Below are 72,089 nucleotides of genomic sequence, written 5' to 3' on the forward strand. Positions count from 1 at the left end.
GACCTTTTGCTTGATGAAAAGAATGATCAAAGTTTTCGGTCATTCAGTGCTACCAACATCTATGAATGGAACATAGATGGCTTAACCGAGTATAATATTCTTAATACTCTCCAACATATGACCATGGTTTCCACAGCCTATCAAACAGCCTTAGATAGTGCAGATGAAGCCATAGTTGAGATTTTGACGTCTGGATTTTCTGGACAACTTAAAGGATGGTGGGACAATTATGTTTCTGAAGAAGAGAAACATGAAATTCTCACTGCTGTCAAAACTGATGCCAAGGGAAACATCATCACCGAGAAAGGAGAACCCATTCCTGATGCTGTTAATACCCTTATTATGGCTATCGCCAAACACTTCATAGGAGACCCTAGTATCTGGAAAGACCGTTCTGGAGAACTCCTATCCAATCTTAAGTGCAGAACCCTAGGAGACTTTAGGTGGCACAAAGACACCTTTCTCACTAGAGTCTACACCCGGGACGATAGTAACCAACCGTTCTGGAAAGAAAAGTTCCTAGCCGGACTCCCAAAATCCTTAGGAGATAAGGTTAGAGAAAAAATTCGATCCCAATTCAATGGCGATATCCCTTATAACCAACTAAGTTATGGTAATCTCATAGCTTATGTTCAGAGGGTAGCCCTTAAGATTTGTCAGGATGATAATATCCAAAAACAATTAGCAAAAGAGAAAGCCCAGAATCGAAAGGATTTAGGTAACTTTTGCCAACAATTTGGTCTGCCTTGTTCCAAGTACCCTGTCAAAACCAAACCTAGGAGATCGGGAAAATCCTCTCAACCTCAGTTGAGTAAGTATCATAAGCCTAGAACCAAAGTTTCCAGGTTTAAGACCAGACAAACTATTACCAAAGCAGCCCCTCAGGGTCCCAATCTTAGCAACAATCCTAGGGAAACTAGGACTTGTTTCAAATGTGGCCGGCAAGGTCACTTAGCAAAATTTTGTAGGATATCCTCTAAGGTTAGAGAACTCAGCCTTGATCCTACAATCCTTGACCAACTCAACAATCTTTTCATCAATTCCTCCGATAGTGATGAAGATGATAAACAATTGTCTTCCGAAGACATTCAAGCTGACGATGATCTTTCCTCCTCTTCCGATGAAAGCTCTAAATCTCCTCTCATCAATGTCATACACAATGATGAGAAAAATCTCCTTCTTGACGCTTTAAAATCCATTCAAGATCCTCATGAACGGGATGAGTATCTTGAAAAGCTCAAGAAAATCCTTCACAAACCTAAGCCTACTCATTCTGATAATAAGTTTATCAATAACAAGTTTGATCTTACTCAAACTCTCAAACGTCTTGAAAAATCCTCTGCTAAGCCAGTTACCATTCATGACCTCCAAACTGAGATTTGTTCTCTCAAGTCCGAGGTTCGTGACCTCAAAAGGAAGCAGCAGTTGCATGAGAACTTTATCTCTCAGATTACTAAGGATTTTTTCTAATGAAATGGTCCAGGACGACCATGACAATCTCAGTAAAAATTTTGATGGTAATACCGATGAGGACCACGATCTTTTTACCGCCCTTATTAATCATTATAGCATTCAAAAATTCTATATTGATGTTACCATTCTTATCGACGATTTTTTCTTAAATATAGTCGCTCTTTTTGATACCGGAGCTGACTCCAATTGTATTTTGGAAGGTCTTATACCAACCAAATACTTCCACAAAACTTCTGAGAAACTTAGGACCGCTAGTGGTTCCCGCCTTGAAATAAGGTATAAGCTCCCTTCGACTATAATAAAAAACGATAGCCTCTAGGTTGAAACTCCTTTTCTCTTGGTTAAAAATCTTAAGAATGATGTTATTCTTGGAACTCCGTTCATTAAATCTATCTTCCCAATCAATATTTCCAGCAATGGTGTTTCTACACAACATCTGGGAAAAACCATCACTTTCAAATTCTTGAACAAACCTCTCGTTCGGAGTATCAATCAAATTGATCATAAGCTCAATCAGATCAATTTCCTCAAAGAAGAAATTTCCTTCAAACATATCGAAAGCCAGCTTTCTCAAACGCATATTAAAAATCGTATTGCAAATCTTCAGGATCGATTTCAAAACATCATTTGTTCTAACCATCCCAATGCTTTCTGGGATCGAAAGAAACATATGGTTAGCCTTCCTTCTGAGAAGGACTTCACTGATCGTCAAATCCTGACTAAAGCTCGGCCCATCCAGATGAGTCATGAACTCGTCATCCACTGCCAAAATGAAATCAAGGATCTCTTATCCAAAGGTTTAATCAGAAAGAGCAAAAGTCCTTGGTCTTGCACTGCTTTCTATGTCAACAAAGCTTCCGAGATTGAGCGTGGTTCTCCCCAGTTAGTTATCAATTACAAACCTCTCAATCAAGCCCTTCAATGGATCCGTTATCCTATTCCAAACAAAAAAGATCTTCTTGCCCGATTACATTCGGCAAAAATCTTTTCCAAATTTGATATGAAATCTGGATTTTGACAAATCCAAATCAATCCCTGTGATTGCTACAAGACTTCTTTCACTGTTCCTTTTGGGCAATACGAATGGAACGTAATGCCTTTCGACCTCAAAAATGCTCCCTCCGAGTTTCAAAATATCATGAATGATATTTTCAATCCCTACTCCAACTTCTGCATTGTCTATATCGATGACGTCCTAATCTTTTCCAATTCCATTGATCAGCATTTCAAACATCTTGAAATATTCTTCAATGTCATCAAACGAAATGGTCTTGCTGTCTCCAAAACCAAAATTTGCCTCTTTTAGACAAAAATCAAATTCCTTGGTCATACTATTTTTCAAGGAACCATCCGACCTATCTGTCGAGTTATCGAATTTGCTGACAAATTCCCCAATCAAATATCTTGATAAAACGCAACTTCAAAGATTTTTGGGTTGTCTTAATTACGTTGCTGATTTCTTCCTGCAACTCAGTAACATTACTAAGCCTCATCATGAAAGGCTTAAAAAATCTCCTCCTCCATGGACTGATGTTCATACAAATCTTATCAAACAGATCAAACTTCAGGTCAAGGTTTTACCCTGCCTGTATTTACCCAATCCTGATCTTTTCAAAATTGTTGAAACTGATGGCTCCGATATTGGTTACGGTGGTATTCTCAAACAACGCATGCATAATTCTGAAAATTGCATTGCATTTACTTCAAAACACTGGAACAAGGCCCAACAAAATTATTCTACCATAAAAAAGGAAGTTTTGGTCATTGTTCTATGTATTTCGAAATTCCAATCTGATTTATTGAATCAAAAATTTTTAGTCCGGGTTGATTGTAAATCATCCAAGGAAATTTTACAAAAAGATGTGAAAAATCTTGCATCAAAACAAATTTTTGCCCGATGTCAAGCAATACTAAGTGTTTTTTATTTTGAAATAGAATACATCAAAGGCACCTCAAACACTTTACCTGACTATCTTACCCGTGAATTTCTTCAGGGAAAAGAGTGATGTAATGACACCAAAGCTTCGTTTAAAGGTAACCTCTTCTAGAGGAAGAGGTAAAGGCATCCCTCTGGGCAGGTCCTCCCGCTCAGGCAAATCAACATCCTCTGTAGAGGACGTTCAATCTGAAAAAGCCTTTCCTAAGGCTTTGAAGAAGGAATCTCTCACCAAGGAGACGATACAAACTGGGTCATCTACCCAAAGAAAAGATCAATTTGGGTCATCTACCCAGAAATCAGTCAAAGTTGAGTCATCTACTCAGCAAGCCACCAAACCATCCGATTATGCAATTGCATTACCAACCCTTCAAGCCCTCCAAGATACCGGGCTTACCCATCTTCCAACAAAATCATGGAAACAAATTTTTTCAGAAGAGCAAGATGATATCTTCTGGGATCAAAATCTAAAGTCTATCATTTCTCAAATAGCCCAATCACAAATAAACCTCAATCCCAAACAGCAACCTAAAACATTGGTTGAGCAGCCTCAGCTGATTACCCAAAAACAACCATCTTCCGACCATTTAAAAGAAGGAAGATTTTTCCCAATGATTCAAATGGAGCCCGACTTCTGGGATCCTAATCCAAATAAAATTTGCGAAAAGATATTTCCACCAACTTTTCTTTTTAAACCCCTCAGTCTTAATAAGACGAGGAAATTTTATGAATTTATCTTGGTGGATTCAAAATCTGTTTCTATTACACACAATTTTGATAAAAGTGATAACCAGTTTATCACTCATTCAACTCTTCAAATTTTAAAAGTTTTAACTTTTAAAGATTTTGAAACAAATCCTAACCAAGTCAAAAAAATTTCCCAGCCTTTTGACCCGATTGGTTATAACTACTGGGATTATATTAATGCCTAGACAAATGTTTTCTGGTTCCAGAATAAAAATCACAGGCATTCTTGGTTAATCTATTTTAAAAAGAATGTTCGATATTTCTTCCCCCAATGGTTCGCCGAATGGTGGGAATTTTTCGGACCAATCCAACATATTTTTCCCCAAGATATTAAGGAATGATATAACCAATTTAAATCAAGATTTGAAGAAGGAACCAGTCCGTTTCATTCCTCTCTTCATTTCTTTTCAAAATTCTCATTAGCTTGGATCTTGGCCTAGCAACACCAGTACAAGAAGAACTCTAACTCCAAGCTTCTTCCAATCCTTGGCAAGTAAGCCTCGGTCAAATGGTGGGATCAATTTGATGCCTCCCGTGCAAACACTCAAGGAGTGGCACTTTGGTTTCAGAAAAATCCTAAGAGTCTCAAAGCTGCTGACCTAGAGACTTGTAAGTTTCTAAACAAGAAAGCGCAAATTGCCGCAGCCCTAGCTGCCACAACAAGTGATGAAGTTTTGGCAGCTAATCTTCATCAAATCCTAGAACTCCTTCAGACAGATTCAGAATCAGAATCGTCTAAAGACAAAAAGGAAGTTTCCAGATCCAAAGGAAAATAAAAGAAGGAAGCCTCCTCTCCATCATCTTCTTCAGGATCATATTTCCATAATAAAGACGACTGCTTTGGGATTAATCTTGATGCAGCTACTAATTCAAAAGAAGACTAATCCTTCTACTGTTCATCCTGCGAAAGGGTACGGTTCACCGCAACTTTTTCACTATTCACTGTAGCGGAAGCGGAGGACTACTGTTCACTATAGCGGGATTTCAATTTTACTGTTGTAATAGTAACATTTTTTACTGTTGTAATAGTAAATTTTTTCTATAAATAGCATCTCTACCCATGATGTTAGGCAAAACTTTCATTTCGTGAAATATGAGACAGCTTAGAGTGAGAACCTCTCCCCTCTCTATCTTGCCTTTGTAATCTTTTTTTCAATCAATACAGCTATTTTGTATTAAACTTACTCTTCTCTTCTCATCTCCTCCGCCCTCTTTGTCTGGCTTTGCCGCAGTCAGGCTTTAACGTTTATATGCTTTAAATTTACTTTCTGCTTATTTATTTTCTGCATTTTTACTGCTTTTATTTTTTGGTTTTCTACATGGTAATCAGTCTACTGCCTACTTCTCTCCGCCTTTTCCCGTGATCCTTCTCTGATCTAGCTTAGATACCTCTGGTATCAGAGCAAGATTACGGGAAAAGGCAGAGAGAAGTAGGCAGTAGACTGACTACCATGTAGAAAACCAAAAAATAAAAGTAGTAAAAATGCAGAAAATAAATAAGCAGAAAGTAAATTTAAAGCATATAAACGTTAAAGCCCAACTACGGCAAAGCCAGACAAAGAGGGCGGAGGAGATGAGAAGAGAAGAGTAAGTTTAATACAAAATAGTATTGATTGAAAAAAGATTACAAAGGCAAGATAGAGAGGGGAGAGGTTCTCACTCTAAGCTCTCTCAGATTTCACGAAATGAAAGTTCTGCCTAACATCATGGGCAGAGATGCTATTTATAAAAAAATTTACTATTACAATAGTAAAAAAATGTTACTATTACAACGGTAAAATTGAAATCCCGCTACAGTGAACAGTAGTCCTCCGCTTCCGCTACAGTGAATAGTGAAAAGTTGTGGTGAACAGTACCCTTTCGCAGGATGAACAGTAGAAGGATTAGTCTTCTTCTGAATTAGTAGCTGCATCAAGATTAATCCCAAAGCACTCGTCTACATTCTAGAAATATGATCCTGAAAAAGATGATGGAGAGGAGGCTTCCTTCTTTGATTTTCCTTTGGATCTGGAAACTTCCTTTTTGTCTTTAGGCGATTCTGATTCTGAATTTGTCTGAAGGAGTTCTAGGATTTGATGAAGATTAGCTGCCAAAACTTTATCACTTTTTAAGGCAGCCAGGGCTGCGGCAATTTGCGCTTTCCTGTTTGGAAACTTACAAGTTTCTAGGTCAGCAACTTTGAGACTCTTAGGATTTTTCTGAAACCAAAGAGCCACTCCTTGAGTGTTTGCACGGGAGGCATCAAATTGATCCCACCATTTGACCGAGGCTTGCTTGCCAAGGATTGGAAGAAGCTTGGAGTTAGAGTTCTTCTTGTACTGGTGTTGCCAGGCCAAGATCCAAGCTATTGAGAATTTTGAAAAGAAATGAAGAGAGGAATGAAACGGACTGGTTCCTTCTTCAAATCTTGATTTAAATTGGTTATATCCTTCCTTAATATCTTGGGGAAGAATATGTTGGATTGGTCCGAAAATTTCCCATCATTCGGCGAACCATTGGGGGAAGAAATATCGAACATTCTTTTTAAAATAGATTAACTAAGAATGCCTGTGATTTTTATTCTGGAACCAGAAAACATTTTTCCAGGCATTAATATAATCCTAGTAGTTATAACCAATCAAGTCAAAAGGCTGGGAAATTTTTTTGACTTGGTTAGGATTTGTTTCAAAATCTTTAAAAGTTAAAACTTTTAAAATTTGAAGAGTTGAATGGGTGATAAGCTAGTTATCACTTTTATCAAAATTGTGTTTAATAGAAACAGATTTTGAATCCACCAAGATAAATTCATAAAATTTCCTCGTCTTATTAAGACTGAGGGGTTTAAAAAGAAAAGTTGGTGGAAATATCTTTTCGCAAATTTTATTTGGATTAGGATCCCAGAATTCGGGCTCCATTTGAATCATTGGAAAAAATCTTCTTTCTTTTAAATGGTAGGAAGATGGTTGTTTTTGGGTAATCGGCTAAGGCTGCTCAACCAATGTTTTAGGTTGCTGTTTGGGATTGAGGTTTATTTGTGATTGGACTATCTGAGAAATGATAGACTTTAGATTTTGATCCCAGAAGATATCATCTTGCTCTTCTGAAAAAATTTGTTTCCATGATTTTGTTGGAAGATGGGTAAGCCTGGTATATATATATATATATATATATATATATATAAAGAGAACATGAGATGCATAATAAACTGTAATGTTTGTTTACCGCCTGCAAGATCCTGTCAGAAGCATCCCCTTCCAATGCCCTTAAACCCGCAGTTGCCTGCATTACCATGAAAATTTAAAAATATATAAATCTTCAAAATCTGCATACATTAGATTAGAATCAATTTTATATGTATGGAAGTTGGAAGATGACCATACAGTTACAGTTTACTTGCACACGTGCAATTTGTCAGGTGTGACTAGTTTGGTGTTAAGGAAGCAAAAACCTTCTCAAATTTAATTTGTAATTAAGTATTTTGGGTTAAATGTGTGTATTGGTTTGTGATTTAGAAATAAAATCGAGGCTGTATGCTAACCTTAATTAGTTTTCACAGTAATTATGCGTTTTGAAGTAAAGTCATTTTTTTTAGTAATTATAATTTTAAAAGTGACTTTTATATAAATATTAAACAACGTGTATTATATTAAAATTGCTTTTAAAAATAATTCAAATGTAATTCAATTTGTTCAAACTCACTTATAATTTAAATTTAAGTTTATAAAATTAAATTTACCTAAAATTAAGTTTACAAAGTTCAGTCAATCACAAACTTAAACATCCCATGTCTACTTTTAACTTTTAAATTTTCTATACTCAATTTAGTTTTTAATTAGAGAAAAAGAGGTAGACCTCTCTATTTTTAAAATAAAAATAAATAAATTATGTAGTGAATAATTGCATGAGTAATTATTTATAAAAGATAAGAAAATTGAGACGAAAAAGATTTTCAATGAGAAAACTGATTTAAACTTATGAGTATAATAAAATAGGATAAAATGGTTATATAAAACAAGTATCTCTGTCATATAATAGTATGGATATATAAATAAAATTATTATATCTGATTTTTATTAGGTATTTATATCTTTTAATTTTTTTTTTTTCTTTTCTCTTATTCATTCTGTCATTTTTTTTTTCTTCCTTTTACCAAACAACTAAATAACCATTTCAATTTTTACTCCATTTCTTTTCTCTATGTATCCCAAAAAAAATATAATGTAATAAAAAAAAACTCAGTTTCTTTTCTTTCACTTCTTTTCCTTTATCTTTCTTTCAGAAACAAAGTAAAATTAATTCGGTATGACATTCTCAACTCAACATAAAATCCTTTTTTCCCTCCTTTTTTTTATTTATAAAATACGGTTTCATGGTTGTTAAACGAATATAGACGAGCCAAATACATGGTAATGTGAATTTAAGTTGAGCAATATATACACACTCCAAGTTTAAGGGGCGTCCTGAAGTGCAACTCCTGTGGAACAACAGCTTCTGCTTTTTCTAAAAGTGGAACAAGAGATTCTGCATTTTCTTCTGGATTCTCGGCATAGGCACTTAAACCTGGTTTAGTCTGCAATTATATTAAAACCCGACCGTAAAAAAGTTTAATGAGAAGAAGCCAAAGCCAAAACATAAATATAAATGACTTACACAACATAACTAAACTGATGATTAATCTTTGTCAAAAATAATGAATGTATATAAGATGTATATTCTCCTTCTAACATAATTAATTAAGAGATATATGTTGTCATGGTTGTCAATTTCGAGTTACAATTTCTAATATTATCTGAAATTACGAGTTTATTGAAGTAAAATTGGACAATTCGGAAGTAAACTCGTTTTTGAGTAAGTTCGAGCAAATTCGGGTAATGTCACGTGAAAACGCGAGTTTACTACAAGATCTGGGAGTTTACCAAATCCCAAAACGTGCGTTTCATTATAGGTTTCTTACCCTTGTCGTTCATTCTTTTCTTCTCTCCTTCGCATGTTGTTTTCGCATCGCTTTTCCCTGCACATCTTTTTCATTCACGTCGCTTCTCCTTTGAGCGTCATTCGGATCCGGGTTGCGCCGCTTCTTCTCTCTGCAATGCTACTTCTCCTTCGCGCATCGTTTTGATCAACGCCGCACCGCGCTGCTTCTTCTCCTCCACGCTTCGTTCTCGAAGAGTCTAGTCACTCCTCGTCATGCTCGTAGCCAGACTCTTCGTTCTCCAAGTGGAGTGTTTACTGCTCTTCTCGAGTCGCATCAGCCACCAAGACAAAGTTTCTTCTCGATTTTAACTCAATCGTGTTCTTTCTCCTTTTTTATTCTCTATCTAATATATTTTTTATCCAATCCCATTTTTCTCTATTTTTTATCATGTCGACTGAATTAAATTCTTCCGATCATTTTATTTTTAAGAACTTATGAGTTCTGTGTTATGTGAAATTGTTACTAAACTTTGCTACTTTATCATTACAATATGTTATTTTGCTTTATATGAAGTTGAATGGTAGTTATTATATTATTTTAAAGTATTTTTAACATATTTTTTATATTAAATAAGTTCTTACAAATTTATGATATGAATTTACGATTTGAGTTTACTAAATTTTCATGAGATTATATAAATTTTCGAGATTGACAATCTTATATGTGATTAATACTTTTGCTAATTGATGTTGATAGATTATTTTTTCTTATATAGTCTTATTTCTCAAGTCTAAATATATGTGTTCATGCTTGGTATTATATTATTACTAGACTTGATATGGGGATAATATGTGACAAAATTATGAAGGAAAAGATGTGAAATGTGTATTGGGACGTACCTTAAGGAAGAGCTCAAGGTCTTGACCAATATGAAGGAGATCAAGGTGTTGATTGAAACGATAGACGTGTACACGGCTTCCAGTGCTACCAGCATCGAAGATAACTGCATAGGATTCGTTGATGGAATTCTGAATGGGATAATTGGGGGAAAGTTTCCGATGGGTGAAGCTGAAGCCCTTCCCAAGGTACAGGGAAGAAGAAGTTGCAGTTTGAAGCAGCGTGGAGAGAAGAAGAGGAAGAAGGATTAGATAAGGCATGGTCATAGTTTGAGGCCTCTCCTTCAAGCTACTTGGAAGATGCACAAATCATAAATAAGTAGCAAAGGTACACCAACACTCAGTCACTCACACTGCTGCGTGCATCATGTGCCAAACAAATAATAATAATTAAATACTAGGTTACCCAATCCAGCTCCTGTTCATGACTCAACTAACAATGCCTTTATGCAAATTAACATATACAGTAAATTATATAATAAATTATGAAATTAGGGCCGGATATTGAATAAGGTAATTAAGGTAAATGTCTAGAGCTTTCAAACTTATAAAGTCTCTAAATTCTTTTAATAGTAGTATTATATAAATTAATTTTTAAAAATTAATAATATTTGAGATAAGACCCAATATTTTATAAGACACATATCTTACATTTTTTATATCTCTTATTTTTTTATTATTAAAATTACTTAAAAGATCACAACCCATTTATTAGTTTTTGTAAATCAAAAGTCACTACTACTTACTTTTGTCTTTTACAGATGACAGATTTTCAAGCTCTTTGTTTCCTCTCTGGTATATCTCTTTCTAGCTCATTCTCTCTTGTTGGGAATATGCCTAAATATCTTTAGGAAAATAAATTAGTTTTTGATAAGAATATTTTATTTATATTTTAAATATTTAAATTTAATCTGTTTTGATTATTTTAAGATTTGTTTCCTTGTTTTTGGAATAAGATAATATCAATATTTGATTTTGTATAACAAATCTTCTCTATAAATGGAGACCTCGTGAATAAAATTATATTATGCTCCTTTGATAAAAATAATTCTTATAAAATATTCCCTCAGACAATTACCATAAAATAATCCCATCATCTCTCCATTTTCATTCTCAATTCCTTTTTCTCGTCTAATTTAAGAGCTTGATTGGGAGCAATACGGTCCTACTCTGCCTTTTTTCTTGGTTGATTCCTATTTTGTAAGATCCTTTAAACTACTAAGTTAGTGTAATTTTGGGTGTTTGTTCAATAACATCAACACATTTTCTTAGTTATCACCATTGACAATCCATTGTACTGGACTTCTTGCATGATATTGTATTGACAAACCCTTCTATAAAGGAGAATTTTGAAGATCCTAAGATAAAGAGTGAAGTCATGTATTTAGCGACTTATGAGATGGAGAATTTTGAATTTTTATTGAGAATGAATATTTGGTATGATATATTTTTTGCAGTTAATTATGTAAGTAAGATTATGCAATCTAAAGATATGCATATAGATGTTGCTATAGATCACTTAAGAGACCTTATAACTTATTTAAAAAATTATATGAAAAATGGTTTTGCATCTATATTAGATTCCACCAAAGAAATGACTGTTGAAATGGATATAGAGCCTAAGTTCAATGAAAAATGTAAGCTTCATAGGAAAAAACATTTTGATGACATTGATAGTGATGAGATAGCTCATTCTGCTGAAGATTCTTTTCGCATTGATTATTTTTTGTATATAATAGATCAATCTATTTCTTCTATTGAGAGTTGATTTGAACAATTTTTAGAATATGAAAACATGTTTGGTTTTTTATTTGATTCAAATAAATTTAAATCTTTAGTGGAAGATGAATTGAAAAAATATTGTATCAATCTTGAAAAAATTTGAAGTTTTTGAGAACCATTATGATATTCATGGTCTTCATTTGTTTTCAGAATTAAATTTATTGATAGAAATTCTAACAAATGAGATTAACACACCATTACAAATATTGAACTATATAAAAAGATCATGTTTTTTTTCAAATACATACATTGCTTATAGAATATTATTAACATTACCTGTAACGGTTGCGACTACTGAAAAAAGTTTTTCAAAATTAAAATTGATTAAATCATATTTAAGATCAACTATGCTACAAGATAGATTGAATGAGCTAGCTATATTATATATTGAGATTGAGATGTTATAATTACTTGATTATAAAATTTTAATAAATAATTTTACAGCTCAAAAAGCTAGAAAAATAACATAAAAATTATTAGGCTATATTAACATAGGTCCCTATCTTAATTTTTGCCTAAGGTCTCAAAATTCCTAGATACGGCCTTGATTAATAGATAGACAAAAATTAATTCTAACTCTTTTCCTATTTATAAGATGCAACTGTTTGTTACTTTATATATAACTCAATTTATATTATTTCATAAATTAATTATTTTTAAATTAAAATACTGTTAATTAAAAAATATTTTTTTAGTTATTGATAAAATGTGTTTATCATAAATTCTTTAAAAATATATATACTCTAATTAATTAAAAAAAGATAAATATTAATTAGAAAAGAAAAATATTATAAGTATGATTTTAAAAAATGTATATAAATAAAATAAATTTATTATTATCAATTAAATTAACTATTTCTTTTAATTTTAATGAATTATATCATTAAATTTTATATAGAAATGGAGATAGTAATATTCTTGTATCATGTGTGTCACATCTCAATTAAAAATTCTATAGTTAGAAACCTAATGTGGATATTAGGGGGGGAAAAAAATTTAGTTATAGGTATTACATTGTTAATACAGATATCGTCAATAGGTCAATTCTGGTAATATATGATGTGTGAATTAAATTGTTAGTATAGATAATTAGATACAATATGTTAAAAAAAATGTGTTAAAGTTAATAGTTCGTTTTAGTATTGTAAATTTGAATTGTACTCGTTAATGAAAACGTTTTAATTACGTGATTTCTCGTATGTCAAATTCTTTTTATTTATTAAATTTTTTATTTTTTATTTATTTTTATCTAATAAAATAAAATATTAACATTTATTATTCTCACTTTGATTTTTATTTATCAAAGTTTATAAACACTTATGTAATGCAATAAAATATGTTAATGTAAATATCATGCCATTAATATATTTTTTTTTTCATAAACCATACTATTAATATTAAGTTGGGATCAAAATTATCTTAAATAATTATTTATAGAATTAATTTAATGACTATCGAAAGTTATTAATAGAAATGATGATTCGATATTTATATTTTTTAATTAAAAATTAAGTTTTGTTTAATATCTCAGACATAAAGTCATGATTATAAAAAAAAATTATTTTATCCTTAAAATAGCCAATTCAGTGAGAGAGTTAAACATTTGACTATAAAAAATAAATAAATAAAACTTTATATACATTAAATCTAATTATAACCATTTACGCATGGAATATTTTAATGTTATTCAACAATTATGCAACCATGTTTTAAATAAGTTAGATATTAATTTATAAATAGGTAATCTTATAATTGTTACTTATTTATTAATAAAGTATCAAATAACCCACAATATTATATTATCTTATTTTTACTAAATAAAGTTAATACTAATAAAGGATTAGATAATACACAAATTTTTATCAAATCATAAACTTATCATAATTTATAATATAAGTATATTAGTTTTTGTGATAATTGTCTAAAAATATTATAATAAAAGTAATTTCTAATTAATTCACGTCATAAATCTTTTACAAAAAGTTACCTCCTACTAATTAGGATATGGTTTTCATCTTCACTTTGAGAGGAAATGCTCACTTTCTGAATATTGAAAGCACTATCATGTAAGCCTTTGAAATAAAAAATAAATAAATAAATTTTTGAAATATTAAATAAATTCTAAAAATTAATTATATATTTTTATTTTTATTTCAATATATATATTAATATTATTAATTAGCTATATTTTTTAATAAATTATATTTTTAATTTTTTACCTTATTTTTTGGGTTTATTTTGGTCCTTTATTTTTTAAAATATTCATTTTAGTCCTTTATCTCTTAAATTTGAGTTAATTTAATCTTTAAAAATCCTTTTAATTAATTTAAGACTTGAAATTTATCTCATAAAATTTAATTATATACAAACTATTGAATACAATTTATGTTTAAAGCAAATATCTTATAAACATGCACTACTAGAAAAGTATCATTTTCCTGTAAAAAAAATATTCGCAGAAATTTTTTGTGAATTTATTTACAAAAAATATTGTAAGAATTTTATTTTGTTTCTTGCAGATTTTCTTGCAAAAATAAATTTACAAGTAATGTTTACTAAATGGTAGAAAAATTTTACAGGTAACTTTTCCTGCGAATTTTCTTGCAAATTTTAATCGGCAAGAAAAATAAAAAAATTATTTAAATTTATAAGTTTAATATTTTAAAAAAACTTCAAGTTCGACATCGATTGAAAATAAAATAATTAAAGAGTATATAAGTTAGGACAACACTTACCTTACAAGTTAATTTGTATGGTTGAGTGTTAAACTTATAATCTACAATACTAGAATTTAAAAGATTATGTATCACATGTTGGAGACATGGAAACAAATATTTCGGATAATTCATTGTGAACATTTGAAAGTTAAAGAATTATTATAGAATTTATAGTAATTTCTTTAATTTTTTCGTAAAAAATATTCCTACAAAACTTTTTGCGAAAAAATTCACAGAAAAGTTTTGCAGGAAACTTTCCTGCGAATTTTTTTCGCAAGAAATTTTGCAAGAAAATTTCCTGCGAATTTTATTATCCATAAAGGTATTACCTGTAGATAAAATTTTGCAGAAAAATTTATAAAAATAACGTTTCTTTCAAATTTTTATGAAAAATTCGCAAGAAAAGTCGCATGTAATTAGAGAAATTCTAGTAATAATGATAAAAATTAAATATTTCAAAAAAACCTAAATTTATATTATTTTATAATTGTTTGAGAACTATACTTTTTACATAATCTTTCACTATATTGATAAAAAATTAAATAATGGGGCACACATGTTTCCACACAATTACAACGCAGATGATAATCCATGATGAGATAAGATTCGCCTTTGGGTGTGTGAGCTAAGAACTATTTATGTCGTATGTGAGTGAGATCACATGTTTCTGCATTAATGACTGTAACTACCCTTCGAGAGGGATACCCATCATTTTATTGAACCCTATGTCAATAATCACTTGGCAACGTCAAAACCATGGCCCCATTATTCATACTACCTGGTAAAACATCTATTTCGTATCTATATATATATTCTTAAGAAATTTTTAAAAAAATTATTGCAAAAATAATATATTAAATTTTATTATTATTATTGTTATTGTTATTGCAAAGTTTACAATATTTAATTAAAAAAAAAGTGATTAGTAAACGGATCTCCTTTGTAAATGTATAAATATAATGAGTATTTAAAATTATTTTAAAAAAATTATGCATCGATATATACAAAAATTATAGTATCATTCAGTTAAAAATCGTTATTTATAATAAGTCTATTAGTTTTTATAAAAATTACTTAAATATTATATATATATATATATATTATTTGCTATAAATTTTATGATATATATAAAATGATGTTATATGATCAATTCATAAATTTTAAATTAAATATTAATAATGTAATTATTATTAGTTTAAAATTTTTCATTGGTTCAAAATTAACTTATATTCTCACCTTAATAATAATAACAATAATAATAATAATAATAAAAAAGACGATAATAATAATTTTTTAATTCAAAATTTTTCAAATGACTCCACAATACACCTATTTTTTAAATCACGTGTTGCACGAGCAAAAGAGAAATCATAATAGAAAAAGACATCTAAAATTAATTTCTTTGCTTTGATAATATAAATAATTAATAAAGGGTCTTTTGGTTAATGAAAACAAAATCATTGCAACCATATTCATTTTCTACATGTCAACCAACAAAGGGGGCAAAATAGATGTCAATATTTTCGCATGGCTCGAAATAGCCGATCACTTTTCCATAATCTAAATGTATAAAGCGAATATATTGTCGCCACTTAATCTATTAATCTATAATAAATGAAGGTTCACATGTTACACATGCTGACGTGCTACACTTTAAAAAAAAGTCACTTAATAAATTTTAGACTTAAATATATTTTTAACTAAAATAAATTTATTTTTAATTTTTAGATTTAAAATTATTATTTTTAGTCTTATAATTTCAAAAAAAAAACATTTTAATTTTATACTTAAATTTTGTTAAAAAATTATTTAATATTATCGCATAGAATTTACTTATCAATATCTAGTGATAACATCACATTAAACATAGACACTATATAATTGTTTCAATATATTTCTTTTACATATGTTACTCAAGGAACTAAAATAAGATTTTTTTTTTCAAAAAAAAAAAAGTAATATTTTTAAAAACTATAAAGATTAAAAATAATAATTTTAAATTTAAAGAATTAAAAATAATTTATCCTAAGTTTAAGGGATTAAAACATGTTTAAACCTAAATTTTATCAATTTTTCTATTTTTTCCTCTTCATCCTTTTTGCTGTCTATTCATCTTTTTGTTCTTTCAAATTTTGAATTTCATTTTTCAAAAATTAAAGGCCAATCTCATTAATTATCCCTGCCTAAGAAAATTTCTCTATTTTTGTTCTCACATGTTGTTATTTGGCTCCCCCTTCCTCTTTTTTCACTACTTTGTGAATGTGAAACATTCTCCTCTATTACCCTATAATAAAAGAAGGTTCTCATATTGAAAATGTGAAATATATAATATTTATCTATCTATTATCTATTACTCTATAATAAAAGAAGGTTCTCACATATTACATATGTCACACTCTTACAAAAAAAATTCCGCTAAATAAATCTTATCATCTAATTTATCTTTTCCCGTTCATCTTTTTTGTCATTTATTCATCTTTTTGTTCTTTGAAATTTTGAATTCCGCTTTTCAAAAATCAAATATCAATCTCATTAATTATCTCTGCTTAAAAACAATTTTTTTGTTCTTCTCACATGTTGTTATTTGGATCTCTCTTCCTCTTTTATTACGGAATTTTTTTGATTGATTTGTTTCATGTTTTTTTTTTAACTTTTTTGATTTTTCTCTAGACATATGAATCATGCGTTAATATCTTCTCTTTACATTATTATCTTCTCCATCTTGATCATCTCTAACATTTGTTTCATGGGTATTGTAGATCATATTTGTTTTTAATTTTTTTTCTTTCACATATATTGTGATGACTCCCTCATTGGGAAGAACTTCTCAGAAGACTTTCCAGGTAATTAATTTCCTTTTTAATTGGTTGATTTCCCCTATTCCTTCATATAGCCGTACGCAGTTGATTCTTTTGATAATGCAAGCAAGTGGGAGCTTTGTCTCCTAACAAGCATGATACATGAAGGTACAAGAGATACATAGGTCGAAAGTCAATTTAGTAATGACTTTTATTGGGTTACTTATTCAAGAGGGCATGTGGTTGTGGTGGTAAAGCTATATAACATGTACTATGTACATCACCCTGCTAGCCAGTTGTAATTGTTTTTAATTTCTATCATTATTAAGTAAAAATATCACATCTTCGCAACTTCTCCACTAGCAAATCCTTCATGCTGCTTCAAAATGAATTGCAATTTTGAAGATTGAATCCAAATAAGGTCTACCCAATTTTGTTAGGAAAGACACATTTTTGACGAATCATCAAAACAACCAGACAAGGAAAGCACTTGCAAGGTTGCCATACTGGCCTAGAGATACTAGCAACGCTTCCATCAATGATTGCTAGTTGTCTGAGACATGCAGCTAGTGATGATATTTTTTGTTATCACCATGGGGATTTTATGGACAGGTTATCTACCGATATTGGGAAAAAGAATGCATTTCATGCATAAATAGTAGTGGTGATGATTGTAACCGAAACAACTCATGCTAAGAATTGATTATATTTATGGTTTGAATGTAAGTCTGACCTTGTATTACAGACATTGTCTAATGAGGATATGTTCTTTGATAACAAAAATAACAACTTATAATAATTCTTCTCATAGAATCTTGTAAAAGAATTTATATTCTTATTCATCATTCAAAATAAAACATACAAAATGTTATTTCAAAATAAATAAGAACAACCTTTTAAATCAATAAAAATCTAATAATAAAATACTTAAATAAAATTTTAACTACTAAATCACTATTAATCTTAAAACTTAACCTTGATGCTATGAGTACAAGACCTTTTATAATTCTTTCTTTAAACTTATTATCTTGTACTTGTTTTATTTTTATAAATAACATTCAGTCCAAACACAAATAATACAGATAAAGGAAATAAAAATACATCTCATCCATAATAATATATATAAAGAATAAAAATAGACACATACAAATCGAATAACAATTACATTTGATATACTTTCATCAATTCTCTCATAAAATTTTAATAACCATTTAAAATATCACATCTCATCTATCACCATTATTCTATCATTTACTATCATAACATATTAATTAATTGGGACTCATGAAAATCCACGTTATTCACGTCACCATTAAAATAATAAACACGATAAAATAAAATTGATACTATAATAACATACTATCAACTAAATGAGAAAAAAAATGGAATATTCATGTTCGATGCAATGGACATGGAGGTTGACACAAGCAACTAAAACGAAAATAAAGACATAAAAAAGTAAATAAACGTCAACACCTATATTCATTAAAAGAAAAAGATATCGGAATAAGTGGGTGATTAGTGAGTGTGTAGTGTGTGAAGGAAAAGAAAAGTCCCTCTGTGAGTGATATGCATGTGATGTGAGACCCCACTCAGGTGTTGTCCCCCCTCAAGCTTCTTGATCACAGTAAGCTCCTCTTCTTCTTCATTTTATATCAACTTAAAATGATGATGGTAATTTGTCCTTTTACTGCAGTGGCAGTGAGCTGAAAAATTTTCTCTGACAAAAAATATCTCAGATAAATTAGGTAAGTGGAGTGTAGGGTGGCATTGTAAAATTTTCAGCACAAGGGTGCTAAATAATAGGTCTGAGCATCGGTCGGCCACGGTCAGTTTCGGACCAAAATTCTTAAAATCGTTTGAAATCGATTAAGAAAAATCAGGGGTCATTTCTGACCGATGAAGAACTTGGGTTTTAGCGGGTTCAATCCGTGCGGGTTACATGTTCATCGATTTGAGAAGCTTCCTCTAGCGTCTCGTGCCGCCATTCATCGTTACCCTTCGCCAGTCTCCGTCACTGCTTCATTTAGGGGAAATCGCGGAGTTTCAGATCTCCGCATCACCACCTTCGTCAACCAGAGCAGGGAACAGGGAGCTTCTCAGCAGTGGTGGCCATGGCAGAGAAAGGTTGAAGAGAAGAGGATGTTTACGGAGTGAAGAAGAAGAAGAAGAAAGAAGACGGAGTGAAGAAGAAGAAGAAAGAAGACGGAGTGAAGAAGAAGAAAGAAGACGGAGTAAAAGACGAAACGGTAAAGATGGAGAAGATAAACGGTGTAGACGAAGAAGATAAACGGTTGGATTCAGGTACATCGGATGAGAAAATTCCAAAATCGAATCCGACTGTTCAAACCCGTTTGAACCCGAAAGTTGCTTCCGAAAAAAATCCAAAATACATGAGAATCAATCCGTTTCACCTAATCTGACCGTCGGTCTGGTCAGTTTCGAATCGGCCAGAAATTTTTGCCCAGGCCTAGCGCGCAGGGCTTCAAAGCCGTGCATACCATACATCAATGATTTTCTTTTCTGTTTAAATTTTAATTTCTTTTATATGTTTTTTATTTGTCATTTGAATTTAATTTTTATTTAATCAACCTTATACTTAATATATCATTTGATATTTAAGTATTATATATATATATATATATATATATGAAGTATAATTAAATAAAACTGACGGATGAAATTGAATGTTTATAGTGAGTTTGTGAGAGAAAATAGATCTCCTAAAACAGAAAAGAAAAGAAAGAAACCACATGAGAGCGAGCACGTTATGCAAAATAATGAATTCTTCAAGAAACTTGTTCAAAGCTTTCTTAATCAAGAAAAAGATTTATTTGTGATAAAGATTAAAGCTAGATTAAGGGAGACGGCTAGTACTTAAAAGGTTGATTTGTTCTATTTTTTTATTGTAGTTTCCAATAAGGAAATGTGTCTTAAGATAGAGTTTCTTGAGCTTATAAGTTAGAAAATGGTTCTTTCATTACAAGAAATATTATATACAGTGACATGTAAAAAATGCTACTATAAATATAATATATGTAAGTATAAATTTATTTGACATGTAATTACACACAATTTTAGTATTGATTTTGAATGAGATTTAACAAAATATATTATGTAAGTATAGCCTATACCTACAATTTTTAATATACCAACATATATTATATCTATATTGTATGTAAAAGTAATTTTTAGGGACAAGTATTGTGTCAGTATAAGATGTATGTCATTATATGAAAAGTTTGTGATTGTGTCTAGTCAGCAAAGGATTCTTGTAGGAGTTATGAGAGTGCCTTAAGATCTTGTGACACCCTCTACCCCAACATACATATACAATAATTATAAAAATATATTCTCGGAGTAAGTAAAATCATTTGAATAAAAGTAATGGTTCCACTAACATAAAAGTAGAGAATTCACATTCATAAACATAAATCATGGTCAAATGCTAAATTTACAAGAAAATGAAACATTAGTTTTTCCAAAACAAAATAACAATAATGAAATCCTAAACTAAGTCTAACTAGGCCCCAATAACATATATCCTATTAGAGCACGCCCAACTGAAGCCTAAGCCTCATCACCAACATCTTCATGTTGATGATCACCTGCAACACAATTTAAACACATACAAAGAGCAACAAGGGAGTGAGAAACACCTCACTCAGGTTTAGGTGCAGAAATAAAAGTTAGTCAGCACACACACAACAAACATAATACAAGGCATAAACACAAGTCACATATAAACAATACACATACACAATTAGTATCACATGTACATTCATCTATCATGCAATGATATCATGGACTCGACTCATAAATGCATGCATGTGGCGTCAGTCACATGTCTCATAGTCACATATCACGTGGTATGTTGCCGAAGCAACATACCTGGAGTAGTCTAGGAGTACATGCCGACTCAACCGTGCACTATCAACTAGAAGGATGTACTGCTAGGGTCTCGTCGGGATAACAAAGTCGCGCAAGATACGTCCCATGCACACAAACAGGCAGAACTGGGCCTTCTAAACCCCACTATCCCTTAGGACTCCTCCAAAATGTTTCACACTTGGAGGGTCTTCCATAACGATTTACTCTATATCGTACCCCATCACATAAATGCATATGATACATGTCACACATTCACAAACTCATGGACTCAACAGTTTACTTGTCAAGGAATTTCATGTCACTTGTTCACATTTCACATTTCTCATAATCATACTCATAAGATCATCATTTGGAGATTTTTGTCCTTATCATGATCATAAAACACATCACTTATGTTAACACAATAATGAGGCAATTCCAACACAATTTGCACCTTCAAACAAGACATAAAACATGTAAAATATCATAGGGATCACACCCGGTGCATCCCAACTCGTGCCTGACGCATTAAATGACGCACTAAAAGTGGAGCATCACGCTCGGCGCGCCCTGAGCACACCCGACGAGTTAAATGTCGTGCCTAAAGCGAAGAAATCCGCTCAACGAAACTTTCCTATGCCCGGCTTAAAAAATTGTTCTCGGCTTAAAAAAATTGTGCCCGGCTTAACTATTAATCCCAGCTTAAAAAAACTAAGCCCAGCTTCAAAACTGCGCTCGACGCTAAGAATTGAGCTCGATGCCCCCAACGCGAACCTGCATTACTTAACTTCGCGAAATCTTGGGTATTTCACAACCAAACAACTAATTATAGCATTCAATCGGTAAAAACACTTCAAATAACACCCATATCACGAATCCATACTCAATTTTATGTAAACTACCTCAAATTTTGTCTAAAGATCATACCCTTAATTTTTTCTCATAGAGTTTTTCCCAAGAACCCACAAAGCACTCTAATTCATATCAAAATTTATCTAATTTTGAAATCAAACACATATTCATGTATCACATCCAACTAGAAATCCAACAGAAAAATCAGATATTAAAACAGAAAATCATAATCTGCCTGTTCCTAAAGCATGCATCAAGCAATGGATTGGGGGCCAATCCTGCTACCCAACAATTATTCTCACACTCCCTAGCAAGGTTTCTCACTCCCCCCTTACCTAGATGAACATAAGATGAAGCACGGGCGGAATCGGGTTGATTCTCTTCTTCAGGTTCTCCTTGGTTTTCAGAAGCGTAGAAAGAAAATGAGTCAAGAAGAAGTGAATACGTGAAATGACTTGGTAACCTCTGATAACCTCTCTTAACCCCTTTTTTTCTCAATTAGTAAAATAAATATAAATATTAAATATCAAAAGACCTCCACGTCCTTCCTTTCCTTCCATAAAATAATTAATATAATTAAAACATACCTCTTCTTTTTAATCAAATAACATAAGCATAATTATTAATAAAATACATTTCATAAAAGTTACTTATACATCACTAATCAAAACAATAATTATAAATCGTCTCATATATAAAACAGTGCTCATATAATTATTTAAATAATATCAAAACTCTAAAATAATTACAGTAAAAATCAAATAATAATTACAAATCATGCTTTATAATAAAATAATGATCATATGAATACTTAAGTAGTACCAAAAATCCCAAAATAAATACATTAACATACTGAAATAATTTCTAAAATATTGTTAATATAATTTATGAAAATTGGGATGTTACTGAACTAGGTTTGATTAGCTATCTTAATCGTATGTGAAAAGTGACCCAATGTAAATCTTTCTTTCTCTCTCTTTGCTCATTATTTTGTTTGAATATCAATTCTTACACGAGTTATTGAATTTCATATTACATGTTCTTGTATGTGTAAAAACTAAGTAATTGATTTTTGTATTTGAATGTTAATAAAGATTTCTTAAGATCAAGAAACCACATGTTTCAAGAACTTGTTTTCAAAAGTAATTTTTTGAAATCATAATAGAAGGGATTAACAATTGTCCGTTGTGCAAGTTTAAATTTCTTAAAGTTTTTTAATCATTAATTCAACCTCCCCTTCTTGATGAACCTTGAAGTTAACAATCGGTATGAAGAGCTCGTCTTGTAACTCATTCAATCCAAAAAACTTTAAAGAATGAGGTTCTATAAATAGAAACTTATGTTAAAAGGAGAATATTATGACTTATGGAAAATATGGATTAAAACATTTCTTGAATCTATAGATCCTACTATTTGAAATGTTGTAGTGAAAGGTCTATTAATTCTCATGGAAAAAGTTGGTGAAAAACTTGTTGAAAAAGATTAGAAAAACTAGACTAGTGATGATAAAATAAAAAAAAAAGGACTAAAAATTAATAAGATGAAATGGGTTTTTATCATGAAAAGGCTTTTAAGAAAAACAAGGCTTAATGAACTAAAATATGTTTTTTAAATCTATTATATTTTTGTCCTCATAAGCCCAATATGTTTTTTTCTTTAAAAAGAAGTTTATTAAGTTTAATCTAATTACTTTTATTTGTTGTATTGTCTTGAAATCCTTTCAAAATGTTGTGAATCTTGAGGAGAGCATGGATGCTTTGTTGTCTTACACCCTTACATTTGAATTTTCTTATCCAAGTAAGGGAAAGCGAGTTGTCTCACTCATAAGTTTTACTTACATATCTTTTGGATGAGTTGTGAATATTTTGAAGCAATTGTTTGAATTATTCTATTGATTAGGAAAACATATGTAATTGATAATTAGAGTTTACATTTGGTTGATGTTATTTGGTGTTGATGAACTATTTCGGATGGATCATATTGATAAATTTGAATATGTTGATGTAACGTAGTTAGTAGACTGGAACAGGGCGTTCCCAGATTGGAATGGGTCGTTCCAAACTACTAAAACAAGAGTGATTTAGTAGTCCAGAATGGGTCATTCCCAATCTGGAACGGGTCGTTCCCAATCTGGAACGGGTCGTTCCCAATCTGGAACGGGTCGTTCCCAATCTGGAACGGGTCGTTCCCAATCTGGAACGGGTCGTTCCCAATCTGGAACGGGTCGTTCCCAATCTGGAACGGGCGATTCCAAACTACTAAATAAGCCTACAAATCCTAGTTGAGAACGAGTCGTTCCCAACTCTAGAATGGGTCGTTCTGGTTTAAGAACGGACCGTTCTTCATGTGAGTTTTACACATGATGAAGGAGTGCAGAACGGGTCGTTCCAGATTCGAAACGGGTCATTCTGACCACTCCAGACTTCTATAAATAGGCCACGTGCAGTTGAGGAGAAAGAAGGGGAACCTAGAGAGAGGTTTTAGAGAGAAGTTTTAGAGAGATAGACTCTAGGCTAGGAAGCTTGATTTTGAAGGATTGAAGTTCGGGAGTCAAGCTCAGAGGAAAGTTTTCTTATTCCCAAATTTTTGGCTGTTCGGAGCCAATCTTCAGCTAAGGGAAGCTAAATTGTAGATTTGTTCGTTGTTTGTGAGTTGAGAACTCATTTGGGTGCTTAGGTTGATTGGTATTGTTTGGGTGTGTAAGTTGGCACGATAGATGGGTTGTAAACATGTAGTATGAGTTGTGTTATGTGGTAAAAATGTTACGTGTTGCTAATATATGATTAAATATTTATTAATGATGTTATTGGTGATGCTTTCGTGATGAAGATGAGATGTAAATGAGATGCATGTTGTAGTTAAGTTATGAAGTTGTGTAATTGTGTATGGGTGTTAAATGAGTTGTTCTGCTAAATAGAAATCTGTTGAATATGTGTTATATTGTTAAAGCTGCTATATATTATGGGTGAACTATTTATATATTGCAAAATATGATGAGACGATCTAGTTGAGAGTTGTGAAGTGCATGACGATAAAATTGTGAGTTGTGAGAAGCATGATGTGAAGTGTATAGATGTGTTGAGATTTATATAAAATTTATTAGTAGACTGTGTTGTTAAGTTGTTAGAGGAGAGTTGTATGTTGTGTCGTGTATTGAAAAGATATTATTTATGATGATTGAGTTGTAAATTTAAAGTTGATGATTGAGCTGATGAGATGATAACGATGTTGTTAAAGTTATGAGTTAACTGTGTTGTTCAAGTTGAAAGTTGATTGAGATGATGAGTTGATAAGTTGTGTGTCGTTTAAGTTGTTGAGTTGAACTGTGTTGTGAGTTGTAAGTTGTTTGTGCTGTAATGACGAGTTGTTGATCACTAGGACTAGGGGAGATGTTTTTGAAGTTGTTCATCTCATTGTGTGGGTTGAGAGTGTTGTAGTGCTCTAAGATCCCAATTTGTTGAAAAATCCTTCTTGGAAAGTTGTTCCTTGGAGTGGACGTTGTGTTGTTCTCCTCTAGGACTTAGTTGATCCCGTGTGTGGGCAAGGTTGAGGCACACGTGTATGAAGCGACCACGGTATAGGGGTCAGGTCGAGCTATACCGATTACAAGCAGCCAATTCGAGTAAAGTACGAAGTCAAGAACTTAGTTCCTAACCGAGTATCGGAGGGTTGTAGTATTCGGAGGATAGTCGATAAGCTAATCACATAGGTGGCTTAGTTGAGCTAGCTAATGTCGTGGTAGGCCTAAACCCAGTTGTTCTATCTTGACATAGTACTATACTTCCTTGTTTAAGTGGCAAAGTCTGAAAAATCGATATAATGTTGTGGATTGATAATTTGTTGTTTACCTAGCAAGCCCAAAAAAGTTCTGTGTTGTCGGTTCGGTAGGACCTAGCCACTTAGACTACTCACCCTTGTTGTAAGAGATCTCCGAGTTGAAATGCGTGACGACGCATAAGTTGTTGATGTGTTGATTTTGTGTTAATTTAGTTGCATATCTGTTGCGATGTTGTGAAGTTGTGATGGAGTTGGGTGTTGTTATGTGTTGAACGTTGAACTGTTGAAAATGTTTGTTGTTGAAGTTGTAAGTTGTTTATATCTATATGTTGATTATTTTTCACTAGCTTACCCCTGCATGTAATTTCAATGTGGTTTGGACTGCGATGATCATACTATGTATGGGAGCAGAGCAGGGATAGGCTGGAGAGTAACAGTAGTGTCACAGGTGGTGACTGGAGCTGATCTTTTGTGAAGGCTACCTTGGTGTAGCACTTTGTTAGTATTAGATATACTTTGACTTGTTGAGTGTTGAGATTTCCGTTGAAGTACTTTTGTTATAATTGTAAATCAGTTTAATTCCATCAACAGTCTCAAACACGGCAATTATACCGGCCGTTCAAGTAGTAAAAATATCGTATCCACAGGGATTAGAAGGTAAAATAAGCATTTATTGACTATTCGTGACTAAAGAATAATTCCAATTTATAGTTTGTCATGTAAATGTGAGATGAAGAGCATGACTATTGGAATGTTAAAACTATAAAAAGATTAGTTTTAGAATGGGAAAGAGTAGAAATGGGATAATGGTATTGTGAGGCTGTGGGGGTCAGATTTCACCGAACGTAACACTAATGTATCCTTAATCTCTTGTTAAATTCATTGCTTAGTCAACCCATAAGTTTACTCAAACCTAATCCCTTAGAGAAAGAGCCTAGGTGCGGATATTGAATCTCAATCCCTTGAGTACCCAATACCTACACCCGCATTACGGGCTAGGGTTTAAGACTACTAATGGGTCAAGCTCTATCCCTAGATACAATCTCCACTAGGCATATGTTCCAGAACTAATTTCAAAGGTATTTCCCAATACTCAATGGAACCTTAAATCATGCAAAGGGTGATCAATCCAAAGCAAGCATTAAGCAAAGAAACAAACACAACAATGAATGAAACAACAAATATATATATCATTGAAAACGTAAGGATTACAATAGAGTATGTTGGCTACATCTAACCCCACAAAATGGGTGAAACCACTCAACAAAGAGGGCAAATACAAAATAGAGATGAAAGGAGGATGAAGAACCGAAGGAAAGATCCGCACACGGACGATCCCAAGCCCTGGGAATCCCTTCCGCAGCTCCTGGAGGCGCCCAATGTGAGAATGGGGGAGAAGTCCCCAAAAATGCCTTCAAATACGAGCTTGGGGAGACAGATTAGGGTTCATGCGCCCGGCGCATAAGTCTTCGTGCCCGGCGCATGGCCTTCCAAATGCCCTCTGTCTTCAGGACACGCCCGGCGCAATTCATATTGCGCCCGGCGCAATTCATATTGCGCCCGGCGCAATAGCTTCCAGAGGTGAGATGCTCTGTTTTGCTCGCCCGGCGCGGATCACCTTGCGCCCGGCGCATAACCTCTTCTCTGCTCCTTAGCTCCTTTTAGTTTCCAATCCTATGGATCTTCAATCCTCAAGTCCCTAGCTCAATACCTGCACAAAAATTGAGGTGTATTAAGGTATTGTTAGCTAAATTTGGGTTAGTTATATCTGCACACAAAATGAACCAAAAAGAGAACAATTATATTGCAATGGTTCAAAGGATGAGTGGAATTTGTTCAATAAGTCTCATCCAAAAAGAGGTAAAATTGAGACTTAACATTGAGCCTCAGGCTGAATATATGTATGTATATTCTATTTCTGTGTGGTGTTATTCTGTAGTGTGATGGCCAGGCGAGTCGTTACAGTTGATGTTTTGGGTTTGACCCTAAGAGAAATTAGGGTATTAATGTGTTTTAGGAATATTCTTAGAGTTTTAAAATCAATTAAATTAAATTGGAAATGTGATCAAACCTATAACTTAATAAAATTAAATTGGACTTAGTTGATTAGGCTTCTAATTCATAACTATAATGTACATGAGTAGGTGAAACCTAAGAAAGAGGGAGTTTCGTAGTTTCTATAGAATTGCATAAATTGTCATTGTATTAAGCGTGGGGGTATTTACACTAGGCGAGGAGGCCCTAAAGAAAGTGCTTAGTGTACCTAACTAGTGGAGGCCATAATGGTTGTTAACCTTAAGCCTTAGGAGAGATTACATCCAATAAGGAAATCCTAATGAGCCATGCTACCCTCATGGTGATCGGGACATACCATTGTAGTTAGGAAATCCTAATGAGTCATTTGGGGATATCTTATTAGCTGATGTATGGTAAATAGTCACTTGCTAGTTATGAGAAATACATGTTGCATTTACTCGATCCTAGTCCACTTTCGCAATATTTTTTAATGGTACCACATGTGTATAAGATAAATAACTAGGAGACATTGCATTGATAATGTGATTGGGATATAGAATTTTTTACAACTTATGTTTGTGAAATCTACTTACAACTCTTACTATATCTTTAGAATAAATTGAGACATATCTCACTTCCTTACTGTAGTTGGTTTTATTGTCATTTGCATGTGAGTTTGTGCACAATGTTTGATTTAGAAGATACTTATACCTCTTAGTCAAAGTTTTATGTTTTGGGACACGTTCTAATAAATTGTAACATTGGGATTGTTGCGGGTTGTTTTCAATGTTTTTTTTCATTTAATTACATTTGGTTTAGTTTTGTATCGACCTTTGGAGTATTAGTTTATTTAATTCAGTTTAAACATTTGGTTTTCGTTTATGAAGTTCCGTTTGGAACGAGACATTCTTACTTGCAAAAAATGCTTTTAAAATACAATCTTTTATCTAACAATTATGTGAACCATTTTAATGAAATATTTTGAGGTAGATGATGTTATGACGACACTTTTCAAAATATTGTAGAATAAAAAACGAATTAAGGTCCAAAAATCTTGTTTTGATAATAAAAAAATAGGTGTTTTTAAAGTGATAAGAAACATGTGATTATTAAACTAAACATTTTGATTATGAAAGAAATTAGATTTGAAACAATATAAAGACGTTATAACTAGCAAATGAAACACGTCATCTATTGACAGACGGTATCACATATTATTGTCAAATTTATTGTTCCTATGGTATTATCAAAGGTTTTTACTATCTACATTTCAGAAGCATTTAATCCAAAGCATCTTATAGATCAACAATTGTGTTAAGGAAGTAAAAGAAATTTCAAATAAATATGGACAAAACTTGCTCCTTGTTGAAATATGTATGATCAGGAAAAGAAGTTTCAACTAACATACTCTACAATCATAAAAGAAATGAGACTCACAAAAGAACCTGACTAAATGTCAACAAATATTTGCACAAAAGTCTATCAAAGAGATCAAAATATAATTTAGCCAATTTTAATTAAGTGAGTAGAGACATAAGACAATAAAGAGATATTTAGGTTGAAAAGAGTAATGCCTAAAATTAGATATCTAAAAGTGAATTCTACATTTAAATTGTTAATGTCACTATAGTACAATCTTACACATTTCAAGCAAACTTTATGTCTATTTGGCTAACACTCATCGAGTGTTCGTACAGTAAACACATTTCAATATAAAATCACTTTTAAAACACGTTAATTTCAATTACATTCAGTGGTTGAAAATTAATTTTATCAAAATCAATTATAATTGACTTTACAACTAATATACCATTCATCCATGATTACACTTGAGATAGTTTCGTAGCAGAATCAGAATTGGAAAATATTTATTTGAATGACGGTGCAACTAGAATTAACTAAATCTAAGTACATTTCTAACTAACTAAACATTACTAAAGAGCTAATATACAATTTGATCCTTGAAAGTGATATCATGTTTATTTTTTGTCCTTGAAAGTATTGAATCATACAATTTAGTCACTAAATGTGTTAATTTGCTCATATTTTTGTCCATTTATCACAAAAATACGATCAGAATGTGAGTAAAATTAATATATTAAGAATCAGATCACTACCTCAAATTGTGATTTTACCGACTTCAAAAACAATAAAATAAATGCCATTATTTAATTTTTAAATAAAAATATTTATTGCAAATAAATATTCGCTACTAAAATATAAAAAAGGTAAGGCAATTATCATAATTTCCAGTAAAAGCTCACTGTTTTAAGCATTATTTTTACTTATTTGATCTTATTCTAATCTTTAGTTCTTTTTATTTTTCTTTTCAAAATCTTGACCGACATTGCTTTCTTTTGGGTGTCTCTCCCTCTCTCGCTATTTCTCATCTCATTCATACATTTTCTCTTTGGACTAATGCAAATCATTCTTTATCACAAAAATATTGGCTTACTTGATTTTCTCTCTTAGGTGATTAATATTTCCCTCTTGCAATAACTTCTCTCAGTTGAATCTCTCTCACATTGTTATCTCTTATTTTTATGTCATGTTGACTACAATTTCAATTTTAGGTTATTTTGTGCGATTCATGTGAGTGTGATGCTTATTGTCAAAGCTCCTACATCGTAATTAGAAAGTTCATTCTCTTCTCAAAAAATTCAATACATCTTATGAAGCTCTAACACGATCTAAGTAGAAAAAGTATGAAGTACATTATCAATTTTGATGTTTTTTTTTAACTCCAATGCTCGTGAACCATGTTCCTCTCACTCTAATCAGCTTCTTGGAGTGTGCCGTTGTGATTTCCCACAAAAGATTTTACCTGGTCTTCGATGACGCTACCTACACATGGGCACAGATACACTAGCGCTGCATTAAACTTAATTTTGCTATTTCTCAACTTGTTTCCCCACGCGATGTGGTTTATGTTTCTTTTTATTTTTCTTTGGCCCTTTTCATCAATTTCATTTTGTAGTTATTCCTAATCCCACATGGATGTTATGAACTAGAGCAAGTTGGTGTATTGGCCCCTAATGTTCCAACTATGTTTGAGTTACTTTTTAGTTGATCAATCTCACTCGATTACACTTTTGGAATTACATCAAGGGGGTAATCTACAACCAGAGTTGCCTATCTTAATGCTCTAACTATAGGTTCTATGGCTATGCTTCTAGAAGTGGAACGAACACCTTCATAGTGAAAGTATAACTAATCTGATTTATGAATCCCACTATATAAATATTCGAGGTCATATATTCCAACCAAAGATAGATAACTGTTCTCCATTTGGATTGGTATTGGTTGCTTCTCTTATAGTTTATAACTTTATATGCTTTTCCTTCGGCCCCATATTTTGTTCAATTGTTATTATATGAAAATATTGGATTTTTTAAAAATGTATATATTGCTTATAGAATATTAATATTGTTGACGATATATTTTTTTTCGTCAAATGGATGAAGTTCAAAGAGAAGGTGCAGTGCTACAACCTAGGAGATATATAATACTATTTCTCAGAATCGTACGCCTCGTTTTATTGATCGAACTATCGTGTTTGCTAACTTACCAAAGACATCAACCGACAAGTCATAGATTCGATCAAGGAGAAAGCAAAGGTCAAGGGAAGCATGTCTAAGAAAAACACAAGCGTTATAATTTATTTAGGAGTGTCTTGTGAGAGTACTGCGTACAGGGCTTATGGATGGGAATTCGAAGAAACGTTATAATTTCTTCTCTTTTTAATAAGACTTGTGGTACATTATTTTAGTAATAGTTTAAAAAATTTATTAACTTTTCATTAAGGATTATGGGGTCATATTCAACAGTGACATTTCTCTAACTTGTATAGATAAAGCTTAGCGAATGATCTCGTGTATGCAAACAATTGATGAATAGTTAAACCAGAATTAGATCACACCTAGAATAAAATTAATGAGATTTTACTGGCAATAATAAAGATCATTAAAGGGTTGAAAGGAGAATTAAAAAACTACTTTTAGCGACCACTAGAATTGTCGTTAGTATGGTGGCTATAAACGCTAATTTTTCCTGACCCATAATAAGGGATTTTACCATCATTCTCTATAATTATCAGTAAAAAAATTTGCTGACATTGGATATACCAGCCATAATTTGATTGCTTGTAAATATTTGGTTGTTTATATTGCCATTAAAAGGAAAAATTATTGCCAAAAGAAAATAACTTTTGGTGTTGTGGATGGTGTGTATTTACAGTATATTAACTTCAAAACTTTGGAAAAACGAGCTATTAGTAAGCTAGATCATCAGAGTGAGATGGTTGGCTTGAACATTTTAAGTAATATTTCATCACACGTTGGAATTAATATTGTACATATCTGCCAAGTCCAACTTGGTGATGAATGACAGTTTTTGGCATCTCATGAACAGGTGCTATTTCAAGTTGTTTAGTTTATTATTGAAAAACTGAATTAACATAAATGGACAATGTACTCTAGTTATCATGATAAAGGACCAATATGTTCTGAGTGAAATGTAACTAAGATGAAAGAGTAGTCGATATAACTCTTCACTAGCGATGAAAATTAACGAATCAATTCGAGAATAGTTTGAAATTTAATTTTATAATTAATTTATTTAATTTAATTTATGAAACTAAATAAATTAAATTTAAATTAAAGATTAAACACAATAGAATAAATTATGAAAAGTGAATTAGTTTTTATTTAATAAGACTTTAGTTGTAATTATGTTTTTGATTGTAACGTAACAAAGTTAACAAAATAAATTATATTTTATCTTTTTATATTAACAATTATTTTATTTAAAATATATTAAATTGAAATTTTGAAATGAATAAGATTAAAAAAATGACTCTTGATTCATATGATCCAAGTTAATAAATTAAATCAAACTCTTAGCAAACTTGAGTCATATCAAGTTCAAACTAAAAAAATGATTTATATTAAACTCGAGTCTAATTAAACTAAATATTATCTAGTTGAACTGAATTAAATCTGATTCAACTCGACTTATTTTAAGTATTATTTATTAGTGACAGACACTTCATTCTTAATTACACTTAGCATGTTTGGCTGTGGAATCAAGGTAGAAAATAATTCTTACATTCACATAATTGAATCATGTACTTTACTATTTTTGGATGAGTAATCATGTACATAACTATTTATATGCAAGTGATGAGCGCAACTATGCAATTAGCATTGACTAAAGGTGTTTATATGTGATCGCTATCGTTAGTTCTTAATTAAATGTGCGTAATCCAATACCAAATTCTAAACTTGTGACACCAAACTTTAAGTTGGACTATCAAACTGGCTTCATCAATTAGTTCAAGGTTTAGGATTTCTTATTGTCGCATGCTGGAGCTCTGTATACGTGGACGATTAAAATCATATTCAAGTAAAACCAGCCCTGGCGAATAATATATAATTATATGATCAACGATCAAAAACGGGAAATTTGTTCATCACAATCACCAAACGAATTGATAAAATAAAAGAAATTTAAGGGCTCAGTTATGATGGGCCTTTATCTGAGACTCCAGCCTAGAACAGACTCCTTAAGGGACGCAAGATAACATTAGAAGAAATAAAAGTTATATAATATTTTTCATTATTGCCTTACATATTCGGATCTAAATGAAATGTGATGTATAACAAAACTAGAGAAATAAATAAACAGGAGAAACAGGAGATCAGGAATGATTGATGTAGGTGGAATAAAGTACAGAACTTTATGTCCCTCGCACAGGTCCTATTTATTGTCAACAATGAATTAGTTTAAAGTGTAATATGAGGAACACTGTAGTTGTTACTCACCCACACACTCCTGCAAGCGACATGGTAGATCTGGGTCCTCAACAAGATGTGAAGAAATAAAGTATAAACTATGATCACGAATGAAACCATTTATAGAAACAAAAATGAAATGGTGTTAATATCACCATTTTGTTCGTCACTTAAGACAACATATATTAGATGCACTTAATGAATCGAATGAATCTTCCAAAATCGTAAATCAGATATGTTGTGAATTAATTACATATCAAAAATAATGAAGCTATAATCTCCCATTATTTGAGTCACAGTCACAGACCCATATCCAAAATCTCAATTCATCCTGAAAGTAATCTCTGATCATCATGAATGACAGTATTTCACCAGAAAATCCCGGTGATGAAATTCATGTGCCCCTAGATTTCTGATTAGTGATCTGAGTGATGATCCCGGTGACATTACGGAGATGATACAGCTTCAATGGCACTGCCTAGGGGCCATGCTGCCTCAACAAGGGCATCATCGTATTTAACTTTCTTCACCAATGTTATCTCTTGCCATGGATATATGCCTGCCAAAAAAATTGAAGCAATGAGTGCTGGAAATAACACCATAATTCAGACTTAGTAGGAAGGTCATTATGACTATTCCAAAAGCGGAATGAAACCTACCAAAACCATCAACAAGTAGAGTATACTGGTATATAAGATCCATGCAAAGATAGGGAAGGTTCCCTTCATCAACATGTGGATAAGTGGATTTGGCATTCTCAAGTTTTGTTTGACAAGCTCGCTTAGCTGCATCCTCAAAATCTGCAGGACGAACTATCGCAACTGGCGAGTTTGGATCAGCAAAACCAGCCTATGGATGAATAATGTGATTAGATCGGCAATGCAGTAGCATTTGAAGCAGTGGCAATCAACACTCTTTCCAAGGTTGAATAAAATAAAGGATTATATATGTTTTTAATCCTTTAACTTTTGTCAATTTTTGTTTTTAGTCTCTAAACAATTTTTTTTACTAGTTTAAGTTCTTGAACTTTTATCAATTTTCACTTTTAGTCCTTGAACTTTTTCTCTGGTTAATATTTTGGTTCTTGATGTCAATTTTTTATTCAAAGAAAAAGATTTGAGATTAAAACCAAAAAAAAAAATATTAGGGATTAAAATGAAAATTGACAAAAGTTTAAAAACTAAACATTTAATTCTAAAATAAATTAATGAATACCTCAGCAGCCCGGTCAAAGAAAAAGGAGGCAACAAAAAGGTTCTTCTGTCCATCCCCCCCTCCACCATTCCATATCCCACCAAAAGTACACTTCATATGAGTACATGTTGACTCGTTAACTTTCAGAGCCTTAAGAGCAATACTTTTGCATTCATTCAAGCTTGCTCCAGAGGAGGAGGATGAAGCTTTATACGACTTTCCACCATATTTGTAGGATCCTAAGAAAAAATATTTAAGAATGGCTTGTTATCAGAAAAAAGACAGGAAGAAAAATATTTACAAAAAAGTTTAAAATTTCAAAGCTCTATTCCCCATGGACCAATGAAAGGTTAAACTTAACAAAAGAGCTGAAATGTAACACATGCATCAAAACAGCATCAGGCATACAGATAGAAGAAGTATATTTACCATCGTAGCCAGTTAAGATACAAGGGTTTTCAGCATCTTCAGAAACCTTTAAAATCTCAGCACGAGCAGCTAGTAAACCATAGTGCAAGTAACTGAAAGCAAGATGTAAAAATTATCAGACAAGGAAACCAGTATTACAGAATATCTATTTGAACATGGAACTGGAATAGGAAATAAAAATGGACTAAAAGTGGAAGAACATAGAACCATGAGTTAATGCTCCAAGAGGCTGAAAAAGATGGAACATCATACTGATATATCAAGAGTAAGTAGCAAACCTGTGAACATAAAGGTGGTATTTCCTTCCCCTCAGGAACATCTCCTTGACATATGGGTCCTCCCCATCTACTACTTTTGGAGCCATGGCAGCATCTGTCTCTGAGATGGCATAAGCCATTTGAACAGATCCACCACCAAGATCAACTACTCCAACAGTCTTTGAATAATCTTTTCCCAAGTTTCCCAATAGATAGTTGATAGTAACCTATAGCAATTCACAAGGTAAGACAAACAAAATACTGTGCCAATTCTACAGAGAGAATACATATTACAACTAGTAAGCTATATTGATGCTGCCTTTAATTAATACTTTTGCAGCAAACATAATTGAATTTGGGATTTCTATTTGAAGAGGGTTCGAGCAATGCTTAGATTTTAGAGTTCTAAATAAATAATATTTTTTTGAAACATCTAAGCACGGTTGGATCAAGTCAAGTTTGACCAAATTTAGTACCTAACCCAATCCAATCTCGACTCGCTTACACCCCTCGCTCGTACCCTCTTCAAATAGAAATTCCCAAATTCAATTATGTTAAAATAAATTATATCAGAATAAACCATAATTTGAAAAAAAAAATCATTAGGATAGAATTATAAACAAATCTTTGGAATCTAACAATAAGGCATAGGTATTATACAGAGGATATCCTTAGTGTACAACCAAACAAAATACTACTAATCATTGAAACTAAACTGGTATTCATTGTACATTTACCTGCCGTGTGAATACAGAGTAGACTGTATCAACCATTAAATACTATTGCCCATCTGGTACTACGGTAAAATACTATGTACAACTCATTCTGTCAGAAAACCAATAATGACCTATATTATTGGTGAAGTATGTATTTGGATTTGTGTTCCTCTGATCATTTGTGGTAGAGTTCTCTACTAAAAAAATAGAGCAAATGCATTTTTTACAACTGTTTTTACTTATCTGATTGTTCTAGGAGAACCCCTTATCCTCCTTCGTTTCAGACTTTTTGATATAGTGGTGAGCAACTCAATAAACTTTGTCATATCAATTAACTACTAGCTCTGTAATGTAACCAATAGTGGGATCACGTTGTGCCTTTTCAGAAAAACACAATATCAAGCCCCTAACTGAAAGTTCAGGAATCAAAATCAAAGCCCAAACAGTGCACAGGACTAAAAAGTCCAATATAGTATTTTAAACTTTTGTGTAAGCAAGTTGGTTACAATTCCAGAATTTTTGCAGCTCAGAATGTTCCTTTGTGTAATATGATATAATGATAGCACTAAACTATTACCTGGTAATGCTATACCACAAACTTAATAAAATATATAGATAAACAGGATGTGTAAGAACATGGAGATAAACTACTTCTGAGCTAAACAACAACATCAAAGTCTTATCCCACTAGGTGAGAACTACTTCTGAGCGAACTTGTCTCAAAAATACCTTCATCAACATAACACTCCACTCAATAAAAGAAAGTTTGCTCACAATTGATCTTTCAACCCCACCTCCATTCCACTCAAAATAATGAATCAGAAACCAAAACCTCATTATACATTATTCAAATCCCACAATCACTATAAGCCATCAAGTAATCTAATTCACAATCTGATCTATGTTAACAAAAGCTAGTCAATTCTCTTATAGTCCCTGCGCAATCTGTTCTACTCTTTTAACTATACGATCTATGTCAGTAAAACATTGTTAATTCTCCCCTAGTCAGGATGCATTCTTGATGTGTAAAAAGTGAATGGCAAAAAGGCCTAAAAAAATTTAAAGCAATAGCCAATTACAAACAACATTAAGTTCGTATACCATACCCATTGATAAGCACCTTCTTGTGTTCCATCCAGCACTGTAACAGCATCAGCGTCGGATTTCAGGCTACTCCTGTCCTTAAGCAAATCCCTTACCTTAAATCAACAAAATTCAAAGCAACAAAAAGTTAAAACAAAAGAAATTGCACATAGCTGTTAAAACCATTGAAATAGAGAAAGACACAGCAGCAGTCACCGCTTGCAAGATCCTATCCGAGGTATCCCCTTCCAAAGCCCTCAAACCCGCAGTTGCCTGCAATAGCACATGGATTCAGCTCAAATCTCCCTTCAGAGAAACCCTGACGTAAATTAACACGCACACCAATTCAGTAAACACAAACATAACAAAAATAAACCACCCACCCCAACTCGAACCGGTGTCTTGGATCGCAATTCACGAGGAACAACACTCTCCGCTTTATCCAAAAGCGAAACCAAAGATTCCGCTGCCTCCTGCGGATTCTGAGCGTACGCACTCAAACCCGGTTTAATCTACAAAATACAAACCTACACTATCAGACCAAAAACACAAGCAAATAACAATGTTAACAATTAATAACTACAAAATTAGCAATAACAATAATCATGTTTTAAAAATAAAAAAAAAACTATCTGTAATAGCGATTTTGGCCATAATGCGAAGGATTTTAGATGTCTGGAACCGCAATTATATCCGCATCCACCTCGTTTGTCAATTTACTACAATGCCAAAAGCCGCGACGAAGCCATAACAGATTAACAACGGAATAAACGTTAACAAATAATAATAATAGTAATAATTTGATTTGACCTGGATGAAAAGCTCGAGATCTTTGCCAATGTGGACGAGATCTAGGTTGGAATCGAAATGGAAGACGTGGACGCGGCTGCCGGAGCTTCCGGCGTCGAAGATGACGGCGTAGGTGCTGGCGGATTTCTTGTCGGGAGACATTTTGCGGTTGACGAGAGCGTAGTCTCCGGCGGACTCGTTGGAGGAGGAGGACGGCATGACGTAGAGGACGAAGGAGATGAGAAGGAGCGGGATCGCGACGACAAGCAACGTCCCACGGAAGCGGTAGATCTTGTCGGCGAGGGACTCCTGGCGGCCGGGGCGCTTCAGCATTTTGCTCGGCTCGAACTCCGGCGAGTTCTGATCGGCGGCGTGCGACGGCGGGGAGTTGCTGCTCCCGTCGAATAGCTCGGCGGAGGACGGAGATCGGTAGCGGATCTGACCGTTACTGGCGGCGGCGGGCGGAGCCTTCAATTGCTTGGGATCTTGTAGCGGCTCCAGCTCTGTGTCTTGGGATTCTCGCTAATCTCAATGGGGAAGAAACGACGATGAGGGATCCGGAAACGACGGGTGCGCCCAAACGGCGTGGTGGTGTCCGTCGTGTGTGGGAAATGCGCGTTGCGTGACGGCTACCTGACGCTCAGGTTACCGGTTCTCTCTCTCTAACTATCTCGCGCGTGCGCGTAGAGAGAGAAGAGAATTGAAGAGGGTGCGGTTTGGTGTGTCAGTGTCTGTGTCTGTGTTGCGTTCGTTGTGCGGGAAAAATGGTTAAATGCTGTAACTGTAATAAATTCTAAAGGAAGGAAAGGTTACCGAGTTGGCCCGCGAGTCGGACTCGGTCTCCGCAACAAAAACCGAGTCCTTCTGTTTCTCAATCTTTCCGCGTTCTCCTTTGTCGTGTTTGTGTCTATTAATTATTAATTAACTATTCAAGTGTATAAACATACGTTATACGTTATACATTATACGTATCATATACGGTCTACTAGGGGCTCAAGTGTATGTAGAATTGCGTAGTATACTATACTATACATGGAATAACATATAAAAATAGAAAGAAAGAGTGGTCTACACTCTACACACAACACAACGTAGAGTTCCATGATAATACATAATTTTGTATAAATAAAGTTTCGAAACTTTACCTAACTTGTCTCCGAAAAAGGGGGGAAAAATGCCTATACCTAAGCTCAGATTTGGATTCAGATCTGATCCCATAACTCAAACTTATGTGACCTGCAAAAATTCGGCCATAAAAGTATTATTGTTCGAAAATTCTCGACATTAATTTAGGATTTACATCTCATGCATTTTGCATTTTATATCAATGTTTTTTCATGGTTAGCCTCGTTTCGTTGAGGGAATTGGGTCGCTAGCCGAACAAATATATTATTGGTAAATTGCATGAATTAGTATATGTTAGAAAATATTTAATATATGAGTTTTTACTTTAATTAAATAATTATAAAATTCATAATATACCTTAAAATCTTGAAAAACAATTATAACAAATTATTTTATTTGGAAATTTGACTAGTTATCGATCCATTTATATCAATTTGATTGTGCAGAACATTGATTATGTTTAGAAAACACTCGATAATCAATTCTATTTTCCAAAATCATGGTGATACTATAAAAAGTGAAAATAACTATTTGTTGTTTTCTCTTCATCGTTAAAAATAATTGTTTCATTTTTATTATCAAGGGTCCATTCAAACACACTATAAATTATTTAAGTTAAATTGATTTCATAACACTTATAATCAATCAACTTACATAGACAAGTTATATCATTGATGATGGAGCAAATCATTTTCAAACGGCTGTTCGGAATCAATTTTGATAACATTGTATAATGTATTAGAATGTCCTAAATGCAATTTAAAGTGATATTATATTTGGAATAAATATCAAGTAAGTTTAATTTACAAAAATAGTATATACTTCTTATTTTAGGTAATTGAGTAATTAATATCTTATTTTAAACAACATCGGTGTTATATATAGGAGATAACTTTTATTTATTAATTACATATAATTACTTTAAGTATTTACCTTTTATTACGCATTTTTACGCTTATTTAAGTATTAAAGTGTCTTCATTGTACATATATCATTGCATGTTTAATTATAATAATTAAAATAAAAGAATATCACTCAAAGGATATGAAGAGGGTGAACGGATCCAAAAATTTTAAATAGTAAAGGCAATACTTATTCATATATTTATAATATTAAAAATTTTAAATATAACTTTTAAAACTATAAGTATATATCATAATTATTTTTTACAAGTTTTTATATCTATGATTATAATTAAAGATGAAAATAAATTAGGTTAGACTAAATTTTATTATAACTTAATAGGTTTGAATCTAATTTTCTTTAAAAATATATATTTTACGTATGACTTATTTATCTATCATAGATATTTTTTAAATGTTTGGTTAGAAGTACAATCCTAAAGACCTACTTTATTATAGTTTAACACTATTAAAAATATAAAACTAAATATGTTAAATTTTATAAAAATCAATTTTAATTTTTTTATGATATAAACATGTTTTTAATATATAATATGTATTTTTAAATAATAATTTATTTTAAAATATATTTTATAATAGAAATTCTATATGGAACATAAATTTTCCTATTTTTCTTATTTTGATTTTTTTAATCAATGTATACAATTTTACTATTTTAATTTTTTTAATCAAAGTATACAATAAATAGAAAATACAAAAGGTAAACATGCATATTGCAAATTTTATTTTATCAAAAATTGATTTTTTTAATATATTACATTATATATGTGAGTATTAAGATATATATATATATATATATATATTATAATTAAACTTTTTTAAAAAGTTGATTCGTTATTAAGGGATATTTTTTATCACATAAGAAAATTAATCTCTTTCAAAAATTTGACAGACATCAAATAAATGAACATCTTCTTCAAATCTATATTTTATACATATGATAATTTAAACATATATATTTATTTTATTAGAATATAATTTTTATTTTTTTAAAATATATTATTTTTTTGAATAAAAAAATATGTATGTGTCAAATAGTGGGCCAACTGCCCCACTCTTTACAACGTCCGTCATAGGTGAAGGGGGTAAAGTATTAGCAAAGCTTCATCAATAGATCACAAGCAAATCACATAAGTAAACTTAATACCACATTTAATCCAAATTATTAAGGTATTAAGAGGAGTGTATTGGTTTAGGATTTCATAGGATTTTAAAAGACTTTTTTGAGTAAAAAAATTCATTGGTATTCAATCAGGATTTTATGTCACTTAAAAACAATCCAGTGGTATTCAATATGGATTTTCAAGATTTTTTAAAGAATCCATTAAAATCCATTGGTATTCATTTGAGATTTTTTACAACTTAAAAACAATCCATTGGTATTCAAAAATATAAGGATTTTAAAGGATTGTTGTGTGAGAGGGATTTTGAAGGACTTTCTAGTGTTATCTATAAATACCAAATTCATAAAAAATTTCATCCAAACCCATCGGATTTTGAAGGATTGTTTGAAGTGACTTTTCAAGAATTTTCAAGTCAGTTTTTCATCTTCTTTTTTTTTCTATGCTCCTGTCTTCTCCATTTTTTCTCTGCTAATAATACTGCACTATTATTTATTGCTCATATATAATATTGTAGTATTATTCTCATCTCATTCCCCTATTTTGTGAAACTCCGATATGTAAATGATAGTGTCATTGATTTGCTCTATTTTTCTGTTTGTTCTCTTTAATTAACTTGTTTTATTTTATTCTATGTAGTTGAATTTTTTCTTTTATATAACACAAAAAAGTGCTTGAAATTTCAATTTTTAAGTGATAATTTTTTTTATAACACACGTCAAGAAAAGAAAAAGATGAAAGATGAAATTGATATCATAATCTCTACAATATATAATATGTAAGATGAATTTGTTAGGGTTTCTGTGAGTAGAATGAGATGAAAATGGATCTTAGTTGGGAGAAGAACCCTCTCAGCATAAAAACTGTGATTTCTCTCCTTCCTTTAAGTTTGTTACTCTTATCCCTCTCCTTTTACGACTCAACAATTATTTTATTTTTTTTACTATGAATTTTTCTTTTTATTTTTATATTGTGAAATTAAGACTTTTTATATTTTAAAAAAAGAAAATTAACATAAGACATTGCAGTATCTAATTTTTTAGGGTTTAGGATTTATGTCTTCATTAGCTTATTTTTTAAAAGAGGAAATATTGTTAAAATATTTGTTAGAGTAATTTACATTTATAAATATTGTTAAAAATTATCATATAATATATAACTAAAATAATATATATATATATATATATATATATATTATATATATCTAAATGCTTATTCTTTAAATAATAATAATAATTATATATAATTATTATTATTATACTAATATTATATATATTGCATATGTAATTAGATAAATATTTTTTTGGTGGATTGTGGATTTCCTAATCGACGCCAATTTTTAGCTCCATTTCGAGGTGTAAGATATCATCTACAAGATTTTGCAGGTTAGGGTAATGACCCTAAAAATGAGAAAAAATTGTTCAATCTTCGTCATGCATCTTTAAGGAATGTGATCGAGAAAATATTTGGTATTTTTAAATCAAGGTTCACAATTTTTAAGTCAGCAGCTCCATTTTTATTTAAGACACAAGTAGAACTTGTGTTAGTATGTGCAACACTACATAACTTTCTACGTAAAGAATGTCGTTCTAATGAGTTTCTAATTGAAGGGGTGGATGAACCTTCATCTTCAACGTTACCAGTTAATGAAGATCATACTTTTGAACCTATTATTCAAACCCAAGAGCAAGAGCGAAAAGACGCTAATGCTTGGAGGACTAGTATAGTTATGGATATGTGGGTGAATGTTATTTAAGAGGATAAGATATTATAGAGAGAATTATTATTATTGTTATTTATCTAGACATTATTATTTTTTATTATTTTTGTCTTTGACTCTTTTTAAATTTGAATGTATGAATTTTTTTTTGAAATCTTATCAAATGTCAAAAATCCACGAAAATTCTACAAAATCCCACAGAATCCATTAAAATCCTTATTTAAAAGTCTTGCAGAATCCATTAAAATCTTGATTTTAAGTCTTGTAGAATCCTGCAAAATCTTAAAAGTCATGAAAATCCTGCAAAGTCTTTTAAAATCCGCAGGATTTTTTTAAACTAAAAAAGTCCTTTAAAATCCTAATCCAATACACCCCCCCTAAATTTGCTAGTCCTTATTTATATGTTACTAAACTTGTCCATTCCTATCTAATATGGGCCTCCATATTCACATTTGCATTCCAAGACCTATCCTCTCGAGTGTAAGTCTCTTTTCACGTGGTATGTTCCACCTTAAGTTGGAGTTTTTTCCTTTCATGAGTATTCAATGATAACCTTTAAAGCTTAGTCATTACTGACAATATGTTCTAAATACTTACATTGTCATTAACTCACATCAACTAAACATATCACTAGACCTCCATATCATCAATAAGGCTTTTGATATAAGAGATCCCCGTTAATAGATCCACCACTTCACTATGACTTAATAGTCGTCTCGATTGCTAATCTAGTCTCACCCAGTGATTTAAAACTCGGATCGAACCGGCCGGTCGAATCGGTTGGACCGGGAACCGGTGGTCTAGCCAGTCCGAATCTTAAGTTGGATCAGTTATGCAATCGACCCGTTTCAAACCGGATTGAACCGGTCAATTTTTTGGTTCAACCGGTGAACCGGTGGGTCAAACCAGTTCAACCACTTTTTTTTTCTTTTTTTTTTTATAAAAAAATTTTAGGGACCATAAACCACAAAAATAATAATGAAAATTGAATCTCTTAATGGAAGAACAAAGAGTCTTATTAAATATAACAATGACTACTTGTTCTAATGTATTTGTTTGTAATATATAAAACTTAAATAACTTTTATAGTATATTATTAATTTTAAATTATATATTTAATAATATAATATCTATGTAGATATTACATATATTATTTTGTGATATCAATTGCAAGCATATTATATATGTCCATATTATTTATATTTTTAATTTGTATTAATATACAATTTAACATGTAATTTTTTATGTATTTTTTTACAAAATAAAAATAAAAATAATTTTAAATAAGATAGAAAAATTGAAATTTAAAATAAGATATGAATTTATTAAAATTTATAAGTATAAAATATATTTAATATGAATATTTTTTTAATAAAAATAAATAAAAATCGAGTCATGCGGTTTAACTAGTGATCCTCCGGTTCAACCTTTGACCCACTGACCCAGTACCTTAACCAGTTCGATGATCGGTCCGGTTTTTAAAACTATGGTCTCACCATCAACTCTAACATCACTTGTTGGGGATATCCCCATCAATGAATCACAAGCAAACCACACAAATGAACTTGACATCACATTTAACTTAAAACCTTAAGGTGTTAAATTTACAGGTTCTTCTTACGTATATGTTGTTCAACTTGTCCACTCCTAGCCAATGTGGGACCTTGTATTCTCATTTGCACTCTGACAATTTCTCTCTCAATTATAAGTCTATTACACATGATATGTCCCCCTTAAGTAGAACTCTTTTCCACTCATGAATATATAATGGTGACCCTCAGAGTTTAGTCATTAACTCTATTATATTCTAGATATTTGCATTTTTGTTAGCTCACATCAACAAGGAATGCCACCTAATTTCTACATTGCTAGGAATACTTTCAAATACAAGGGATCTTTGCACATGGATCCACCAATTCTATTATGACTTAATACTTGTCTGAGTTGTTTACCTAGTCGCACCATCAACTCTAATACCACTTATTAAGAATGCAAGGAGGGTAAAACACCAAGAATTCTCCATCAATAGGCCATGACCAAATCACATAAGTAAACTTTACATTACATTTAACTCAACATTAAGGCATTAGGTTTATGAGTTTTTCTCACTTAAATGTTATTCAACTAGCCCACTTCTACCCAATGTAGGATTTGTATTCACACTTTCACTCCAACAATCAAACATTAGTATAAAGATAAAAACATGTTTGGGAAGTCTTTTAGAAACATTGTTGAAATAGACAACCTTATCCAAAAAAGAGGTGAATTGGATACTTTAAAAAACTATTCTTTTCATGGGATCTTTAATTGATTAAAAAAACCTCTCTTCCAAAATTAATTGATTTAGTAAAATTTGAAAACCGATTGTTAAAGGAATGCAATATTGATCAGTCTTGATGAATGTAAATCATGGACTATTCATGATCATTAATATGAATACTGAAATGTAAAAGATAGAAAAAGAGAAAGAAAAAGAACATAAGATTTACACTAGTTTATTCTCATTGCTTGAGAGCTACACCCAATCCTTAGTTAATGTAACAACCCGCTATAGCTGACACACTATGGAACAATACAACTAAACAACTATAAATGTATACTAAATAATATAACATGAATATAATATATATATATATATACACACACACACATCACTATGCACCAAAGGTGGCCTAACATGCCACAATATATACAACGGTCTACAAAATAAACTCTACCACTAGGAGTAGTCAACAAAATATAACTTTCCAGCTCCTGCCACCAAGTAACCTCCATCATCTAACACCAGTCTATCCTTGTCTTGCTCACATACATCGTATGATCATCGTAGTCCAAACCACATGGAAACATGCAAGGGTAAGCTAGTGAAAATAAACAGTATATATATATATATATATATATATATATATATATATATATATATATATATATATATATATGAAAGCAACTTACAACACTAGCAACTTAACATCAATATCATCATTAACTAGATCCATATACAACACACAACACATAAACAACACACATCTCAACACCACTTTCACAACACATCAACACATACAACTCATATCATCACAATATCAACTCATCAACACATATGCATCATCATGCATTTTAACTCAAAAATCTCCTACAACACAAGGTGAGCAATGTAACACCCCGTTTTTCAAAATATTATTGTTATTATTATTATTATTATTATTATTATTATTATTATTATTATATAGTATTGGGTCAATATTATTTTAATAATTATAGAGGAATATTATTTTATAATATACATGTATTTATTTTATTTAATTATTTTGGGAAAAAGAGAAGTGGGTTAGAAAAGAAGGACAATGGGTTGGGTTGACCTATCCCAATGGATTAATTTTAAGAAAGGGGTTAGGTAAAGTTAACCTTATCTGTCTCATTTGCGTTCTCAAGGGTTAGGAAAGAAAAAGAGGAGAAACAAAGAGCTCTAAAGAGGATCACCCAGGAAGAGATCAGGAACGACTTTCATTATATTAAGAGTATTCTGATTAACGCAACCAGGTACAAGGGAAAATGGGAGATTTATGTGTAGAGTCACATGGGGGAATGGGTGGAAAAGAGTTCTTATGGAATTTTAATAATTTTATAATTATTTCTGTTTGGAGAATTATTGGTATTATGAGATTCTATATGTGTTTAGGATTATGAATATATGAAGAATTGTTAGAATCGATGTTTTGGGAGAGAGATCGATTCATTGGAAATGTGTCTGTGTGTTAGGGTTCATAAAGGAATCTAGAACATGGGATATTTGGTTGAATCATTGAATTATTGGATAGATTAAAAGTTTATTATTAATAAAGCCCTTGAAATATGCAATTGTGAGGATGGATTCAAGGGATCGCATGTTGAATTTTCTGAGTTTCAGGTGTAAAGGCCCGCTGTCATCAAACGACTGAACCCTTTGCGGGCCGTGTGAAACGGAAGGATCCTTGGAGACAAAAGGCTGAGCCGTTGGAAAGGGCTAAGCGTTTTTGTAGGGTTGAGCCCTTCAAGGCCCGCGTGGTAAAGGAGAATTCCTAGAGGTAAAGCGCTAAGCGCTTTCGAAGGCGCTAAGTAGTTTGGTGCTTTTCATTAGACTTTGATGTCTTCATAAAAGTTGTAGCCTTGGATGTTATCTTTCCAATAGCGTTGGAATAACCTAAAAACAAGGCCTAGAACTCCAGATATGGCTATTTTAGTAAACAGGGGTCAAGTTGTCAGCATTGATTATATTTGTTACGGTTTTTGACATTTTTAGCTAAGTAGATGATTTTGTATGAATTTCATGTCTTCATAATAATTGTAGATGATTCTCTTATGTTTCTTTTGAGATAGGTTTGAACTTATGTGGATGAGTATAACTCCCTGTGTGTTGTTTTCTTTGACAGTTGTCAAAGGGAGATTATGTTGTTTTGATGTTCTAAGGTGTTATCATGTGAATTGAAAAGTTGTTTAAAGTAGTATGATACTAGGTTGTAGAGTTAGTTCATATATGTATAATGATGAGATGTGGATTCATGGTGAATTGCTTGAGGGGTATGTGAATCATTGTTTTGTGTGGACTTATCTATATTGTGTATTTGATGTGAAATTGAGTTATGGACTATGGCGTGATGTCTTGGCACAAATGTATACATATTGTATCTACCGTTTTAGTATTGAATTGATATCATGATGTGGCGAATGGTATATTATGGCTTAATTGTTCAATTAATTATGATGTGAGTATGTTGGCATGAAATGATATTGTGTTGAATGTGAATATGATATGATTGTGGTTCCACACACTTATGTCAGCGTGGCACGACCTTGGGCAAGAGATGCTACAGGGGTGGCGTGAGCATGGCATAGTGTGGGATGTGTGAGGCAATTAACACGTATGCCAACGTGGCACGACCTTGGGCAAGAAATGCTACAAGGGTGGCGTGAGCATGATATAGTGTTAATTGCAAGATTTGTTGATTGTGAACGAAATGTGATTGTGGTTCCTCACACTTATGTCGGCGTGGCACGACCTTGGGCAAGAGATGCTACAGGGGTGGCTTGAGCATGGCATAGTTTGGGATGTGTGAGGCAATTATCATGTATGTCAATGTGGCACGACCTTGGGCAAAAGATGCTATAGGGGTGGCATGAACATGACATAGTGTTAATTGCAAGATTTGTGTGTGGCAATTGGTATAAATTGAATGTGATGTGATTGTGGATATCCTGATGGAAATATGTCAAGGTCAAGGAATCTAAGAGGTGATACATTAAAAGAACCAAGAGGAATGAGATGATTTTGAAGACCTTTTTCATATGTTTGTAAATATAGTAGTTACTTGTATAGGTTTATTTTGCCTTTGTATTTCTAAGGCACTTTTTGTTTCCTTTTTATAGATCATTGTATAGGGAATTTAGAGTAGGTTCTTTGGAGACTTTTACTCCATTTGACCTTGTATTAAAGGTCAACCATTTTTACTTTTTCAGTAGTAGAAGTGGGATGACAAATAGCAAGGCTTGAGGGTGTGATTAACAATTGGGTTTGAATTGGACCTAGGCAAAATTTTACATATTGGAATTGTTTTACTCCATATTTTTTAAGGATTTGATTCAGCTAGGTCTCACCATTTTTTGATGAACCTAACTAAACCAAATCAACAATTTTTGAAATAATTAAAGTGAGCAAAACTAGCCAAGGCCGCCTAGCTCTTTGTTTGGCCGGAATTGTTTCTCTTCACTTGAAGCCTTAAGAAGCTTGTGCTACAAGCTTCTAACTTAGCTTGCTTCCCAAGCAAGCTAAGGTAGAAGCTTACTTCACAAGCCTCCGAAATTAGGGAGACTGGTCAAGCAACCAAACCATGGTTCTCTTGAACCATGGTTAAGGTTAGCTTGCTCCCTAAGCTTCCTACTTCTATATATTCCTAAACCTTTCATTTGTAGACACTTTTAGATGTTAATGAATAGAATTTTCTCTCAAAATTCTCTCTTCCAAGAGCCAAAACCGTGGAGAAACTCTCTCCCTTAGGAACCTTCACAAAGGACTTTCTCCTTTGTGCCTTGGTTTCTCACTTCTTCTTCTCCTCCAAGAAGAACCGAACCACAAGAGTGGCTTCTTAACAAGCTTTGAGGCTTTTTTTGCTTCCGCAAATCACCATTGAAGAACCTCCAAGAGCTAGATTGGACATTGGATGGAGCTTGAGGAAGAACAACAATCACTTCTCCAAGTCTCTTCCATCATATCCTCACACTTATGTCAGTGTGGCACAACCCTGAGTATGAGAAGCTACAGGGGTGGCTTGAGCATGGCATACTATGGGACGTGTGAGGCAATTAACACGTATGTCAGCGTGGCACGACCTTGGGCAAGAGATGCTACAGGGGTAGCGTGAGCATGACATAGTGTTAATTGCAAGATTTATGTGTGGCAATTAGTACTTATGGCATGGCACGACCTTGGGCACGAGATGCTACAAAGGTGACATGATCTTAACATAGTACAAATTATATGATGTGATGGATTGGTGTGATTGTGAATTGTGATGTAAAGATGATGCATGGTTGATAGAATTATGATATATAGAAATGGTTGTAAATATTTTCTTATGTAATGAGTTAGGATGAGAATACATTATGGTGTGTTTGTATGTGCTTTACATATAGATATTTTCTTTTCTCACCGTACAATTTGTGGATGTTTTAGGTGAGGAAGACCCGGCTATGAGTGGCATCGAGAATGCCAACAGTTGAGTTGTAGGTGTGTTATGATATTGTGACATCGGGGCAGAGAATTTCTAGAAAATGGATTTTATATGTATTTGGAGTTGTTCTTATTATTTTGAAAACAATTTGTAAACTCTTAAGTTTTATTTTCCAAGTTTTATTTTCAATTATTTTGGATATGGAATAACAGTTATGAAGGTTTTATGTGGACCCTTTTAACAACGTAGAAAAATTTATTTCTATAACTATTTACATTATTATAATTATATGTTGGGGGTAGTAAGGGTGTCACAAGTAGTCTAAGTAGTTAGGTCCTACCAAACCGACAACACAAAACTTTTTTGGGCTTACTAGGTAAATAAAAAATTTGCATAAAAATCCACAACACAATAATGATTTCTCAAACTTTTCCACTTAAACAAGGAAGTATAGTACTATGTCAGGATAGGAAAATTGGGTTTAGGCCTACTGACTATCCTCCAAATACTATAACCTTCTGATACTCGATTAGGAACTAAGCTCCTAACCTCATACTTTACTCAAATTGGCCGCTTGTAATCGGTATAGCTCAACCTTACCCATATACCATGGTCGCTTTATACATGTGTGCCTCGACTTTGCCTACACACGGGACCAACTAAGTCTTAGAGGAGAATAACACATCATCCACTCTAAGGGACAACTTCTCAAGAAGGGGTTTTCAACAAATTGGGCTCTCAGAGCACCACAACTAATCCTTAGCTCATATGAAAGATAAGAAGATTTCCTACAACTCTCATGAAGACATCAAGTCCTAATTCTATCATCTACCTTGTTAAAAAATGTAAAAATCGCAACAACTAGCCTAAATCCTGATAACTTGACCTTTTCTCACTAAAAAGGTCATAACTAGAGTTCTAGACCTCCCTTTTAGGTGATTTTAGTGCCATTCGAAAGCTAACATCCAAGGCTACAACTTTCATGAGGACCCTAATACCAAATTAGATCATCTACCCTTGGCGCTGCAATGCTTAATTCATCATTCTAGCTCCAACTCTCTACCAGCTTCATTTTCTCCTAGGGCTGTAGTGCCTAACTTGGAGATGCAGCTCCAAGTCTTTGCCAAATCAATTTCTCCCAGGGCTGTAGCGCCCAAATTGGAGTTGTAGCTCCAAGTCTCGACCTCTATGTTTTCTCTCACAACTACAACGTCGGTTCAACGCTCCAACCCGAAGTGCATAACTTTTTGCCCTTCCATGACTTCTCACATCGTTTTTCACTCAAATCCATCAAAAACCTGCAATCCAAGGAGACCCAGCCCATGCAACTACACAAATACATCACTACTAACCACATGCAACACAAAAATTCCAAGAAACACAACATGCATGCATCAAGATTTCAAATAGATCATCAAGAACAACAAGGTTTTAACTTTCGCAAGCAAATAACTTCAAATTTCTTTTCCCCGGCTCAGATTTTCAGAATTCACACAAATTTTGAGTTCTTAACTAAATCAACAACCCCACAAATCATAAAAATCTAAGATTTCTAGCTTCTCTTACCTCGAGAAGGAAGAACGTCGAATCTGGCTATCCGAGGAAGAAGGAGAAGAAGAGAAATGAAAATGAAAATTCGACTCCGGAGCTTTGAAGCTTCCTTGTCTACCTAATGCTCAACACCTTTGAGAATCCAAAGAAATGAAAGAGTTTAGGGGAGAGAAAGAAGTAGAATGAAGAAAAGAGAGAGAGTCTCGAGTCTTACAGTTAATACCATTGAGATTTTCACTAAAATCAATAATGTTTTTATAGACATATTTGATCACACCTTGATCAAATCAAGAAAATCATCCAACATCTCATTAGACAAGTTTTTTCTTCATAACATGTAGAACATATTTTATAAAGGACAAAACTTAAATACAATTTCTTAGGTGCATTTAGTATTGTTCTCCAATTAGAATTAAAATTTTACTTCAGTATGATATAAGTACATTTAATGCAGGTCTTATTAATGTACATTTATGCATACTATCAAGGTAAAATTTTAATTCTGATTAGAAAATAACATCAACCACACCTAACATACAATAATTAAGTTTCATCTTTTATATTAAAAAAAAGTGCATGTAAGAAAGCAATTCACAAAGTAGCAATTTTACAAAGTATATTAGATAACGCTGTAAGTGTTTGATGTGACAATGTATGTTGTCCAAAAGGCATTTTGAATAAACACTTGAAATCGGGTTTTTCTTTTCTTCCTTCTCAAACGAACAACTCTTCCTTTTAAAAGCTTCCAAAAAGAGACGTTGAGAAAGGATATTTCCATTGTGAAAAGGACGTTATGTTTTCTCATCTTTATGTCGCTAGTTAAAATATGTAAGCATATTGCTCAACATATCATGGTATGGATACTTTTATTTGAATACATTATTGTAAAAGTATTACACTAGATACTTTTGATAAAAACATTCATCAGACAAACTATATTAAAACGCACATTGGGCACCTTGATTTGAAAATGCAAAGACTAGACCCTTCATTTAAAACATTTGATTTTATCTCTATTAAGATAAAGATCAATAATACCATAAATGCATAAACTAGTTTGGTTAAAATTATAATTTTTCAAAACTGAAAAAAAAATATTAATATTTACTTTTTAAAAAAATATATGTAATTTTATATTTCTATAGACAATATCACTTTTGATATCATTTTATTTATAAACACTTTTAATCTCAATTCACCTATTTTTTAATTACTCTTTCGTCCTTTTTTAAAACTAACCACTAATTAGTCTTCACGTTTCTTTTTTCTGTGTGTCATAACAGTAATTGTTATTTAAACATAATTTAATATTTCATCCTATTATTATCTAGTTTGTTATATAATATGCACTAAATGAATAAAATCAAAGCTTATTATGTTTTTACCTTATCATACTTGTTACATTTCCTATCTTATTATGTCATTCTCACCAGAGGGACTCTTAAGCTTCTACATCAAACATGAAAAGGTTTCAATTTTGAAACAACGCAACATATATGCAAACACGCTTGGTTGAAAAATAAAATAGACATTCCAATGCACGTTTACAACGGCACCAAATTTTGCTTTTGCAGCTTTCAAACCACAAAAAGACTTGGATTTTTGCCAGAAAGGAATAGCATTACTGTGAATCATATCAGTATCCAATCTAGATATTAAAAGTCTACATATTTCTTTTTAAAGTGGATACCCAATTATGGGCCAAACACAACCTACTAATTTAACACCAACATTTTCACATCTGATTTTGCACTTAAAGAAACATGTTCAATTATAAGTTGAAAAATATTCAGAAACAAGCGAGATTGAAGAAGAAATTATATATAAAGTAAAAGGGGTTTCTTAATGCAGTAGCATGGTGCTTAACAATTGACATGAAGAACCAAATCTACTATCCCTCTTCATGCTTTCTTCTGTTTTACTTCTGGTGGTGGTGGAGGGAAGATAGCTCGGAACAGCCAAGCAGCCAATATTGCTCCAGTGAAGGGGCAAATCCAGTATACATAGAATTGGTCCCATGTGTTGTGCAAGTTGTTCATGTATGCCCAACCAAAGGCCTACAGAGACAATAATAACCAATAATAAAGTTATTCATTGTCAACTCTTAAGTCTGAAATTAACATCAGAGGATTCAAGAAATGCATATAATATATGCACATATATAAACTACAGGAACTTCAACGAATAATCAATAGGAACATCAAAGAAATGAGTTATAATTCAATGATCAACAACAAATTCTTATTTTAAGAAGAATATTTGTAGTCAAACTTTGAAATGTTCATCTTGACTATTTCATATCAAGCCACTAATTATTTTTATCTGATTCCATATTTCTGTACCTGCTTAGTTGCCTTTTTTTTCATTATATTCAATTTCTGATTGTATAATAATCCCTGCGTTCAAGGGATCCTATCATTATTGTATTTTAAATTCTGATTATCATAAATAAAGGGCTGAGGATTCATTCTTCTCAAACATTCTGATTATTCTAAGTCTGATATTCAAGTCTTCTCGATTATTTATATTCGTACTAGAAACAATATTAAATACGGTAAGACAGTTTTCATGTCATATAAGGAGATACATTTCAACCATAGCTCACTTTGACATTCTTCTTTTACGGGTTAAATCTCGTGAGGGCACCACTAATATAGTAAGTCGATGTTATTAGTGTGTCCAGAATGAGATTTCACCCGATAATAGAGAGAGAATTGATAAAAAAATGTCAAAAAGTATTACTAGCATAGTATGGACATTTGAGGAGACCAATAGAAGCAATTAGAAGATTCGATCAAATATAGGTAAGCCCAATAATTAGAGGTGGGTGAAACCATTAAAATTGATTTAGATCTAAATGGCCTATGGGCATATTTGGATAAACTTTTCTAAAAGCATTTCTAAGGGGGAAAAAATAGGAAAAAAAATTGAAATAAACTTCTCTACAAATCATGTCATTTGATCCAAGTAATTGACATCACCTAGTAGGAAGAAAGTTATCCTTATTTATCAGCATTTCAAAGGAAGGAAGAAGGAATGCCTGAATCCACAAAAGGAAGATAATTTGTAATTTACTCAACAACAAAATCTTGTGGATACTGGATACCTCAATCTTACATATTGTCTGCTAACTCTACCCTCATCTGAAGGTCTGAATTATGTCCAGAATTTCAACGTTTTAAACTGATAGGTAATATCATTTTGATTGTAGTCAAAGCAACATCGAGGAAAACTGGCAAAAGTAGATATTCCTTATAATCGCAGCTATAATTTGATAGCTATCTGTAGAAATGCTTTGAAGCAGCTTTACCAAAGAAATCGTGATGGTTTCTATAAACTTGTTTGACATGAATGCCCTATGACACCCATTCCAGAGTTTTTTTATAAGACTAAATAACAGAATTTGACATATAAAAGAAAATAATATTACAAAGAGGAAAGGAAAAGATGACAACACCTAATGTTGCCATGACCTGATTTTTAAAAAGAAAAAAGAAAAAGAAGCATAATATCTCACAATCAAAGGCCAGGGGCTAGAGTTAAATTCCAGAATACTTGGCAGAACAAAGAAACCTTGGCAGAAATTGGTAAAAACAATTTACAATATAATGTTTCAAACTCAAAAATGCATATAAAAATCACTGAAAAAGAACACAAGAAAAGATGATAATTAAGTAAACCCCTAATTAGTCCTTGAAATTGTATAAGATGAATGACTTTTAACACCCGAGATTTTGAAAGCCATGTCATTCACTGCAGTACTATTTGGTACAAAATGACACTGGAAAATAAAGTAGAACAGGACTAAGATGAATGACTTTTAAAATCTCCGGGACTAAAATGTCCGGCCTATACAATCTGGATATAAAACTTCATTAGTTTACTCATCATAATTCAAATCACCCTAGAGACAACACAAAGGACAGATGCAAGAAACGTATATAATTCATGCTCAAAAAACAAAACTGACAAATGCAGAGAAGGGTAATCACTCACATTGGCAGGATTCATGGCTGGTCCAGTGTAGGCAGATCCAACCATGACCAAAGCTACGGTCGCTGTCGCCAGCAACCAAGTCTTCAATAAATTACTACGAGGGCCCTTGAGGATGATTAAGAGAACAGCAAAGGTAATCAAAAAAGTCAACACCCCTTCAGCCACAGCCCCAGTGTGCACGTCCACTTTCAAGGAAGGCCCCCCAATCTTGTGCCTGTATTCCGCAGGAATCACTTCCATAATTGCCATTGCTCCACCCGCAGCCCCAACCGCCTGTTCACAACTAAACCATCCATCAAACAGTCCTAACATAAACCAAGTCAAGTACCCATAACAAAACTCAGATGCAATTTCTTGTGTATTTTTTGTATGATTATCCTATCAAAATTGTTGTTTCAAACTAAGATGTAGTCTCTTAGAAACCTTTGGTGTTATTCACTAATCAGCATTATATTTTCAAACTTAGATGCAGTATTTTAGCTATCTTCTTTGCTATTCTCCCATCAAAAGTGAAGTTTCATATTGAACATTAAAAACAAAGCTTTATCAGGTTGATTACCGAGATGGAATTCTAATTCCGACTAGACTGCAGTACTAAAACACTGAGAATGTGTTTGGTTTTATGGTGGAAATCATGGGAATTAGTTTTGACTCAAACCGAACTTGATTTTGTAAAAATATAGATGTATAGAAATTGTCAAAGGCCTAATTGGATAAACTTTTCTAGAAATATTATCAAGAAGATAAAAATAAAAATAATGCAAAATAATTTATATAATTTCTCTCATGTTAACTTCTCCAAAGCTTTTTTCTTTTATAACTTACACTTAAACTAATTTTAGCTTATTGAGATTATTTTATTTTTTTTTTAAAAGAAAGCTTATTCAGAAGTTAATTTCACTTTATTTTTTTCTCTAATGGAAAAGTTTATCAGGAGCGATTAATCCCTAGCTTTCGTCTAGAGGATACCTGGTTTTCGCCAAAGTACTTGCTAGATAAAAGTTTTTTGCTCCGAAACATGGATTTAACTAAAAGTGATAAAAAGTATATTTTGCTTTGGGTTGAAAATACTCCACCAAGTTTCATGGTAAATTTGCTTTCAGGGTAAAAGCGAATCACTTTGCTTGAAAATCAAAGTCATATAAAGTCAATTTCGCAAGTCCAAACGCATAGTAACGGTAAGCAAGCTTTATCTTGGCACTGACCAGCACGAAAAGATGGAAAAGAAAAAAAAGCTGATCTGAAAAAGAGCCCTTTATGCTTTACCTGCGCAGGGAACCTGAGCGCCATTGAGAAGAGCGTGTCGGAGCCGAGACCAACGGCGTAAAAGGAGGCAGTTCCGGTGGGGTTGAAGCTGGCGCCACCGAAGGCATTGCCGATGACGGTGAAGAGAAAAACGAGGGCGAAAACGAGGGTAGTGGTGACGAGGAACGAAGGGTAGGGGAAGCCGTTGTAGGAGAGGTGCTGAAGATCAAGAGCCTTGGTTATGGCACTGGAAGCTATTCCCAACAGGGAGGAGCAGAAGACCCACATGAAAGTCAACACTGCGTCTCCAATCGCTGCTTTTATGGCACCCACCATTGTTTACTCTCTGTGTGTGTGTGTCTCTCTCTATGGAGGATTGAAGTGTGTGTTAATGTTTGTAGGAGAGAGTTAAGACTTAAGAGAAGATGGATGTTATTGTTTGGTGTCGAGGGAGAGTGTGTGTGAGAATGCGAGTGATTCACCTAATCACTGCAACTGGTAGGTGCCGTCCGACATGACCACCTCGACAACCTGCGATAACAGGTCACGCCCCCTTTCTTTTTGTTACCATTAACATTTTATTTTATTTTTGAGTTAATTACTTATACATCATTATCGGTATAAAATTATTTTATATTAATAATTAATTATATTTTTTAATAATATTATGTTAATTATTTATTTAATAAAATAAAAAATAATAATTTAAAAGATATAATTGATTATTAACTTAAAAAAATTTACATTAATAATATATAAATGATATTTTTTTAGTTTTTAGAGAAATTTTATGTTTCTCGTTCATTCCATTTTCTATGCTCTCTTCCTTGGAAAATAATCTTTGCATTAGGAAGAAAAAAGGTAGGTGAGAAATGTTATAGATGAAAATAGATTGGAAAAAAATAAAAATAAAGAAATAAGGAAAGTATAATATAAAATTTGTTTAATTTTAAAAATAAGTGTTTTTAAATAGGTATTTTTAAATTAAGAAATGGATAGAAATTATTTTTAAAAAAAATGTTTATTTTAAAAAAATTTAGACAAATATATTAAAAATAAAAATAAAAAGAGTTTTTGTTTTATTTAAAAGAATGCTGTTATATATTAATTAATTAATTAATTAATTAATTAATTAATTAATCAAATGGACTCATAATTGATTATGATAATTGATAATCGATGGTCAGCATCAAGAATAAACTTTTTGAAACAATTGACTAAAAAAAATCCGTTGTTTTAGATTTTAACACTAAGACAACCAACTGTGAATGCAAAATAATTGACTGTTTTAAACAATTAACTAGAAAATTGTTCATTTACTTAGTAGTTTGTAAAAAAAATAGTTTTTGTAATATTCTAAAAAAATTAGTTTTTGTAATATTCTAAATTTTCAATATAATGTTTAATTACATTATTAGATAATTTTAATATTCTCAATTTATTTTTTTTATATAACATTTAGTTGATTAAATAGATCTAAATAATACCTAATCATACTATTTTAATAATTTTAAATTATTTTAAATTTTTATTTTGTAAAAGTAAATAAATAAATGAACATTAATAATGATTAATCATTACGAAGTATTAATATAATAATAATAATAATAATAATCGATTTTTATAGAAAATTTTCTACTACAAGATTGTTTCATAAGAATAAGATAATGTTTATCTAAAACATTTAATCTAGAGTTACTAGCTCACGTAAATACGAAGTAACTAAAATATATATATATCATTAGAATTCAACTATTGATAATTATTACAAATTTTCCTATAAATAGGTATGGGTGGTGATCAGATTATGGGAAGGAATGAATGAATAAGAGAATATGAGAGAAAGTAAAAGAGAATTAAGAAAGAAGAGAGAGAAAGAAAAAGAGGAAGAAAAAATGGGAGAAAAATTTCTTTTACTCAATCTCATTTTTCTATTAAGGTGTGGAGATGAGACTTTTATTTTTTTAAAAAATTTTATATTATTTTAACTATCTACTTTAAATCATTTTTATCTATATTTATTTGGTGAGGTGTCTCTAACCTCATCTTACATGTTCAATATATGTTAATTTTAAGTTTAATTAATTAATTTAGTGTCTATAATTCATTTTGTTTAATTATTTTCTATTAATCTTAACTATCATTTATTGAGTTTAAATATATTTATAACTTTATTATCCAGTTATTATTATTTAATCAATTATATATATATATTTATATCTCTAAATAGTAAAAAACGTAAACTTTAATTCTTTATAATAAATTATTAATATGTTTGAATTAATTTGTAATTGGAGATTTAATTTTGAGGATTTAAATGAGTAAATATTTAAGGTGAAATATCCTTGTATTATTTGGTATCATGATTAAGTTCATTTCTCTTAACTAATTACCGCAAAAACAATTCAAATTTCTCCATGAAGTAAAAATCTAAATTGGTGATTAATAATAATATGCAAATATTTATATATATTCTTGATTAATTAATTTTATTTGATAAATGTTCTTGTGAGACCCGTCCCTCACTTCTCTCCCTCTCAACTCTCATCTCTCTACTCACTCAAAATTCTCTCTTCTCCTCACTATCTCTTCTGATTTCGGATTTCCTTTTCTCTTCTCCAAGCTGAAGCTGTGAGTGAACAAGGAGGTTCATTCTCTTAAACTTGAAGCCGTTCGGAGCTAGCCGTGTGCGAATTTTCTTCTTCTTCCCCATTTCTCTTCAAGGAGGCTCGGATCTTCGAACTGAGGTAAGGGAAGCTAGTTTTTGCGGATTTTGATTGTGAGCAAGTCCTAGAAACTCAATTGCTGGTTGATGATTGATGATTCTTAGTTGAGATAGCTGGAAAATGAAGTTTGGGAGTTTTTGGGGGGTTTTTGAGAAATTTTGGGAAATTCTTGATTTGTGGTTGCATGTACAAAAAGATGGTATTTTTGAACTGTTTGATGAAAATGTGGTACTTTGAACTGATTGCATGTGGAGTTTCCTGGTTTTTTTGCAGGTATTGAAGAGATTTTCGAAAATATGAGGTTTGCCGATGAAATCGCGCTGAGCGCAGTTCCTCACGCCGGGCGCGAGGCCATCTGAGGGTAGCATTTAGGCAAGCCCGCCGGGCGCAAAGATGTGTGCGTCGGGCGTGCTTGAGGATGTTAGCCTCTGGATGGCCCACGCTGGGCGGGGGGGTTAGACCGTGCTGGGCGCGATATCAGTTGTGGCTTGTTTTGGGCTTTTGGCATGGCGCTGAGCGCGATCTTGGTCGCGCTGGGCGCGGGGACTCCTTGGGAGTCTCTGCCATGGGGGCGCCGGGCACAATTTAAATTACGATGGGTGCGAGACCAAGGGAGGTCTCTGCCTTCCCCACGCTGGGCGGGGGTTTAGGCACGCTGGGCGCGTGAGACTCCATGGAGTCTCTACCTGGCATGCGCTGGGCGCAATTGGTATTGCGCCAGGCGCGAGTGAGCCTTGGGCTCTCTGGCTGGGTCTCACCGGGTGCGGGCATGCTTGTGTTGGGCGCGCTGGCCCCCCTGGTGCTCTTTGGTTGTACTGCGCTGGGCGCAACCACGAGTGCACCAAGCGCAGAGATGATAATTCACTATATGCTGTTTAATGTTGTTTTATGCGGAGCTAAGTCGACGTTGATGAACATGAAGTGATGACTAGTAGATAATGCTGTTTGATGATGTTGAGTTGTATCAGATGATTTTTGTTGTAAGATGTCTTGATGTGCTGTAAGATGATATGTTGTGCTGTAAAGTTGTGTTGTGTTGTATGATGATATGAGCTGTTGTAGGCCATAATGGCTGAGTTGTTGTAGGCCATAAAGGCTGAGTTGATTGTAGGCCATAATGGCTGAGTTGTTGTAGGCCATAAAGGCTGAGTTGTTGTAGGCCATAATGGCTGAGTTGTTGTAGGCCAAAAGGCTGAGTTGTTGTAGGAGATCTCCGAGATGATATGCGTGACGACGCATTATTTGCCATTGGCTGGTTGGTTGTACAATCGATGAGATGTAGGCTGACGATGTGTTGATAGTTGTAGTTGTTCATATTACTTAAATCTTGCTATACGTTGTTCTTTTTATACTAGCTTACCCTTTGTGTTTCCATGTGGTTGGAATGCTATGATCGTACTATGTACGGGAGCAGAGTAGGGATAGGTGGGTGGCTAGTGGTGAGTCTACAGCTGGCAGGTGGAGCTGATTCTAGTTGATGCCTTGTTGTTCAGCTACTTGGTGTAGTAGCTTGGTTGTATTGTTGTACATTTTGAATCTAGTCAGACTTGGATCATGTATATATGTATATTCTAGACACTATATGTATGCACTTGTTCCTTTCTGTCCGGTTTTCAGGTGTACTGTGTTGTGTGTAGTGACCAGTCGGGTCGTTATACTTTAGTGGTATCAGAGCAGTTCGAGTCTAGTGGACACTCTTTGGGGGTGGTTCCTTTAGGCTTCTGTTGTGCTGAACTCTGTGTGTGTGCTGTCTTGCTGTGTTGTTTGTTGTGTTGGTTGTTGTGACGTTTTGTTGTGCTGATTGATTGTTGTTTGGTTCAGATATTGTATACTAAAGATGCTGTTACTTTTGTAGACAATGTCTAGAGCCAACGAACAGATAGCCCGGGCCATGGAGATGATGGCCATGGCTATGCAACAGCAAAATGCCTATTTTGCTCAGATAGATGTTGAGAGGGTTGCAGCTGGTGCAGCAAGGCCCACTGGGTCACAGGAGAGTCGGGACCTGGCTGAATTCCAGAAATGCCATCCTCCGCAATTCAAGGGAGATGCAGATCTAGAGGTGGCTGACCATTGGATTTGTGAGCTTGAGAAGATCTTCACCGTGCTGGGATGTTCTCAAGAGAGGAGGTTAGCATACGCGGTGTACATGCTGGTCGGGGAAGCGGAGCATTGGTGGAGGGGTACCCATCACATGCTGACCGCTAGAGGAGTGGTTGTTGACTGGGAATGCTTCCGAAGGATGTTCTTGGAAAAGTATTTTCCTGAGAGTGTGAGGCATGCCAAGGAAGTTGAGTTCATGCGATTACACCAAGGAGGGATGACCGTTTCAGAGTATGCGATGAAATTTGAGCACTTGGCTCGTTTTTATTCATAAGGTATAGCTGAGGCCTGGAAATGTCGGAAGTTTGCTGAGGGACTAAAGTATGAGTTGAAGAGGGTGGAGGTGCCTATGGCCATCACTGAATTTCCAGCCTTAGTGGAGAAGGCGAAGGTTGTTGAACGGTTGGAAGGTGGTAACCGTGGAGTGAAGATTTCTGAAGGACCAGCTGGGTCCAAGAAAGGAGGGAACCAAAGGAAGCCGTATGATAGGCCCCAACCCCAACAAGGGGGTCCTGTCATCAAGCAACCTTCTGGTGCTGCTGGTGGAGGAGGATAGGGTGGAGGTGCTTCCCTTAGATGTTACAAGTGTGGTGGGCCCATTTGATCAAGGATTGTCCCCATACAGAGAGCCGGTGTTTCAGGTGCCAACAGATAGGCCATGTGTCTTTCAACTGCCCCACCAGGAATAGACCGGAGAGGAGTACTCAGAGGGGTGATGCGCAGAGAGGAGATGCCCAGAGGGGTGACAGACCCACCACAGCTGGTAGGGTTTTTGCTTTGACAGGTGCTGAGGCTTCGACTTCTTCTGATCTTGTGAAGGGGAAGGTCCGAGCTGCTGGTAAGAATGTGGTATTTTTGTTTGATTCTGGAGCTTCTCACTCCTTTATCTCTTATGCTTGTGTTGCTATGCTGGGTGTGCCTGTGTGTGATTTGGGGTTGAGACTGCTAGTGTCGACACCCGCTTCTGCTTCGGTAGTTGCTTCGGAGCTGTGCTGGTTGCCCTATTGTCGTGAATGGGAAGAAGTATAAGGTAAACCTGATTTGTTTGCCTTTGGTTGATATTGACATAATCTTAGGGATGGATTGGTTATCTGCCAATCGTATCCTTATAGATTGTGCCAATAGGCGCTTGATCTTTCCTCAGAAGGAGGATGAGATGTTGATTTCAATTGGCCAAGCTGAATCATCGCTGAGGGATGGAGCAGAGTGTTGTCTTCTGCTTGCTGCTATGAGTGTGGAGACTGAGAGGGTCATTGCGGAGATCGATGTGGTGCGGGATTTTGTTGAGGTGTTCCCGGATGAAGTGCCTGGGTTGCCTCCTACTAGGGAGATGGAGTTTAACATTGACTTGGTTCCAGGTGCGGGGCCAGTGTCGGTGGCTCCCTATAGGATGGCTCCTGCTGAGTTAGTTAAGCTGAAGGGTCAGTTGGAAGACCTATTGGAGAAGTAGTTGGTGCGGCCGAGCGTTTCGCCGTGGGGTGCTCCTGTGTTGTTGGTGAAGAAGAAGGATGGAGGTAGTCGACTTTGTGTGGATTACCGGCAGTTGAATAAGTTGACCATTAAGAACAGATATCCACTGCCCCGGATAGATGACTTAATGGATTAGCTTAGAGGAGCATCTGTTTTCTCGAAGATTGACTTGAGGTCATGCTATCACCAGATTAGGGTGAAGGAGGGTGACATATCGAAGACTGCTTTCAGGACTAGGTATGGCCACTATGAGTATGTCGTGATGCCGTTTGGTGTGACCAACGCCCCTGCAGTGTTCATGGATTATATGAACAGGATCTTCTGGCCTTTCTTGGATAAATTTGTGGTGGTGTTCATTGACGACATCCTTATTTATTCAAGGACCCCGAAGGAGCATGGAGAGCACTTGAGGTTGGTGCTGGAGATTTTGAAGGCGAAGCAACTGTATGCTAAGCTTTCAAAATGTGAGTTCTGGTTGGATGAAGTGAAGTTCTTGGGCCACGTAATTTCAGCTGAGGGGATTGTTGTTGATCCGGCTAAGGTGGAGTCGGTGTTACAGTGGGAGCGTCCGAGGACTGTCACTAACATTCGGAGCTTTGTGGGTTTGGCGGGTTACTATCGACGGTTCATTGAGGGATTCTCCAAGATAGTAGCGCCTCTAACCTAGCTGACGAGGAAGGAGCAGCCGTTCATTTGGACAGAAGCTTGTGAACGGAGTTTTGAGGAGTTGAAGAGGAGGTTGACTACTTCTCTTGTGTTGGTGTTGCCGGATTCTGGTGAACCCTTTGATGTGTATTGTGATGCTTCTCACCAGGGTCTTGGGTGTGTGCTGATGCAAAACAGGAAAGTGGTGGCATATGCTTCAAGGCAACTAAAGAACCATGAGAGGAATTATGCCACTCATGACTTGGAGTTGGCAGCTGTGGTGTTTGCCTTGAAGATATGGCGACATTATTTGTATGGTGCTCAGTTCAGCGTCTTCAGTGATCACAAGAGTTTGAAGTATCTGTTTGACCAGAAGGAGCTGAACATGAGGCAGAGACGGTGGATGGAGTTTCTGAAGGATTATGATTTCCAGTTGATGTACTATCCTGGTAAGGCCAATGTTGTGGCGAATGCGCTGAGCAGGAAATCCATCCACATGTCTGATATGATGGTGAAGGAGTTGGAGTTGGTAGAGGAGTTCAGGGATTTGAATCTCTGTGTGGAGTTAGCTCAGGATCACATTAGTTGTGGGGCAATTACCATAACTAACGAGTTCTTGAGGCAGGTGGGACTCAAGCAGTTACAAGATGTTGAGCTAGTTAAGCTTCTTGGTTTGCTGGGTACCGAGAAAGCTGTAGGTTTTGAACTGGGAGAAGATGGAATCTTGAGGTTCAAAGGCAGAGTCTGTCTACCTCAGGATGTTGAGCTGAAGAGAGTTGTGTTGGAGGAAGGCCACAAGAGTTGACTTAGCATACATCCGGGTATGACTAAGATGTACCAAAACCTCAAGAAGACTTTCTGGTGGTTTGGTATGAAGAGGGAGATAGCTGAATATGTGGCGGCTTGTCTGACCTGTCAGAAGGCGAAGGTGAAGCATCAGAAGCCGAGTGGGTTGATGCAGTAGATTGAGATTCCAGAGTGGAAGTGGGATAGCATTACTATGGATTTCGTTGTGGGGTTGCCTAGGTTAGCTAGGAATAGTGATGCTATCTGGGTGGTTGTTGATTGGTTAACCAAGTGTGCACATTTCTTGCCTGTCAACATCAAGTGGTCCTTGGAGAAGCTGACACAGTTGTATGTGAGGGAAATAGTACGGTTTCACGGGGTGCCTTCCAGTATTATTTCAGATAGAGATCCGAGGTTCATCTCCAGATTTTGGCAGAGTCTACACCAAGCCTTAGGCACGAAGCTGATGTTGAGTTCTGCCTATCATCCGCAAACGGATGGTCAGTCAGAAAGGACAATCCAGTCCTTGGAGGATTTGCTAAGGGCTTGTGTGTTGGACCACGTGGGTAGTTGGGAGGAGGTCCTACCACTGGTGGAGTTTACGTACAATAATAGCTTTCATGCTAGTATTGGGATGGCGCCGTTTGAAGCCTTGTATGGCAGAAGATGTAGGACTCCTCTGTGCTGGTATCAGGATGGTGAGTCAGTGGTTGTGGGACCGAAGCTGATCCTACAGACTACTGAGAAGGTGAAGATGATTCAGGAGAGAATGAAGACTGCTCAGAGTAGGCAGAAGTCGTATGCTGACAAGAGGCGGAAGCCTTTGCAGCTTGCTGAAGGGGAACATGTGTTTCTGAAGGTGACTCCGACTTCTGGTGTGGGTAGAGCGCTGAAGGCAAGGAAGTTGACACCGAGGTTTGTGGGTCCCCATCAGATCATACAGCGTGTAGGTCCAGTTGCTTATCGGTTGGCTTTGCCACCGTCTCTTTCCAACCTACACGATGTGTTTCATGTCTCCCAGCTGAGGAAGTATGTTCATGACCCAAGTCATGTGGTGGAGCTAAATGATGTGCAAGTGAAGGAGAACCTGACGTTTGAGAAGTTGCCCGTAGCTGTGGTTGATCATAAGCTGAAGAAGTTGAGGGGCAAGTCTATTGCTCTGGTGAAGATATTGTGGGATGCGGCTACTGGCGAGGCTACTTGGGAGGTAGAGAAGCAGTGTAGGGAGCGATATCCGTTTCTTTTCCCAAGTAAGTCTATTTTCGAGGACGAAAATTTCTGTTGTTGGGGAGGTTGTGAGACCCGTCCCTCACTTCTCTCCCTCTCAACTCTCATCTCTCTACTCACTCAAAATTCTCTCTTCTCCTCACTATCTCTTCTGATTTCAGATTTCCTTTTCTTTTCTCCAAGCTGAAGTTGTGAGTGAACAAGGAGGTTCATTCTCTTCAACTTGAAGCCGTTCGGAGCTAGCCGTGTGCGGATTTTCTTCTTCTTCCCCGTTTCTCTTCAAGGAGGCTCAGATCTTCGAACTGAGGTAAGGGAAGCTAGTTCTTGCGGATTTTGATTGTGAGCAAGTCCTAGAAACTCAATTGCTGGTTGATGATTGATGATTCTTAGTTGAGATAGCTGGAAAATGAAGTTTGGGGGTTTTTGGGGGTTTTTGAGAAATTTTGGGAAATTCTTGATTTGTGGTTGCATGTACAAAAAGATGGTATTTTTGAACTGTTTGATGAAAATGTAGTACTTTGAACCGATTGCATGTGGAGTTTCCTGGTTTTTTTGCAGGTATTGAAGAGATTTTCGAAAATATGAGGTTTGCTGATGAACTCGCGCTGAGTGCAGTTCCTCACGCCGGGCGCGAGGCCATCTAAGGGTAGCATTTAGGCAAGCCCGCCGGGCGCAAAGATGTGTGCGCCGGGCGTGCTTGAGGATGTTAGCCTCTGGATGGCCCACGCCGGGCAGGGGGGGTTAGACCGCCCTGGGCGCGATATCGGTTGTGGCTTGTTTTGGTCTTTTGGCATGGCGCTGAGCGTGATCTTGGTCGCGCTGGGCGTAGGGACTCCTTGGGAGTCTCTGCCATGGGGGCGCCGGGCGCAATTTAAATTGCTCTAGGCGCGAGACCAAGGGAGGTCTCTGCCTTCCCCACGCTGGGCGGGGGTTTAGGCACGCTGGGCGCGTGAGACTCCATGGAGTCTCTACCTGGCATGCGCTGGGCGCAATTGGTATTGCGCCAGGCGCGAGTGAGCCTTGGGCTCTCTGGCTGGGTCCTGCCGGGCGCGGGAATGCTTGCGTTGGGCACGCTGGCCCCCCTGGTGCTCTCTGGTTGTACTGCGCTGGGCGCAACCACGAGTGCGTCGGGCGCAGAGATGATAATTCACTATATACTGTTTAATGTTGTTTTATGCGGAGCTAAGTCGAAGTTGATGAACATGAAGTGATGACTAGTAGATAATGTTGTTTGATGATGTTGAGTTGTATCAGATGATTGTTGTTGTAAGATGTCTTGATGTGCTGTAAGATGATATGTTGTGCTGTAAAGTTGTGTTGTGTTGTATGATGATATGAGCTGTTGTAGGCCATAATGGCTGAGTTGTTGTAGGCCATAAATGCTGAGTTGATTGTAGGCCATAATGGCTGAGTTGTTGTAGGCCATAATGGCTAAGTTGTTGTAGGCCGAAAGGCTGAGTTGTTGTAGGAGATCTCCGAGATGATATGCGTGACGACGCATTATTTGCCATTTGCTGGTTGGTTGTACAATCGATGAGATGTAGGCTGACGATGTGTTGATAGTTGTAGTTGTTCATATTACTTAAATCTTGCTATACGTTGTTCTTTTTATACTAGCTTACCCTTTGTGTTTCCATGTGGTTGGACTGCTATGATCGTACTATGTACGGGAGCAGAGCAGGGATAGGTGGGTGGCTAGTGGTGAGTCTGCAGCTGGCAGGTGGAGCTGATTCTAGTTGATGCCTTGTTGTTCAGCTACTTGGTGTAGTAGCTTGGTTGTATTGTTGTACATTTTGAATCTAGTCAAACTTGGACCATGTATATATGTATATTCTAGACACTATATGTATGCACTTGTTCCTTTTTGTCCGGTTTTCAGGTGTACTGTGTTGTGTATAGTGACTAGCCGGGTCATTACAGTTCTCACTCTTTTCTTTTATGTTTCTTGTTTATTTGTTCTTAATATATGTACATATCTTTTAAAATCTTAAAGAAATGGTTATACCGATTATACCTAGACCTTTCACTGTATTTACTTCGACTATATTTCCTAGTATTAGTTGGACGATAGATGCTATTGGGAATTCAGTGATGTTCTAAGGCATTGAATTATCTTTCTTCGTATTTGCACCAAATTAACAAGTTTTGATATATATATATATATATATTAATGGTTCTATGGTGGTCACCTACTACCTACTCCCGTTAACCATGTCAATCTTATAATAACTCTATATCAACCTGAGATGTGAATATGTTAGTATAAGTAAAAAAGAAAAATTTGTATTAAAATAAGACTTTTTCCTTCGTCTAGATGTCATATTAGTTATATATAGTTTTGATATACAAAAAAATCACTTTTTGTACGAATATATCTAACTCTAGTATGATTTCTTTGCTTGATATTGTTTCAAAATTTAAATTATAAATGATAAAAAATTTATAATAAAATTTGTATAGCAATTTTAAATTCTGTAACATGTATACAAATATTTCTCGACAAATAACTTATTATATATTAATTCAAAATTTATATATAAAAAATAATTATTGTGCAAAAATGAATCCAATAACCAAGATAATTAATTTAGTTGATTTATAAAATAAATATTAAATAATTAAGTTCAGAATTAGGAAAAAGGCATTTCAAGTTTTATGTTTTTATTTTTCCTTTTTCTTATTTTTACACTATTATATGTATACTATTGTTTTTCTCTTCTTTAATTTTACTCTTTTTTCTCTATTTTCTTATATATCTTCTGTAACAAATGGATTATATATACTAATAACTTATTAATTTGAGTATAATTGAATTCAATTTTCATAAATAAAATTTTTAAAAGATTTTAATAAAACGTGATCAACCAAATTCTTTTGAGAGAAATTAATCTTAAAAAAATAATGATATTTTACATCGTTTTAAGAGATTTGAAATGTATATTAATTAAAGTATCATCGTGATTTCTAAAACTGTTAATTATTTTATACTAATTTTTTAACTCTTAAAAACAATATTGGAATATTAATTTTGTTTTCTAAAATAACTTTCTTTATTTTGTTGGCCTTTTAATTCTTCGAGTAGAAAGTTTTGAAATATCGATGATGGTGACAAAGGAATTTGAAAGGCATCACATACTTTTCATGCCAAACTTTTTTAAAGTAAAAAGGCTAATAATTATTGGTGAATGACGTGGAATTTAACTCTTATTCATCCGGACATTAACATAAACAACAGTATCACGTGATATGAATGCTAAGTTCAAAATAAAATTATTTTTTCTCGTGTAAGCAAAAAATAAATAAGTAAATAAATAAAATTATTTTTTTTTCTTTTTGAGATGCGAAATAAGTGCTCTTTGAGCCCTCGACTCAATTCACTTAAATTTTAATAATACAACAAAAATAAAATCCTTTATTATTATAAGAAACACTTTTTAATCTTTGTATATGTTTGTTATAAATTATTTAAGTACAAATTTTCAAAAATAATAAAAAAAAGTAACGTAATAATTAAAATGAACAAATGGAAGCTAATTTTGAAAAATAAAATAAGGAACTCGAAATTATGTAATTTTAGGGATAAATTTTGAAAGAAAAAAAAAGTAGAGTAAATAAGGTAACTCAATTAATAAGTTGCAGGTGGATGCATCACTACCGTTAATTTATTTTGCATGTAAATCAACGAATTAAAACACTCGGAGGGTCCACACTTAACAGAAGTAACGAAACATCGAATCTTTACCAACTAACCAATCCCAATCACACATAGAAATAGTATTTTAGAAGATATGGACGGAAAACGGAGCTCGCCACGGTTTCTAGCACGTTGTTCAACATTTCAATCCCATACGTTATTTAGTATTTATTTATTTAAACAGATTTGAACAACCTGATTATATAAATGGGAATATTCGATTTTGAATAATTTCATTTCTAGAAGTTATTTTAGTCATAAGTGATTTTAAGAATTGTTTTTAAAGAAAAAGTGTATCTTTACTTCCATGAGTCATATATTTTATTCATTTTACATATTGAGTATTCAATTTAACTTTTTTAAAATGTTTTTAAATTTTAATTTCATTTAACTATCGATCAAAAAAAAAAAAAAATCAATTGAACGACTATTCAGAATTTTTTCAATGAGAGATTTTTTTAAAATTAATTTTATATCTAATTTAATTTTTATTTATCATAATTACTTATTAACTAAATTTTAATATTTTTTAAATAAATTATTAATAAATAAAAATAATGATATAATATAAATTATAAAGTATTTATTATAAATCTAACATATAATTTATATATTTAAAAATATCTATATATTCAAATTTTAAATATAATTTATATATATCCAAGCATATTATTTATTTATATACATAATATATTTTAAATTTTAGTTATGTATAATAAATATTTAACATATATATTGCATATGTTAAAATGTAATGATTATCCTATTTCACATTTTTTATATTTTTATTTTTACCGGTGTATTAAAGGTATTTTATGTCTTCGTGATCTTTTTAAAAATAAAATAAAAGTGAGTGATTAATAATAAAAGGGTGTGAACAATTTTTAGATAGTTATAGTTATAATAGTTTTTTAAAAAAATGGTAGAAAAGAAAAAGAAAATTGAGAGGTGGCTTTAAAGACAAAATTGTCCAAAAAAAATATGAATACCAAATGGAGTAATCTACCGCTTATTTCTTTTAGGAAGTATTTGGTATATTATAAAATTTTTCATGCATGAGAATTATAAATCCTAGAATGTGATTTATAGGAATTATAAAAATTTGTTTGATTAGTCATAAATGTTTATGAGAACTTTTTTAAATATTATTTAAAAATAAAGGATATTTACTACATTAAAGAAATAAATAAAGGTATTATGATGTTTTTACTACATTAAAATTTTATTTTTACTTTGAAAAGTTAATTTTTCACCTCTCTATAAAAATATTTTTGTGAGAAACTTATGTAAAAATCATTGTAAAAAAAATAAGGTTTCTTGTGATTATTATTTTTAAAATAACAAACTAAATTTGGGAAACCAACTGGACATTAAAATTCTAAGAAAGTATTTCATTGACTTGTAAGAATTGTCAAATTTATCTTTATTTTTAATTTAAATGTCAATACTTTTAAAAAAAAATCATAATAATAAAATATAATCTTGTAAAAAAATATAAATTATTTATTATAAATTAAAATATGAGTTTTATGTTAATTTTTTTAATTATTTCACATTTAAATTATATTAAAATTTATATTAAAAAATTATTTATTATAAATTTTAATTATATAAAATAACGTTAATTATTGATATTGTAGAGACCAAAATACTGTTTTTCTTTTTATTAATTAAACAATGTAAATTGTTATAAAAAAAAACTTTCATACAAGCAAATATATAAATACATGAATTCATTAATCCTCATTTAATGACGATGAAAAAGAGAAAGATAATTTCTAACTGTCTGTATTTTCTTAAAATAAAAAAGGAGGAAAGTTTAATAGAGAAATCCGAGAAAGGAGTTGAAACTAAATGTACTAGGATAATTTTCCTAATTGGTTAGGGACAAAAATGTTTAAACAAAAGTGGACATCAAGTAATGTTCTTGACTTTATTTATAGCTATAAATTAAAAATAAAAAAATAGAACTTAAATATATTCCGTAAACTATGTTCATGAACTAAAAAAGTAAAAATAATTGGTAGGAGCAGTTGAAATTAAATGTAGTTGGATAATTTGTAATTGAGTTATAGGATAAAATTGTTAAAATAAATATGGAGACCAAATTAGGTTATTTTCTTCTTTTATAGTTATATATAAATATAAATATAGATTATTTTTATTTTAAAAAAAAGATAGAAGTTTAATTGTGAGATTCCGCAGCTCTTTTCTCATCTCTCTCACTAACATACTCTTGCGTTCTCTCTTCTTCCCACTCACTTGCCTTGTTCAAATTCTTCTTTCCTTTGGTGTTCTAGGTGCTGAGTAAGGTGTTGGGAACTTGCTGAGACTTCCTCTTTTCCATTCAAATTCTTCTTCTTCTCCTCCACTTCTCGGAAGCTCGGAAGTTCTTCTCCTTCGAGGTAAGGAAAGCTAGATTCGTGCTGGTTGTTTGGAAGTGAGTTAGAAACTCACATGTTGTTTGATTTCTTGGAGAATGATGGTCTGATAGATGAAAAATTTCATTTTTGGGGGTTTCGGGGAAAAGGGTAAAAATTTGGGATTTTTGAGTTTCAATGGTTGCATGTTGATAAAGCTGTGATTTTTGAGCTGTTTGATGATAATGTGGTTCATTGAATGGATTGCATGTGGTTTAGCTGGTGGATTTTGCAGGTTTTGGGAAAAATTTTCGAAGTTTGAGGATTGTTGTGTGATAGTGCGCCAGACGTAGTTATTGGCGTCGGGCGTGTGTTCATCAAAGTGTTCCATTGTTCAAGCACGCTGGGCGTGGAAGAACCGCGTTGGGCATCATATCAGATAGTGACTTAACATTTTGGGGGTACTAGCATGACGCCGGGCGTGATTCAATCTCGCCGGGCGTTGAGACTCCATGGGAGTCTCTACCAGGGGTGGCATCGGGCGCAATTGGTATTGTGCCAAGCGTGAGACCTTGGGGAGGTCTCTGCCTTGCTTGCGCCAAGCGCGAGTTTGGTACGCCGGGCTTGTGAGACTCTTGAGAGTCTCTGCCTTCTAGCATGCTGGGCGCAATTGGAATT

General features: G+C 33.3%; 3 protein-coding genes across 3 annotated transcripts; all 3 read right to left on the bottom strand.

Moving 5' to 3' along the window:
* Positions 1 to 8,451: 8,451 nt before the first annotated feature.
* Positions 8,452 to 10,658, bottom strand: LOC145949251 (nucleoside-triphosphatase-like). The gene is made up of 2 exons (XM_083072227.1): positions 9,950 to 10,658; positions 8,452 to 8,705 (listed from the first exon to the last, which is right to left on the bottom strand). Exons 1-2 carry the CDS (start codon positions 10,211 to 10,213, stop codon positions 8,553 to 8,555), a joined length of 417 nt encoding a protein of 138 aa, XP_082928353.1. The 5' UTR covers positions 10,214 to 10,658; the 3' UTR covers positions 8,452 to 8,552.
* Positions 10,659 to 33,651: 22,993 nt separating this feature from the next.
* On the bottom strand, positions 33,652 to 38,890 carry LOC109810473 (apyrase 2). The gene is made up of 9 exons (XM_020373945.3): positions 38,040 to 38,890; positions 37,613 to 37,741; positions 37,446 to 37,502; positions 37,253 to 37,345; positions 35,452 to 35,657; positions 35,174 to 35,265; positions 34,766 to 34,983; positions 34,210 to 34,399; positions 33,652 to 34,109 (listed from the first exon to the last, which is right to left on the bottom strand). The coding sequence occupies exons 1-9, from the start codon at positions 38,349 to 38,351 to the stop codon at positions 33,997 to 33,999; spliced, it is 1,410 nt and encodes a 469-aa protein (XP_020229534.2). The 5' UTR covers positions 38,352 to 38,890; the 3' UTR covers positions 33,652 to 33,996.
* A 13,868-nt stretch (positions 38,891 to 52,758) lies between these two features.
* LOC109810478 (aquaporin SIP1-2) lies at positions 52,759 to 56,892 on the bottom strand. The gene is made up of 3 exons (XM_020373952.3): positions 56,422 to 56,892; positions 55,156 to 55,428; positions 52,759 to 53,216 (listed from the first exon to the last, which is right to left on the bottom strand). Exons 1-3 carry the CDS (start codon positions 56,734 to 56,736, stop codon positions 53,061 to 53,063), a joined length of 744 nt encoding a protein of 247 aa, XP_020229541.1. The 5' UTR covers positions 56,737 to 56,892; the 3' UTR covers positions 52,759 to 53,060.
* Between the last annotated feature and the right edge of the window lie 15,197 nt (positions 56,893 to 72,089).

Source organism: Cajanus cajan, chromosome 4 (genome assembly GCF_000230855.2).
Source record: "Cajanus cajan strain Asha chromosome 4, NIPB_CcT2T_4, whole genome shotgun sequence".
Lineage (NCBI taxonomy): Eukaryota > Viridiplantae > Streptophyta > Magnoliopsida > Fabales > Fabaceae > Cajanus > Cajanus cajan.

Excerpts from the sequence above, each read along its gene's own strand:
- LOC145949251 (XM_083072227.1), bottom strand. The coding sequence starts at position 10,213 with ATGACCATGCCTTATCTAATCCTTCTTCCTCTTCTTCTCTCCACGCTG. Across the intron at positions 8,706-9,949 it reads ACCTTGAGCTCTTCCTTAAG|ACTAAACCAGGTTTAAGTGC; the intron begins GTACGTCCCAAT and ends ATATAATTGCAG.
- LOC109810473 (XM_020373945.3), bottom strand. The coding sequence starts at position 38,351 with ATGCTGAAGCGCCCCGGCCGCCAGGAGTCCCTCGCCGACAAGATCTAC. Across the intron at positions 35,658-37,252 it reads AAGAAGGTGCTTATCAATGG|GTTACTATCAACTATCTATT; the intron begins GTATGGTATACG and ends GAATTGCTATAG. Across the intron at positions 34,110-34,209 it reads TCTACTTGTTGATGGTTTTG|GCATATATCCATGGCAAGAG; the intron begins GTAGGTTTCATT and ends TTTTTTTGGCAG.
- LOC109810478 (XM_020373952.3), bottom strand. The coding sequence starts at position 56,736 with ATGGTGGGTGCCATAAAAGCAGCGATTGGAGACGCAGTGTTGACTTTC. Across the intron at positions 55,429-56,421 it reads CGCTCAGGTTCCCTGCGCAG|GCGGTTGGGGCTGCGGGTGG; the intron begins GTAAAGCATAAA and ends AGTTGTGAACAG. Across the intron at positions 53,217-55,155 it reads CAGCCATGAATCCTGCCAAT|GCCTTTGGTTGGGCATACAT; the intron begins GTGAGTGATTAC and ends TTGTCTCTGTAG.